The 72089-nt window shown below is 35.0% G+C and overlaps 3 protein-coding genes across 3 annotated transcripts; 2 read left to right on the plus strand and 1 right to left on the minus strand.

Moving 5' to 3' along the window:
- The first annotated feature begins 35386 nt into the window (after positions 1-35386).
- Positions 35387-41579, plus strand: LOC104898468 (uncharacterized). Its single transcript, XM_010685556.4, has 3 exons — positions 35387-36537; positions 39380-39554; positions 40724-41579. Exons 1-3 carry the CDS (start codon positions 35734-35736, stop codon positions 41227-41229), a joined length of 1485 nt encoding a protein of 494 aa, XP_010683858.2. The 5' UTR covers positions 35387-35733; the 3' UTR covers positions 41230-41579.
- Positions 41580-43773: 2194 nt separating this feature from the next.
- LOC125491761 (uncharacterized mitochondrial protein AtMg00810-like) lies at positions 43774-44707 on the plus strand. The gene is made up of 2 exons (XM_048633849.1): positions 43774-43806; positions 44366-44707. Exons 1-2 carry the CDS (start codon positions 43774-43776, stop codon positions 44705-44707), a joined length of 375 nt encoding a protein of 124 aa, XP_048489806.1.
- Positions 44708-55035: 10328 nt separating this feature from the next.
- LOC104898469 (UPF0481 protein At3g47200) lies at positions 55036-60098 on the minus strand. Its single transcript, XM_010685557.2, has 2 exons — positions 59219-60098; positions 55036-55793 (listed from the first exon to the last, which is right to left on the minus strand). Exons 1-2 carry the CDS (start codon positions 59948-59950, stop codon positions 55140-55142), a joined length of 1386 nt encoding a protein of 461 aa, XP_010683859.2. The 5' UTR covers positions 59951-60098; the 3' UTR covers positions 55036-55139.
- Positions 60099-72089: the final 11991 nt, after the last annotated feature.

Here is a 72089-nt window from a genome sequence, read left to right on the forward strand (position 1 = left end):
CTAAATTACAGACTTGAAAACATAAACTCACATGAATGAAAATAAAACACCAACCAGATATAAAAATGTCAAAATCATATTATACAACAGACTTCCAGTTCGAAATTGAACCTAAAAATTGAACAAAAATAAAACTAAATTGAATCTAAAAAATGAACGAAAATAAAACGAAAATAAGTTATTATTCTTCTTCAATTTTGTTCTTTGTCAGATCTAAAAAATACAAGACTAAGATAAAAAAAATTGAACCTAAAAATCAACAAAATCAGATCTAAACAAGCTGAAGAAATGTTCGAACTGGAAGTCACGAAATTTCTGGAATTCAGGCTCTTCCTCAGTTGTTCTTTGTGAAATGTTCGAATAAAAACGAGGAGGTCTTCAAACAGATCTGAAAAAATGACAAATAGCTAAAAATTAAGACATGTGAAAAAGAAGAAAAAATAAAAAAAAACAAATTACCTTATTCTTGGAGTGCGAAGAAAGAAAAACGATTGCAATTCACGAAGATCTTCAATTTGAACGAATGTTTGCTGAACGAACGAAGAGGTCGCCGGAGATAATACTCGAAGATCTTCAATTTTCGTTGCGATTATACCAATTTTTCGCCGGAAATCTAACTCGAAAATGAAAAATCAGATTTTTCGTTCCGATTATACCAAATTTTTCGAGTTAGATTGTGCAATTGTAGATCTGAGAACGAAGTTTTTTTTTGCGATAATACCTATTTTTCGCCGGAGAGAGAGAGTTTGAGGGTGAGAGAGAGGGGGGGGGGTTTGAGTGTTTGAGGGTGAGAGAGAGGGAGAGAGATAGACGGTTTTCAGGGTGAGAGGGTGAGTCCGTGAGAGAGACGGGGGGTTGAGTGAGAGAGAGAGAGAGAGAGAGAGAGAAGGGGGGCGGTTTGAGAGAGAAGGGTGAGAGCTGAGAGGGTATTTTTAGGGTTTGAGAGGTGCGTGCATGCTATAAGTGATTCCCGTAAAAACAAATATAAGTGATTGGGCTGATGTGCGTCGGATGGGCCAAGGGGTCCGACGCACATTAGCCTTTTGCAACACACCTACAAAACGTGCGACGCACATTTCGGGCACCAGTTGGGAGATTTTTTGATTTGCGTCGCACAGTTTCCCACATGCGACGCAAATCATAACTGTGCGTCGTTTCCGTTTCTGTGCGACGCAATTGAGGGGACGCAAATCGTCCTTTTTCTACTAGTGCTCCTAGTTAAGGCGCCAAGACAATGGTCTCCTTCTCCCTCCATGACATTCAAATGGAATGTGGACGCCTCATTAAAAATCACTTTAGGAGGGGTCTTGAGAGATGATAATGGAAAATTTTTATGCCTCTTTTCAAGCCCTATCCCATATATGGAGAAAAAACACGCATAAATTTTTGCCATTCAAAGAGCAATTAAAATCTCTGCCGCCAACTCAAGTTTAGCAAACTCGAAAATCATAGTGGAATTGGACTCTTTCAATGTGGTAAATTGGTGTAACGGTATCTCATGTGGGCCTTGGAATCTTAATTTCACTATAAACTTCATCAAAGGGGCGATGGTAATCGACCATGGTATTGAAATTGTCTTCAAAAGCAGAGAATCAAACATAGTGGCAGACTTATTAGCAAAGCAAGGGCTAACTCGAAGGGATGAATTTATTGCGTGGCTATAGTTTAATCTCAAGCCTCTCCCACTCACTCATTGTTTCAAGAGTCTCTCAATGGTTGTAATAGGTTTGGGCAGAATCCTGCTATTGTATTAAAATTCCTGTAGCTCAAGAATATGTAATGCCTTTTTTGGTTGTTTCGGCTGAGCATTAATAAAATAACCCAAACTTATCAAAAAAAAAAAAAAAAAACTGAGAATTTACTAAATGACCAATGTTGGCAATCTAATCTGCTGCTTTGTTTGCTTCCCAATAGATATGACGAATTCCCCACAAAGAGAAAGAACGAAGAAGAGTTTGGATATCCTTAATGATATGAGCAATGTGCCAAGGAGGAGACCAGATACCTTTTACTGAATTGATGACCATAAGATTATCGCCTTCAATTTGGAGGTGTCGAATATTGTTTTGGATAGCTAAGTGAAGGCGTTGTTGGAGAGAAGTTGCCTCGACAATGAAAACGGAAGAAGAACCAAGGTTGAAAGCTATAGCTTTGTGGAGATGACCATCAACACCTCTAATGGTAATACCTACTACTTCAGAAGTACCATGAATTGAGCCGTCGAAGTTGAGTTTGAAGGAGGTGGGAGGTGGCTCCGAAGCAACGAGGATGGAGGAAGGATACACCGGAGTGGGTGCAGGAAGAGAGGAAGGGGAAAACGGGGAACCAGAGGAGATGCAGATGTCAACTGAATTCTTCAGATTCCATTCTGAAAATAAAAATTTTGCTTTGTGCAGAATCCTATAAACATCAAGAGAAGCATTATGAAAGATAATATAATTTCTTTCTTTCTGGAAAAAATATAATACAATCGTCAGCAAATAAAAGGTGGCTACTCAAGGAGCTGTAGGAGCCACTCTAACTTCTTTCAAAGACCCTCGAACATCAGCTTCCCTAATAAGATGTGAAATAACTTCTGCAAATAAGATGAACAAGTATGGGGACAAAGGATCCCCCTGCCTGATACCTCTCTGAGGGTAGAACTCAACTGAAGGTTTCCCATTAATCAGCACCGAAAATAAAACAGTTTGAACACATTCCATCACTCTACCAATCCAACTCGTAACAAAACGAAATCTCATCATCACAGCATCCAAGAAATCCCACTCCACCCTATTATAAGCCTTAGACATAGAGCCCTCCAAACTCTTAAGTTGTTTCATATGATGAAACAACTCAAAAGCAACGAAAAATATTGTCTATAATCAGCCGCCTTGGAGTAAAAGCACTCTGATCGACATATACTATTCTAGATAAAAAAAAGAAAGATTTGAGACAATTAGCCAACACTTTAGAAACCAACTTATACACCACATTACACAATGAAATCAACCAAAAATTTACCATATGAAATGCATTACTCTTTTTAGAAATAAGAGTAATAAAATCCGGTTAAGGTGAGTAGGGATAGGGTCACCCTTAAGCATACCCAATACCATTTGAATGACTGAGTGCCCAACAATATGCCAATAAGTCTGAAAAAACATGGGACACATACCATTAGGCCCTGGAGCTTTGATAGGATGCATCTGACTTGACGCAAGCCTCACCTCCTCCTCCCTATAGTAGCTAGTAAAACAGCATTCATATCCTCCTAGACTCTAAGACCAAAACTATTTAAGGCCTCTGAACTCAAGGTGGGGCAACAAGAAGCAAAAATCTGCTTGAAATAAGATACGACAACATGCCCTACTTCCTCTGTAACACCCCCAAATTTCTCTCTTTTGGAAAACTTATTTTCATATAAAACTCCTTGAGAAACTTGAGAGTATTACCGCCACGTGATAACGTTAAAGGCTTTAATACTAACTACTAACTGAACTTTAAACTAATGCAGCGGAATAACTGAACTAACTTCTCTTTATAAATATAAACTTTATTGTACAATTATATAACAATGGAAATAAAGACAATAAAATAACAACTCCTTGACTAATTATGATTCCTCACTAGCTCCCCCATATGAAGTATGCATCATATCAACCTGTAAAATCTGCTCACCAAAAGGGTCATCACAGGGACAATGCCATAAAACAAAACAAAACGCGTGTCAGTAAAAATACTGAGTACATGTATATGCGGAATATTAAACACTTTATTTGATTAAACTTTTGAAATATTTAATTTCAAAAAACCTTTCTGGATACTTGATAATACTTGTATAACATAACTTTTGAAATATTTAATTTCGAAAAACCTTTCTAGATACTTGATAATACTTGTATAATACAAAGTATATAACCTTAATAAAAATCCTTTTTCCTTGCCTAGGTACCTTGCCTAAAGTGTGCACACCCCCAAGTTTAGTATTCCTTACTGAGTCTATTACGAGGGGAACTACCTTGTCCACATGACTTATACAAAAAGTACATGGGTAAATAATATAATAGCTACCGTTCTTGCTAATAAATAACAAGCCGTGGCCTCTTTATAATTGTGATCATAAAAGATCATATATCTAATAAAAATCCTTCTGAAATAATCCTCCTTTAAAAAGAATAATAATTCTTAAAACTTAGCCATATAAAGGCATAAATGAAATAACTTGCTCAAGGATTAACCTTTGAAAAATAATAATAGTTCAAAAACACTCCTTTTAAAATATTTAAACATGAATCAAAAGATCAAACTCCTTCTAAAGTATTTGAATATAAATTCAAAGATAAAACTTTATAAATATATTAAATGAAAGACATAATTCAAAGTTCATAAATAAAATTTATAAACATTCAAACATGTTCATATAAAACAGATGTAGTTCATAATAAAACTCATAAAAACATATATTTCAATCCAAAGTATTTTCCTAAAAACATGATACTACACTTGCAAAACAATTATTAAAGATCTACAAATACACGCACCTTGAAAATTAATAACTACTAGGGAGAAGAGAAAAGGTAGGCTGAGAGGGAGAGAGAGTTTAAACTTGAGAAAAGAGATTTATTTCTCAAATTTGGTGTGAAAAATATGATGGGTGGAGACCCCTATTTATACTAGTTGGAAAAGTAGAATCGGAATAGGATTAGGAAACTAAAAGATAGATTTAGGAAAAAGATAAACTAATCTAGCTAAGATATAACTAATATTTACGCTTATCCAACTAAGATTAGGAAAAGATATAAATTATCCCATAATACATAATCATATAAGGTAAATAACTAAAAAGATAGGTTAAAAGGAAGAAAAAAAATAAACAAAACTTTATCATCACACGCTAACAACTTAGCCGCGTGAGATTATGGCTAACAAAAAAATTTCTTTTTCTTTTTTTTTTCTTTTTCTTTTTATAAACCTTTTTTTTTTTTTTTGTAAATCTTTTCTTTTCTAAACCTTTTTAGATTTTCTGTAAAATATTTTTAATTTTATTTTGAACAAACTACTTGAATATAAAACTTAGGAAAGTTAGGCCCAAAATTCATTTGGGCTAAAATTTATTTTAAATACCCAAAACTTTTCTTATAAAAGCCTTTCTAATAAATAATAAGCCTTTTTAGTAAATAAAACCTTTTTCAAAAACTAAAATTTTATAAAAATATAAATAATAACTTACAAAAATACGGAGTATTACAGACTACCCCCTTAAAAGAAGTTTCGTCCTCGAAACTTGAAACAAGCAAGTAAGAAGTAAAGCATGTAATTCACATATACAACAAATCTTCTATAAATAAGTGTATGCTCACATAATAACTCATAAAATAAGTCAAAAGTAGGTCAAAAATAGCGTTTTAAGTTAAAAGCGCGAAACTCTATCGTATTCTACCCCTCTTAAAAGGAGTTACGCCCCGTAACTCGCTAAGGCTTAAAACTTACTTAAAATTATTTACCAACTTTAGTAAAAAACAATTAAAATCTTTGCGGAAAATGAATAATAAAACACTAGAGAGTAATCACTTTCAAAAATCTTTTAAACTTTAAAAAAAATTAACCTCTATTTCAAGGTATTAAATAATTGCCTTCAATAATAAATCAACATAATAAAGAAGTATTTGAATAAGTACAAAAGGGTATAGTTTATGACAACTGAAAATTTTCTAAATTGAGTAGGAAAATTTTCAAATTCTTGAAATAATAAAGAATTACATACTGATACTAAAGACAATTTTGTAGGAAAACTATTTGAGCAAATACTAATATATTATCAAAATGCTATAATATAGTGAGAAAAAGAACTTTATAAAACCTTTCGTAAGCTTTACTCGAAAATCATATTAAACACTTTTTCTTTTGTTTGTAAAATACGTTTGCTTTCTCCTCAAAATTTAATCAGCTTACATAACTCATGAAGTCTCACAATGACATAAAAAAATTACCCTTGATCCTACTACTTGATTAATCAAAATCAAATCAATTCATCATTATTCACAAGCAAAACTTGTTAGTATATATACTAACACAACATATACTTGAAGAAAAAAAAGACTTCCTTACTTAGGTCCTCAAAACTAAAACTCCTCAAAATTCATCTTCAAATTTCTTTTAAAGTACCACAATTAATATTCTCTCAAAAATAAACAGTACTCAACTTACTTGAGATAGTAAATAAACAATCTTTTCCTGAAAATTCATACAATCTTCATTCAATAAAATTAACTCCTTCACATAATATAAACTCAATGCTTAAATCCATAATAAAAATATGACTATTCTTTCCAAAATCAAACCTTGATTGACTAGTTTCTCCTTTTTTTCTCTTTATTAAGCTCCAGATTTCTCCCAAAAGAATATTTTATTCTATTAGAGTCACTTATTTCAATAAGTGATATACCTAATCCTTATAATCACTCTATCTTTCATATTGCCAAAACAACAATTATACACTATCTTCAAGCAAAAGTTTAAGACTACTCCCAAAAATAATACTCTCTTACACCAATAATCCTCAAAATCAACTTAGAATACATTTAGAGAATTCTAGTATATTACTTCACCTTTAAAACAAAAATGATCTAAAGGAACCTGCTAAAGTTTCAAATATGGTCTTACTTCGTACTTTCTTTGCTTAACTATAACAACGATAACTCCTTTGCGATTCAGCATAGGGGAAAATTCCTTAATTAAACCAGCTTCAAATATGGTACTCATATACCTTAAGGTCCTCATAATATTCCTTATTTTGTCACCTTTCAAAGGTTATCTCTATATCATTGCTAAGACGGTGTTGACTATATCCATAAACAAAATATATAACTTATCTAAATCTTAATAATTCCTCCAAATGGTATAAACCATTGACCTCCTACTTGTTTCCACAAATTATGAAATTTTCTTCCTTATCTGCCTAAACATTAAAGATCATCCAACTACATAAAACTTCAAATGACTAATTTCACAATTCTTAGCACATAATATAATGTATTGCCTTCTTCACTCCTACTAAAAAAAATAACTACTAAACTTCTTTCCTTCAAAGGAATAAACTAGAACAATTTTCACCTTTAATGATCTAAATAGTCAACTTGGCTTACTTTGAACTCATAGGTTCTCCTAACACTTATAAATCACAAAAAAAACATATTGATGCTTTACACAATGTATATAAATCACTTTGCATGAATTAGATCACATGCATACTGTCATTAAGACATTAAATAACCAAGTTCATCTCATAGAAAATATTGCCAAAAAAATATTCGTAAGAGATAGTAATACCAAACTTGCAAGTAGCTTTCTTAATAACATGTCATGAAAGACAGAAATAATAACTCAATTCTTATAATAACAATAAACTTTTCTTTTGCTTATGAAAAATACGAAGATTTTTCATATTAACTTGACAATAAGTCAAACTTCCTTAAAATATTTCAAAATAATCATTACAAATAGAACAATAAATAAAAACAATCTTTAAAAAAAATCAATACTTTATAAAAAATTTAGCTTTTAATTGAAAAATATATAAAGACTTATAAGATAAATACGGATTGCATGTTGAAATAATCGTCAAAATAAAAATAACATTTGAACTATAATTTCAAATGAATCGAAAAAATATTTGAAATTCTTATATAAAAAAAACTTTGTTTGATATTCTTGAAAAACATATATATATATATGACCAAAATTAGTTTTATTTGAGTACTAGGCTTAGTGTATGAATAATTAGTCGAGTGAGTTCCCAGGAAAGAGAGGTGCGGCACAAACGGCCAACTTAAGTACCAAGTCTTTCCTTAGCCAGAACTTTCCTCAGAAAAATAAATCCACATACTTATTCCGTTCTTCAAAATATAAATCAGAAAATATTTGTACTTGAAATATAAGTATTTGCTTTAAAGAAAGAAGTATATTTTTTTCACATAATATAAATGTCAAAAAAAAATGCAAATAGAATGCGAAACTCTAGCTTATATGCCCTTCCTAGATCTACCCATACTCTCATTGACTGTTTATTTTATTTTAAAAAGAACCTGGAAAACTGATACCACTTTGTAACACCCCCAAATTTCTCTCTTTTGGAAAACTTATTTTAATATAAAACTCCTTGAGAAACTTGAGAGTATTACCGCCACGTGATAACGTTAAAGGCTTTAATACTAACTACTAACTGAACTTTAAACTAATGCAGCGGAATAACTAACTAACTTCTCTTTATTAATATAAACTTTATTGTACAATATATAACAATGGAAATAAAGAAATAAAATAACAACTCCTTGACTAATTATGATTCCTCACTAGCTCCCCCATATGAAGTATGCATCAATCAACCTGTAAAATCTGCTCACCAAAAGGGTCATCACAGGGACAAGCCATAAAACAAAACAAAAACGCGTGTCAGTAAAAATACTGAGTACATGTATATGCGGAATATTAAACACTTTATTATTAAACTTTGAATATTTAATTTCAAAAACCTTTCTGGATACTTGATAATACTTGTATAACATAACTTTGAAATATTTAATTTCGAAAAACCTTCTAGATACTTGATAATACTTAAATACAAAGTATATAACCTTAATAAAAATCCTTTTTCCTTGCCTAGGTACCTTGCCTAAAGTGTGCACACCCCCCAAGTTTAGTATTCCTTACTGAGTCTATTACGAGGGGAACTACCTTGTCCACATGACTTATACAAAAAGTACATGGGTAAATAATATAATAGCTACCGTTCTTGCTAATAAATAACAAGCCGTGGCCTCTTTATAATTGTGATCATAAAAGATCATATATCTAATAAAAATCCTTCTGAAATAATCCTCCTTTAAAAAGAATAATAATTCTTAAAACTTAGCCATATAAAGGCATAAATGAAATAACTTGCTCAAGGATTAACCTTTGAAAAATAATAATAGTTCAAAAACACTCCTTTTAAAATATTAAACATGAATCAAAAGATCAAACTCCTTCTAAAGTATTTGAATATAAATTCAAAGATAAAACTTTATAAATATATTAAATGAAAGACATAATTCAAAGTTCATAAATAAAATTTATAAACATTCAAACATGTTCATATAAAACAGATGTAGTTCATAATAAAACTCATAAAAACATATATTTCAATCCAAAGTATTTTCCTAAAAACATGATACTACACTTGCAAAACAATTATTAAAGATCTACAAATACACGCACCTTGAAAATTAATAACTACTAGGGAGAAGAAAAAGGTAGGCTGAGAGGGAGAGAGATTTAAACTTGAGAAAAGAGATTTATTTCTCAAATTTGGTGTGAAAAATATGATGGGTGGAGACCCCTATTTATACTAGTTGGAAAAGTAGAATCGGAATAGGATTAGGAAACTAAAAGATAGATTTAGGAAAAAGATAAACTAATCTAGCTAAGATATAACTAATATTTACGCTTATCCAACTAAGATTAGGAAAAGATATAAATTATCCCATAATACATAATCATATAAGGTAAATAACTAAAAAGATAGGTTAAAAGGAAGAAAAAAAATAAACAAAACTTTATCATCACACGCTAACAACTTAGCCGCGTGAGATTATGGCTAACAAAAAAATTTCTTTTTCTTTTTTTTTCTTTTCTTTTTATAAACCTTTTTTTTTTGTAAATCTTTTCTTTTCTAAACCTTTTTAGATTTTCTGTAAAATATTTTAATTTTATTTTGAACAAACATTGAATATAAAACTTAGGAAAGTTAGGCCCAAAATTCATTTGGGCTAAAATTTATTTTAAATACCCAAAACTTTTCTTATAAAAGCCTTTCTAATAAATAATAAGCCTTTTTAGTAAATAAAACCTTTTTCAAAAACTAAAAATTTTATAAAAATATAAATAATAACTTACTAAAAATACGGAGTATTACATCCTCACCCCCCACGTGAACAACATCATCATCATCCTTTAGCATGCGAATAGTATTTTTCCTCTTCCTCCCCGATGCTCTTTGATGAAAAAATTTGGAATTTATGTCACCTTCCCCCAGCCATAACACTTTCGAGCTCTATTTTTAATAAATCTCCTCAATCGAAATGAGCTCTGCAATCTCCCTAAGAAGCTCGCGTTTACGCTCCAACTATTCAACACTAAGCCCCCCATGATTAAGCTTTTTCAAAGCTTTTGTCTTCTTTTTCAAATCAGCAAAAATCTTACCAAATCTACCCTGGGTCCACGACTTCAACTTTGCAGCACCCAAATCAATCTTATCCCCCAATGAAGCACCCCCAACCACGCACTAGCAATCACCTCCTCGCATTCTCCCTCCGTCGTCCATAATTGCTCAAATATTGAAATGGTTTTACCCCTAATTGGGCTCCCACCTCTCTCTTCCACAAAGTAAGCTTAAACGGAGCATGGTCCGACCATTCCCTAATCCAAGTGCCACAAATGACTATCCGAAAATGTTGATAGCCAAGCACTAGTAGGCAAAGCCCTATCCAGTCTACACTGAATATTATCCTTCAATTCTCTCCCACTATAATAGGTGAATTCATACTTTGAATAAGCAACATCATGGAAACTACATACATCCACCGCATTTCTAAAATTTGTCATTTGCCATTCCGCACTATCATTCCCACATCTCTTTTCTGTCATCAACAATATCTCATTGAAGTCTCCCATGCAAACCAAGGTAAATCCAAATGAGTCATCAAAGTAGTCAACAAAGACCATGAGAGATGTCTATTCTGCACTTCGGGCCACCCATAAAACCCGATACACATCCACTCATCTTCATCCAACCCTTCTCGAACAACCACATTAATATGATGCCTTGACAACGAAAGAAGATCAACAACGAAATCTTTCTTCCAGAGTAAAGCTAAACCTCGAGCGGCCTACCGAATACACAGCAACAATATGAAAGTCACCTAGTCTATCTCAAATCCTCTCAAACTCTAAACTACTCAGCTTCGTGTCCGATAAAAGGACGACATAAGGGGCCTCTCTCCGAATGAGATCCCGGAGGCTATTAACTGCAGAGAAGTTGCCCAATCCCCTACGATCAAAACTTAACAAACTCATGGGGTTGGGCGGGCCTGCTCAACGTTAGACCTCGTCGCGCGCCAACCAGTAGGATTGGTAACCATACACATCTTCTTCAGCTTATCAACTGCCTCCCCTCCTCATTATCCACCTCCCTCCCTGCTTCCCACCTTCCTCCTTCTCTTTAATCGCCCACCCTTCCTCCATCACAATTTCACCCTTCTCGCGTGCAAGCTTCCGCCACTTTTTACCCCCTCCTTTTTTAGGTCCATGCACGCTATCCCCATCCTTCGCATATAATAATCTGCTCACCCCCACCTCACTCTCATCACCCTCATCTGAACTTTCTTTGCTCACCACTGAACCACTCACACCCCTAGTTCCCACTCCTTCCACCTCCTTCGTTCTACTCGCAAACAACAATGGAGCAGCTACATCCCCCTTCACCCTCTTCACTAGGGCTCCCAGCACAACCTCCTCTCCTTAGACAGCTCCATCATGTACATACCCCTCCTTAGTATTAGTATTGACAGTCCCCCTAAAACATGAAACCATCTTCTATTCATACCTAACCAACTCCCTCTCCTCCACATCATCTTCCCCTCTCTTTTCATCACCATTTTCCAGGAGCCTCGACTCCCTCACCACACCTTCCTCACTGCTCTGCATCGGTTCCTCAGTCACAGATTTGGTAACGAAAAGAACCTTCCTACACGCCTTGACCTCTTCCACTTCCTCCACCAATCTTTGCACCCCTCGATAAGGAGTGGCCCGTAAATTCTTCCCCCAACCCATACTACGTTCTTGATTATGATCATCCACAACGTTACATTCCCGCTCACTATGACCAATAACTCCACACATGAAGCAGGAAAACAACAACCATTCATAAGCAAAGGTTACTTTAACCACACGACCCTCCTTCGTTCTACTATTTTGAAAATGACACAAAGGTTCCGTGATATCCAAATTAACCCTAATCGCTGATAAGAATTCATACTATCCATGTCCTTTTCTACCTCCATAACATTTTCAAAATTAGAAGCAATGGTATAGCAAATTGACGAGGATCGACAATTAAAGGGAAGGTCCTTAATCTGAACCCAAAACGGGTAATATGAAAGATTTACCTCTAATTGATGTTCATGGCCCTGAATTTCGTTCAATACAATCAGCTGGTTATTGAAACACCACGACCTCCCCTCCATCACTTTATCTTTGTGCCTCCAATGCACAAATTGGAACGGAAATAGGTTCGTTCTAATTAGTCTAATCACAAGGCGCTTAACGACGCCCCATGATTGTGTTATTGTTTTCTTAAACGCTTCAATATTGAAGCTTTTCGCAGTCATCATACGTCCGATCAAAAGTAACAATAATTGTTGAGAAGCATCCTCACTATCTAGGGCACCAACATCCACAATATTTGATTCCGTGTCATAAATTGATAAGTTTTGGCACTGATCCACAAGACCATAGCCATGGTGGAAGAGGCTCAACCCCTAGGGTTAGCGCCAACCTATTTCTCGAGGAATCGCCTTTTCTTTCAAGGGAGAGAAAAAAATATTAAGTGTATAAGGGAAGATATTGAAATTGTCACATTCTAAGATTTGAGTTATGTACAGTTCACCTTATTCTTGCTTATTTCAGATCTAATCAGATCAGATCAGAAAAAATAAGTTCAGATCAGATCATGCTTATATTTAAAAACTCATTATTACTATTAATACTATTATTTACTAGTACATTTGTTCAAAAGGATTATTATTGTTACTTTTGTACTTATTAATTATTAATATTGATAATTATTATTAATCTCGTTGTTATCATTAAAAATGTCATTGTTATCATTATTTTAAGTAATTTTATTATTATTAAATAATAGAAAATTAAAAGCCACGTGTTAATAACATAAGATTGGCGCAAAAATAAGAAATATATTAAATATGATAGCTCAAATTCATGACGACGAAACTACTAATTAAGTTCGGATTACATTTCAAAACAAGCTAAGTGCGAGATACAAATTATAAATTTAGATCCGTTATACCTCTTCCTACTGAATTCCAAATCTCTCTAGTTATTTAAAATTGCGCGCTATCCATTTCTTTCTTGCGCAAGTCATAGTTGTTTGTATATCTTATTTTATTTTATATGAAAAAAAAGTTGAGTCTGCCTACTTCTCAAGTGTGAAACATTTTTTTAAGGGAAAGTGTGAAACATTTTATAAGTGCTTTTATAAATTAATGACTTGGGTTATATAATTATTTTTAATTATTATTATTATTATTATTATTATTATTATTATTATTATTATTATGATTATTGTTGTTAATATAATAATGATAATAATAATAATAATTATTAATAAAAGTTGTGTAAAAGTTGTGATAGAAATAAAATGATAATAATAGTAATATTATAAATAAGATCTTATAATATATTGCATAATAATGAATTACAAAGTAATAATATAATAGTAATATATATTTTATAAAAGATAAGATCTTGTAGATCAGATAAGTTCAGATCATCAGATTAAATCAAAAAAAAATAAATTCAGATCAAATCAGATAAGTTCAGATCAGAAAATTTCAGGTGAACTAAACATAGCTTTATAATTAAGCATTATTTGGTAAACATAACCGTATTGGAAACCACTCGCTAACGAAACTAAACACAATATGAGTGTTCCATATTAGGTCAACATAGAAGGGAACAAATGCATATATAGTCCATACAAATAAAGTAGCTTGTATTTTATTTGCCTTTCTCCTTTCGCATATTACAAACAAAAAATAAAAAAAGATGCAAAAAAGAAATGTAGTCCCATGCATGCACACGGCGCAGGAAATTATTACGTTAATTGGATGTAAATGCTCCCAAAGATTTATGTGTAGTTTGAACGACAAAACCGAAAGAAGACGACAATAAAATTATAAATGCACCGTCACATTGGTGCAATTCACAAGGCCAAAGTTTCCATTTTCATTTTTGTTTCATATTTCCTCTTTATATTTTTGGATTTTCCACGTATTATTGGTCTTCCACCACCCACGTCTACGATCAGAGGTGGTCGGAGATTTGTGGGTCTCCAATGATATTTATATTTTGGCGTCCGTTATATTTTGTCCGTATACTGTATCACTATAGCTAATGTTTTTTACATGGTAAATTGGTAGTTATTGTCAAATTATCTATTGCATGCAGGCTCCGTAAGTATAAATGTATAATACTGCCTACCGGAAATAAAGTATAATATCTTTCTCTATGACTCGGATATAATGTAGGCAAATGTGTGCAACAAACAATGCAAAGGTGGCGGACTTGCCACGCTTGTGTACTCACTACTCCCTATGTGTCTAGAATAATTTTGATACTTACTTATATTCCCAACTTTGAAAGGTAACTAGATTTGTCGTGTGATATTATATACCATATACGGGTTATTTTTTAACAATAAAATTTACTTTTTTTTGCAGAAAAAATTACTACTACTATAATTTTAAATATGTGTCCAAGGAATTTGCACGTAAAGAAATTAATTTAAAAATAATCGATATGATACAGGTAATAGTTCATATGAGATTTCCAAAGTTAAATAAATCACAAGAGGATGAAGGATTGAATTGCGTAATTCAGCTCAAATGTTGCTATTATAAAAATTGCAAAACCTTACGGGCATAAAAGCTATTTGATTAACCGAACAAGTTGATACAAAAGGAATTCAAGTCTTCCAAGCAATATCGATGAAATGAAGTTGCACTAAATAATTCTAAGAAGTCTCTAACAAAAACTACAAAAATTGACTATAATTTTGTAGGAGTATTATTGAAAGATTGTCTAAGATTAGTAGTTCAACTAGATCTCAAATTATCTGAAGATTTTCACTATTTACACATATTATGGAAATAATATATAAGATTAGTAATATAGATATTTCTCATATATACATATATTATATTTAGTTTCCTTAATCCAAGTCAGCTTGATGATTTATTTCCATGAAAGGGATGGAGATGGAGAATACACACACAAATTTTCCTTTGTCATCACGCAGAACTCCACCAATAGATTAGGAGTGGAGGGGATTAACTGATGCATCCACATTTCATTTAAGGAAGTTCATTAGAGGAGGAACCAAAATTTTAGGGAGGATATCAGAAAAGGTGGAGGTGCTAGATGGAGGAGAGAACCATTGGAGGCATAGTGAATTGTGTATATATCATCCAAACTATACAAGAATTTTTCACCCCAACCTTTAATCCACCAACTCAACCTTAGAATTAGGTCTTGGAGCTGCGACATAGAACATGAGTTTTGTTTTCAAAAATTTGAGCATTTTGCTCTTTCCAAATAGTCCATACTACTATAAAGAAGGTTGTTGCCCGTATTTTCTTGAAGAAGGTGCCACAGTTTAGGCATTTTCACTGATCAAAGGCATCTCTAATAGTGAAGGGGAAGACCCATAGGAACCTCAAAGGTTGAACCACCAATTCCAAAGTTACCAAGGAGAGTGGACAATGAATTAAGTAGTAAATGGCTATAAATTATGGGTAGGAAACTAGGAATTATGTTACAGAGCATACAAATCATTTCCTTTTTTTTGAGGGGAAAAAGGTGCACGAGATTATATTAAATCAATAGCCGCCAAAGTTTGGAGACTTTGCGGGAACGAGTTCGTACAAACATACTCCATATATATTATCATTAGTTGCCCACCTAGCTACAGAATGAGCAACTGTATTTCCTACTCGTTTCACGTTCACACAAAGGAAAGAAGAAAAATGAGAGCTAATAGCTATAATATCATCGAACAGGAGAGAGACAGGAGCAGCTCCACGAGATCTTGAATTAATGGCTGTAACCACACTCGTTGCATCACACTCCAGGATAACATTTTCAAACCCCGTCTGTCGAGCCACCCACACACCCCACCTAGCAGCACCAGCCTCGGCTAAATCGGCCTTCCAGCGAACCCTCAACTTCTTCACCCCAGCCACACGAAGTCCACCCCACTCATCACGAATCACCATGCCAAACTGCACCTCCCGCTCCGGAGTTATATGCGCGTCAACATTTATTTTAACAAAATTTGCAGGGGGTACTTCCCACGACGCTACCGATGTAACATGTGGGGTAACAGGGCCCCTACTCACCTTATCCTTATAAGCTCCATACTCCTCACATAGCTTCATAAATCCAGCAGCCACCATGACAGGATAAAGGGGCTTATCAGGCTCAAAGAGTGTGGAGTTCCTACAAAACAAAGTAGCCCATGCAAAGGACAAAAACCGAACCAGCAGGTCCTTTGACAATTTTCCCACCATCCACAACAACAAGTCCGAGAACGAAGTCTTTGGGGCCTCCAGTAAGAGCCCCATAAAATCACTATGGACCCAGATTTTGCTAGCATGCTTGCAATCAAATAGGGCGTGTATAATAGACTCCTCCCCATGACCGCACACTAGACACACACTAGACTCACGGACATGGCGTTGCCGCAAAACCTCCATTACTCCCAAGCTTCCTTTACATGCTCTCCAGACAAAGTGACACAACTTAGGAGGGCCATGTAAATTCCAAACGACCCGCCATAAATCATTCTCCCTAGCACCATGAAGAAGCTCCCAAGTTCGCATATGCCCAAGTCGTCCTAACCAATACCCAGATCTCACTGTGTACATGCCATCTGAAGCCGGCCACCAGAACCTCGAGTCATCTCGGCGAGAAAGTGGCAGCGGTATATTTTAAACTCGTTGGCGTTCGTCCTCTACAAAAGCTGCTTGCACCGCCTCCACATCCCAACAGGCATTATCCACATCAATAAGATCCCTCACTAACAAGTTCATGTTACTGTCCGGTTTTGGGGTTTGTACCACATGATTACCCTCCCCCTGAACCCACGCATCCTGCCACACGTTAATATATGCACCATTGCCGACCCTCCACTTCAATCCCTCAAGCAGAAGGGACTTTGTTCCCCAAATACTTCTCCAGCTATAACTCGGATCAAAGCCCCGTAAACCAATTAGGATAATTTTTTTTGGTAAGCAAGTCATCTTATATATTAACCGCACAGCACATTACAACCACAAAGTCAAGCAAGAGCATAACCCCTAGGTTAGCCCACATACAAGACCAACAACACTACTTACAAACATCCAAAGAAAGCTCTCTAATCCAAGTTCTATCTGCTTGAGCTCGCTTTTTAGCATAGCTACAATGAGCTCTTTCTATTACATTCAATTGCACTCTATGACTCATAACAGACGTTGCAATTACTTTCTGGTTCCAGAAAACTTCATTCCTCGCCCACCAAACATGATAAACCATAGCAGCCACACTAGTAGCATAAACATGCTTCTTGAATCTAGAGACTCTACTCCGAGCAATTTCCCTTAATAGACCAGGAACACTAGTACATGTAGTCTCCCATTTCAGCCAGGTTTTAATTCTCTGCAAAATCTCAGCACCATAGCAGCATCTAAAGAACAGGTGTTCTTGGGTTTCTTCTTCATTATCACAAATGAGACATCTAGGGTGTTCACTGATTCCATATGCATACAATCTTCCAGATGTTTGCATCCTATTCTGCATTACTAGCCATAGAAAAAATCGATGCTTAGGTGTAACCATTCTGCACCATACCATCTTGTCCCAGTGGACTCTAGCATGTACTCCCACCATTTGCTTGTAAGTATCTTTCACTGAGTATCTGAGCATTCTAGTGAGCTGTGTTTCTTCCATAACCTCTTTAAGCTTTTCCTTAACTGCACACACCTTCTTCCAATACCAGCTACACTCAACACAGGTGGTTTATAATTCCACCACCCATTATCCTTAATATATATAGCATTAATCCATCGAATCCAGAGATTATCTTTTTTTGTAGAAATTGCCCATATATATCTTCCCATTGCTGCCATATTCCAGGTTATAACGTTCCTGATACCTAGACCTCCAGCATTCTTAGGCCTACAAATGCTCTGCCATGCTACATATCCTCCCTTTGAGCTGTAGTATTTCCCAGTCCAAAGGAAAGCTCTACATATCTTCTCAATTTCATGTAGAATTCTTTTAGGTAGAATACATATCTGAGCCCAATACACATGTATCTATTGAGCACAGCATTCACCAAAACAAGTCTACCTTGGTAGGAGAGATTTCTGCTACTCCAACACCTCACCTTTGCAGTCATCTTATCAACTAACACCATACAGTCCTTAGCTGAGAGCCTCTTGGGACTTATAGGAATGCCCAAGTATTTAAATGGTATCTTCCCAGACTTGAACCCAGACACCTCTTGTATTCTTCTTACTTCTGTAGAATCCATGCCAGAAGTATAAATTTCAGACTTACTTTCATTAATCTCAAGCCCAGACACTTCAGAAAAGTGTTTGAATCCTTGCAACAGCATATAGGCAGACCTATATTCCCCTTTACAGCATAGAATAACATCATCTGCAAAACACCAATTAGGATAATTAAACCAATATGAGCCAGCTTGGCCTTGTGTTGGGTTTACCAAGAATGGCGAACCAAGTGAAGAGTTCAATTCAGGGGGGATCAAACCACGCCAAAGTCCTTTTATTCAATCAAATTGTCCATGACCAAATTTTTTTGGTGAGCTTCATAGTAAAGGATCATAAGATTTATAAGGAGTCCACATGATCAAGAGAAAGTACAACCCGTTATTGGCGTTCATAGATGTCATGTGGTCGCAAGAATTCCTTCCAAGATAGGCTCATCTCAACGTAGTTGGTTTGATAATGCGTTCATAGCTGAGCAAACCTTTAATTCACCAACTAGTTTGATTTACTCATCTCAAGAAAGGTATGTATAATATTGTTTTGGTGGTCATAATATTTTCTTATTACATAGCAAAAAAATGCCAAAGCAACATTATGCCAACAATCAACGCTATTTCCAAAAATAACTAGTGAAATTGTGTTTATATTAAGAACTGGGCTCATGGAATTGAAAACTGACACAATTTATTAATAGATACATACATAATATAATTCAAGTACTTTTTCTTGATCAAAACTATTAATAAGCGATGATAGAAAAAATTAGTAACTTTGGTCTACTATTTGAACTACTAAGAAATTTTGAACCCTTCCTTTTAAACATACACTTCAAAATTTTTAAAATACCATTGATCCATCAATTTATTGTATCCACAATCAGACGTTAAGTGTACCATGTATGTGTCTTGTGAAAGCAATAACTACTGTAGTAACCAATCAGGAAGAACTAAGAAGTAAGAACACTAAGAAGTATGAGACACAGTACAAAATCCTTGACGTGGTAATCTTCCTAGGATTCTATCATGGATAATTGTGCGTTTAGGCTCTTATGCTCTTTTGTTTATTGCGCTTTGCTAGTTTCTTCAATAATTTGATTCGCACTCTCTCCTTTTTTAAATTGTGAGACTAGTACATGGCGTAAACTCATTTGTAACCTATCGCTGGTTGCGAGAAAAGGAAATCGAATACTATGAGAATTGTAACATAATTACATAACTACTTGGGTTGCCCTTGAAGAAAGGAAACAATATAGTATGTCAAATGAAGCACTCGATAGTATAAGATCGACGTCACTGAATATCATGAAATTGGCAACATTTCAAGAATAGCTAAAGATTGAAAGTGTATATATATAATAAATTTAAGTGAGAACAATTTTTATATGAGAATATGAAAACAAAGTAATTTTTTTTTTGTAAAAGTGCACTATTTAATTTTTTTTTATTATTGTATTATTTAATTTTTATTAAAATATCAAGTGGTAATTATTTTTATTGAAATTATAATCCTTTAGAATAATGGGTTCCACAAGCTAAGGGAGAAATGTTATTCAAATGCCCCAGAGTTTTCGGTTTATTCACGAGGTACCCTCGCACTTTTGAAAATACACGGGGCACCCCTCAGTTTCACAATAATACATCCACATGCCCTTAGTGACTAACGACGTTAACGCCGTTAGTTTCAACATTTATTAGACCCTACCTAAACGCTAACTAACCTAACTAAACTCTGACATCTAACCCTACCCTCAATCGTAAACTCTAATTTCAAACCCCAACCCTAACCTCACTATCACCCAATCACCACCCCCTCCCCCACCACTACAGCCGCCACCCCAACCCCTCCCCCACCCCCCGCAACCCTACATCAACCGCCTCCCCCACCCCATCCCCGCAGCCCCCACCCCCGCAGTTTTCGCAACCCTCCCCCCACCCCCATCGATTTTTGCACCCTCCCCCACCCCCACTGATTCCCGTAACCCCCCTCCCCCACCCCTGCTGATTCCCGTACCCTCCCTCCCCCACCCTTGCTGATTCTCGTAACCCCCCTCCTCCACCACCCTTTAATTTTCCGCGAAAAAGGCTGTTAGGTTGGGCTAATTTATTGTAGAGGAGCAAGCGAGTTGGTGACTCGAAGAGTGGCCCAGAGGTAGATCGGGAGAAAGAGATGCCTAGGTGGGGGAGGATTGCTGCTCTGCGGGGGTGGGGGTGCATGGGGGTGGGAGGGTAGGGGAGGGGTGATGGGAGAGTGGGTTAGGGTTTAGGGGTGATGGGAGGGTGGATTAGGGTTTAGGGGTTAGGGTTAGAAGTAGAGGTGATCATTTTGGCCCGGCCCGGCCCGTTTTTGGACCGGGTTTTGGACAGATTTTTTCGGCCCTATTTTTTTGGATTTGGGCGGGTTTTGAGCAAGCTAAAACGACTTTTTAGTCTATTTTTTGGCCCGGCCCGTTTTGGCTCGCAAAAGCCCGCTAATTTAGGCCCGAAATAGCGGGCCTTGGGCACAAGAATTTGGCCCGAATTTAGGCTCAGCCCGATCGATGGGCAATTTTTTTTTGCCACGGCCCGGTCCATGATCACCTCTAGTTAGAAGTATGTGTTAGGATTACAATCAATTAGGGTTCAAAACACAATATTAGGATCAATGACTAACGTCGGTTAACGCCGTTAGTCATTAAGGGAATTTGGGTGTATTATCGTGAAACTGAGGGATACACCGTGTATTTTAACAAGTGCGAGGATACCTCATGAATAAACCGAAAACTCGGGGGCATTTGGTGAAAAAACCGATGATTATATATTGACCAAAATGGATTACTTTTTGGTTAAAAAGTATTAGTACTACTTATCCTAGGATTATTCAGCTACAATAGTACAAAATTTTGACTTGGTTCTCCCAAAATAATACAACCTTTGGATTATTCTTTAATATTATAAACTTTATATCTATGTTTCCTGGTGTATGTTAAAATCGGATATAACCTGATGTAAACCGAGATCCATGTCATTGGTTCATTGGGTGATCGCTATTGACAAGTGAAAATTTTTGGGGTTTCTTTCCTGCAAGAACTTGGTTTTTTAGGTTGAATATTTTTGAATTTATGGGATTTTTGTTTTTTGAAATATTTTTTTGGGATATTTTGGGAATTGGGTTATAATGAGGTGACCTATCGGAAGAAATGGGGGTAAGGAGGGCCGTCAAGGAAGAGAGGATGAAAGATGATGATGGGAGGAAAGAGGAAAATATTTTAATTACTCTTCTCCTAGTAGTACATGAATTAAAAAAGGGCGGTTTCAGGTGGGAAGGGTTCGGGGAAGGTTTTATGGCTAGGAGGGTGGCTTCATGCTGGGGGTGGAGGTGAGGGTGGAGCAGGGGTGGTTTCAGGTTGATGGGGTGATTAGGATGATTTCAACTAACTATTCATTTCTAATTTTAATTATGGGTACTTTCAGAATAATTCTAGCAATGGGTTAACTAAATGTGTTTTTTTTGTATTGAAGAGGAAAGATAAATTTCATACTTAAAAGTCATATGATATCTATAATCGACATAAAAGAAAAAAAAAACACAACCTAAATTCATCAATAAAGTTTTTTACGATATAACTATGATGATAGTGAACTTGATCTAACAACGCAACATAGTCCCCCTTGTTCGCTGAATCATGCAACATTCTATTATAGTATATATCATTTTTAACTTAGTTTTGCGAATAAATATTTTTGTTAGATTATGCCGATATCATACAAGAATATAGTACTGATAAAAAACTTGTATAGCAAACCATCTTAAGATTCCAGAAGGGAAGACTAATAAATCAAACTCCAAACTTCTATAAGTGAAGATAAATAACACAGTTTGGGTAAAATAACTCTTCAAAAGAGAGAGAAAAAAAGGTTTTTTATAAAATAAAAAATAAAAAAACAAGTACATAAAAGTAGACATTGAAGCTTAACACCAACTAAATGATGGTGGCATGACTGATAGCCCCAAACTACCCAAAGACGAGTAGGTTTTTTAGGGAGAGAATAAGAGAGAAAGAGAAAATAGAGGCTTTTTAAACATTTTTTTTATTGTTTAATTTTAGAAAATAGGCATCTTATTTCATTAAATTATATATTTGTTGTTACAAAAAGACGTACATTTAGCTTAAGATTAATGCACATTTAGTATTTTAGTTTCGAAAAATCGTATGTACCAATAATGAGCAGGTAAATTAGTTAATTCGAACAGCCGCAAGTAGGACGTGTTTCTTATTAAAACACACAAGTGCGAATTTTTTAAAGAAAAAACTCAAAAGTCTTATATTGTCTCCCACTAATAAGGATAGCACAGAAACCTATATGTATGATGTGTATAGGGTAGGGTCGGAATGGAATTTGGACCGGATTGAACCGAACCGAGGATTTCGTTCCGGTCACCGGTACATCGAAAATCAGAATTTCGGGTTTCGGGTCCAATCCAAACTCGGAAAATTTCGGTCCAAACCGGTGAACCGGAAATTCTGTTTTTTCCGTAAGAAAAAATAGTTTAAAGGTTAAAAAGTATATCAAAGTTAAAAGTTAAAAACCTACTCTTTATTAACTTTAAGATTATTGTTGTGAGAATTATTAAATTTTAATATTATTTAATATATATATATATGTATAAATCTGAGAAAAGTCTTTTTGATTCACATTCCGGTCCAAAAGGTCCAAACCGATCTGGACCGGAAAAATTCTGGTCCAGACCCAGTCCAAAAAAAATTCAGATTCCAGTCGACTAGTCCAATCAGTTTCGGTCCGCTCCCGATCCTGGACTGGTGCACACCCCTACCTATATGTGTCTGACTCAATCTTGAGTTAATTTCAATCCGAATCCGATTTTCTATATGTAGTTTGGTCTTTGGTATTTTCAATTTAGTTTATGAACACCTTTAAAAATAAATCCAGAACACATACGTCGAACTCAATCTAATGAGCACAGTTGCTAATGAATCATTGTGGATAGGTATTGAACTTGAAATATATGTGAGTTTTAACTCGATGTGAAGAGAAAATTTCAATCCAAGCCTGATTTTCTATATCTAGCTTTAGTCTTTAGTATCTACAAGTATATAAAAGTAGACATTGAAGCTTAACACCAGCTAAAGGATGGTGGCAGGATTGACAACCCCAAACTGGCAAAAGATGAGTAGGTTTTTTAGGGAGAGAAGAGAGAAGAATAAAATAGAGACTTTTAAAACATTTTTTTTGATTATTTAATTTTAAAAAATATGCATCTTATTTCATTAAATTACATATTTTTTGTTACAAAAATGACGTACATTTAGCTCAAGATTAATGCACATTTAGTATTTTAGTTTAAAAAAATCGTATGTACCAATAGTGAGAACGTAAAATTAGTTAATTCGAACAGCTGCAAATAGGACATGTTTCTTAATTACTAAAACACACAAGTGCGAATTTTTTTAAAAGAAAAAACTCAAAAGTCTTATATTGTCTCCTATTAATAGGGATAGCTCAGAAACCTATATGTAGGGGTGTGTATAGGGTAAGGTCGGACTAAAATTTGGACCGGATCGTACTGAACCGAGGATTTCGATCCGATCCCCCATACATCGAAAATCAGAATTTCGGGTTTCAGGTCCGGTCCGATCCGAACCAATGAACCGAAGATTTTGCTTTTTCTGTAAAGGTTAAGAAGTATTTCAAGTTATAAAGTTAGAAAGCTAAAAACCTACTCTTTATTAACTTAAAGATTATTGTTGTTAGAATTATTAAATTTTAATATTATCTAATCTATAAATATGTATAAATCTAAAAAAAAGTTTATTTTTAATGCAGATTCCGGTCCAAAAGGTCCAAACTGATCCGAATCGGAAAAATTCTTGTCCAGATACAGTTCAAAAAAAATTCAGATTTCGGTCCACTGGTCCAACCGGTTCCGGTCTGCTCCCGATCCTGGACCAATACACACCCCTACCTATATGTGTCTGACTCAATCTTGAGTTATTTTCAATCTGAATCCGATTTTCTATATGTTGTTTACTCTTTGGTATTTTCAATTTAGTTTATGAAACCCTTTAAAAATAAATCTAGAACACATACATCGAACTCAATCTAATGAGCACAGTTGCTAATGAATCTTTGTGGATAACTATTGAACCTAAAATATATATTAGTTATAACTCGATCTGAAGAGAAATTTTGAATCCGGACCTGATTTCCTATATCTAGCTTTAGTCTTAAGTATCTTCAATATAGATTATGAAAACCTTTACAAGTATACACATACTTCGAACTCAATCTAATGAGCTAATTGCTCATAATTTTTTTAAAGATACTTGTTTTAAATTATAATTATCAGATTATATCAATGTTGACATTAAGAAACAATTATAAAAAAAATCGAAGAATAATGTACTATCCCTATTTAAAAAAGATTTGTTACATTTTTTCTTTTCACGCATGTCAATCAGTCAATGCAAGAAATTGAGACTTATATCTCTAGTTATGTATTTTTAAATATTGAGATTAAGCACAAATCAACGTGTTGCGGTAGCATAAACCAAGCAAGGGACCAAGTTCATGCAAAGTAAAGTTGATGAACCAGGTTGTAGGCCAAGAGGAGACCTGGTTCATGTTTGTATGCGTAATGTTAGTTTCCCACATAGTTGAAAATATTTGCTTTCTTAGGTAATCTTTATTGTTTTTGGAAAGATATATTATTTTATGGTAGTCTAGAAGATAATATTGTGAGTTGTATATTTTCTATCTTATTCTAGTTTTCTGAGAAGAGTAGTTTCCTAATTATGGGAGTAGTAGGAGATCTTGGGGCCTATAAATATGGGTCCTTAGGGGGATTTTTACGATGTGTGTGTGTGCATGCGAGTTTATGCTTGTGAGTTGTGTAGTAGTGTGCTGCTCCTAATTGTTGTTCAATAAGGGGTTTATAAATAAGAAGTTCCTTCCCTAATTTCTTGTGTGTGTGATTATTTAATCTCTATTAAATTTGCCTAGAAGTATTTGCATTAGACCTGTTCTAGCAGTAACAAGTGGTATCAGAGCTAAGGTTCTATTGTGGTTGAACAATGACGAAGGTTCAATCTTCTAATGCAAAATTTAGAGTCGATGCCTTTGATGGAAAATCTAATATTTGCTTGTGGCAGAGTAGTGTGAAGGATCTTCTTGCGCAACAAGGCCTTCACAAAACATTGGAGAAAAAGAAGCCGACAAAAATAGAGGAAGAAGATTGAGAGGATATGAAGGTTTGTGCCATTAGTACCATCCGTTTAACATTAGCTCCGAAGATCAAGTATCATGTGCTTGATCAAAAAGATCCGAAGACATTGAGGAAGAAGTTAGAGGGTATATTATATGTGTCAAAGTCTCTCGCGAACAAATTATTTTTGAAGAAATACCTTTTCGAGCTGCATATGGAAGAAGAAGTATTTTTGAATTATCATCGTCTAAACAAATTAAATCAGTTGATTCGCAGTTGTTGAGTTTAGATGAAAAATTAAAAATGAAGATAAGGCATTGATGTTGTTGGCCTCATTGCCAAAGGATAAAGTTGTTACCACTAGTTTGCTTCTTGGTAAGACTTCCTTGATATCATTGGATGAAGTAGTTGTGACAGTATTGTTTGAGTTTGAGAAATTGAATAATCCATCCTCAATCTCAAAGATGAAGCCCTAGTTATAGAGATCAATCGTGGTAGAAGCAAGTACATATGTGGAGGTCAAGGTAAGAGATTCAATTCTAATTCAAGTATGAGATCAATGAAAGACTACAACAACTATGCATGTCATTATTATGACAAAAAAAGGACACATCAAATATATTATTTGTGAGTTGTTCAAGGAAGATATGAAGATGATGATAGAGAAGAAAGGTAATAGTTCACAAACTCCCGAGAAAGTGGCGACGACAGTTGAAGAAGATGAAGATGATTTAAGTTTGATGGTTCAAGAGTCTAAGGATGTGTCAGATTCACGAGTGCTTGATTCGGGATGTTCTCGACATATTTGTGCAGAAAAGAAGATGTTCACCACCTATCAAGAAGTGGTGAATAAGGTAGTAACCTTGCCAAACCATGAAAAGACAAAGGTTGAAGGTGTAGGTGAGGTTAAGTTGAAACTTCACAATGACCAAGTGAAGGACCTCACAAATATAAGAAATGTTCTTAAGTTGAAAAGGAACATTATTAGTGTTGGAAGTTTGGACAAGAAGGGTTATACCATTTAGGAGTGTGCACAAACCGGTCCGGATCGGGATTTGGACCAGACCGCACGAGAATTCGGACCGGACTCCGGTCCGGTCCACCGGTCTGCCGAATATCATGATTTCGGTCCACCGGTCCGGTCCGGATCAGTTGGACCAGAATTTCTATTATTTTAGTAAGAAAAAGTTTATATGTTAAAAAAATTTAAAAGGTAGAAAGTTAGAAACTTAAAAACCTATTATTTATTCTTTTAGGATTATTATTATTAAAATTATTAATTTTTAAAGTATATAATTTATAAATATATTTAAATAAAATAAAAAAAATTCTTTTTTTAGAAAAAAAAAATTCCGGTCCACGAGGTCCAAGATCGGACAGGAAAAATTCCGGTCCCAGTCCAACGGTCCAACCGATTTTGGTCCGGTCCTGGACTGGTGCACACCCCTAATACCATTGGTGTCAAGAATGGAGTAATAAGTGTCAGGAAAGGAAATTTTGGTAGTGTTAGAAGTTATGAAGACCACTTCCAGCTTGTATGTGTGGCGATAATAAGGGTAGCAAAGAAGCGAGAAGAAGTACATCACCAAAGAGAGTGACTTTCGTGGACAAGATTGATGTATGTGGATTTAGCCTTACGGGAAAAATTGTTGAGATTTAGCCCAAATCAACGTATTACGGTGACATAGACCAAGCAAGGGACCAAGTTCATGCAAAGTAAAGTTGATGAACCAGGCCATATGCCAAAAGGGAACCTGGTCCATGTTTGTATGTGTAATGTTAGTTTTTGACGTAGTTGAATAGATTTATTCTCTTAGGAAATCTTTATTGGTTTTGGAAAGATAGATTATTTTTTGGTAGTCTAGGTTATCTAGAATATTTTAGGAATATAATATTGTAAGTTGTATATTTTCCATATTATTTTATTTCCTAAGAAGAGTATTTTTCTGATTATGGGAGTAGTAGGAGATCTAAAATTTTTCTAGGATTGTAGTTGGGGACTATAAATATGGTCCTTAAGGGGATTTATACGGTATGTATGCGCATGCGAGTTTATGCTTGTGAGTTGTCCACCCATATAATATTCTCATTATTTTTAATTTTTTAATGATTATAATTCCAAAAAAACAATTACCTATCCAAGTACACTATAATCATTGTTTTTTAATTCTATGCCAAAATGAAATGAGAACTATATTTTGTGGCGAATGGAGTAGTAATATTTTTATTTTTTTTAATTTTCAGTTATTATCAGAAATATAAGTTTAGATAAGGTCTGATAAGAAATAATAAGGTCAGAAATAAGTTCGTTGTATATAGAATAATAAGTTTTTTTTAAAAGAGAAATTTCATTAATTGAAGGTCAAACGACATCCACAATAGATATTAAAGAAAAATAAAATCCAATCAAATAAGGTTACATCTCATCTTCCAAGAAACTAAAATGAACCAAATCGGAGCAATACAGCGCAACCCCCTTGTATTTGCTGAATCAAGCAGCTATTGATGAGAAAGTCTATCATGACATAGTTTTAGAAGAACATTCTTGATCTAGCCATGTTGACCGCATCCGAGATTCCAATATACCTTCATATTTAGTATCGAACTTCAAGCAATGAGAACAATTTTTCCTATCTGAAGACAAAAGAACCATATTCACAACTCCCATAGGGGAGAAGAAGATCTCCAAAACAAAGACTAAAAACCCCATAATAGGGTTTTGAGAAAATCCCATAAAGAGAGACTATTTTATTTTAACAAAACAAGAAACAAATGAACTAAAAACTGAAAATAAAAGGGAAAAAGGGGCTTACCATTGATGAAATAATTCATGACAGCCCCTAATTGGTGAAAAAAGATAGGGGAGGCTAGGGTTTGAGAGATAAAAGAGAGAGGAGGGAGGCTAGAGTTTTTATAGAACAATAAGTTCTGATACTCTTACAAAATAAGGTGTAATTAGTTTAGATTAGTTCATATACGGTATGATAAAAACTCAATAAAGTTTAATAAGTTTTGATAAATCAGATAAGTTTAAATAAATTAAGCTAAATAAGCTTGAGTAAGCAAAAATAAGTTGAAGAAATGACTCCCTACATACATGTTCTTTTAATGTATGGGTACGATCTCAATTAAAGAATCAAGGGAAAATTTCATAAAACTATTTTTTATAATCAAAAAAATTCAGAAGCTACTTTTTAAAAATTTTCTTTCAAAAAACTACCTTATATAAAAACGTTGTTTCACATATTACCACATTATCATAAAGGGGGTTTAATCACTAATAATTGATTCACCGTAAATTGTTTTTCTTTCTTCCCTTCTCGTTTCTATCTTCTTTTCTCTCTACCCCATCGGCAACAACACCTACGACGACTGTCATTCATTAATTAGTATTAAATATAAACATAAAATGGTAGTATATTCAAACGAATTTGTTATATGAGGTAGTTTTTAAAAGCAAATTTTTAAAAGATAGTTTTTGAAAAAAGTTGGTTATAAAAGATAGTTTTTTAAATTATTTTTTTACCCAAGTTTTCTCTCTCCTCTCCTCTCCTCTACCCTTCCTCCCTCAAATCTTCCATGGATCTTGAATTCTTCTCGAATTTTCAGTAGATCTCTTACTTGGACCTTTCTCTTTCCATGAAATGGTAAAAATTCATGAAAAAATCATAAATTTGTGATGGATAAGTTGTGAAATCGAAGTTTTAACCTCCGATTTTCGGAGAAAATAAATTTGGGGGGAAATTTTGGGATTTTTTTTTCACTTTTTTCTCTTTCATCTTTGTTAATTCATGAAATAAATGAACAAACATAAAATTGATGATCGTATATACACCATGAACGCCCGAATTTCCGTGGAAGTTAAGGTTTGAATTTTAAAATGAAGAAACTCAAAATCAAAATTCTAGGTTATTATGAATTCAACAAAAACATGATTTGAATTGTTGTAAGATGTTGGAAAACCGCCAATTTGGGACTGATTTGTGCATTTTTTGAGTATTGATGACCATTGTCAAACTAGATGAAGAATTTCATATGAGAGATAAAGAATTGAAAGGTTGAAGATGAATTTGGAAGAAGATGACTGAACGGACACTTTAGGTAATTCTAAACCGGGTCTCGAACGGACAATTTAGTTAATTACTAAAATGGGTTTCGGTAATTACCAAAACGTGACATAAACTAAGAGATGTCTCAAAACCTCCAATTTCAAAGTGTATTCAATATAAACAATTGAAATAAACAATTCTAAGTACAAATTAATCAATATGATATAAATGTGTTAATCCAAATAAGCCAAATAGAGTTATAAATTTACAACATGTAAGAGATAAGAATGTCTTAATCGGTTTAGCAATACCCAAAATATTTTAGGTAATAACCAAGACATGTTTGATAGTTATCTAAAAGCATATGGTATGGGTTAATTTGGGTTTCTTAAGTACTAGGAGGGACAATGGGGGTCCAAAACTCAAGTCAATGGGATTTGGTGAGATATTGGACCTAATGGATCTAGTGGCGTGATTTTTCAATCCACATATGATTGCTTTGATGAGTAATGGGAAAGGATTGTGATTCGATATGTTTGGTAATGCTCAAAGCATGTTTCCTAAAAGCATATGATCTAGGGTAATTTGGGCGTTTTAGCACAAGGAGGGACAATAGGGGCCCAAAACTCAAGTCAATGAGGATTTTTTGAGGTATTAGACCAAATGGACCCACTGGCATGTCCAATCCACATAGAATTGCTTTGATGAGTAATGATAAAGAATTCCCCTCAAAAAAAAATGTAATGATAAAGAATTGTGATTAAGAGAACATCCCGTACTTATTAGGTTTGGTACTCCCCACAACATATTTGGTAATTATCTTAAAACTTATGCTCTGGGTTAATTTGGGATTTTAATACAAGGAGGGACAATGGAAACCCAAAACATGAGTCAATGAGGTTTGGTGAGGTATAGGGTCTAATGGACCTAGTGGCATAATTGTCCAGCCCCTATAGGATTGTTTTAATGAGTAATGAGAATGAATTGTGATTGGATATGTTTGATAATTCCCAAAACATCTTAGTTAATTACCTTATAGCATATATATGATCTGGGTTGGTTTGGTTTTTCTAGTACAAAGAGAGACAATGGGGGCCCAAAACTCAAGTCAATAGGATTTGGCGAGGTATTGGGCCTCATGGACATAGTGATGCATATCCAATCACCATAGGATTGCTTTGATGAGTAATGGGAATGGATTGTGATTGAATATGTTTGGTGATGCCTAAAACATGTTTGGTAATCACCTAAAACCATAAGATCTGAGGTTAATTAATTTTGATTTTTTCACTAGTGGAAAAAGTCTATCCGATGCGGTCAAAATTGGACTTACTGATGCGGTTTTACCAAAAAACCGCATCGGTATGTAGAACTTGATGTCAAAAAAAAGTTGCAGACCTGCAGCTACAGGTCTTCACATTTAACATTCCTCAATTTTTGGCGCACTAGGTATGTAACTCATCTAGGTGCAATAATTTAACATTCCTCTCGATTTTTGGCGCAATAATTCCCCCACTATATTAGTCTAAAAATATGCCAAACCAAACATATATATACAACAATAATAAATTATACAAAGATAAAAATTATACAAAATACATGTAAATGAGAATTTATACATAGAAATTAAATAAATTCACATAAATAACATATTAATATAAATAAAGAAAATTACACAAAACACAAAAATAAACATTTAACATATATACAGAAAATTACAAAGCTAAAAGTTGAGACTATACGAAAATTAAGAACTAAATCCAAAAATAATCGACAATAATGAGAATTTATATATAAAAACAAAACGAAGCGAAAATTAGATCTAAAAACTCATTATACGAAAATTGCAATATACGAAACGAAATAATTGCAATTATCCAGTAATTATACGAAATAATTGAAACGAAACGAAAATTAGATCTAAAAACTAATTATACGAAAACACTAATTATCCAGTAACTAAGTATACGAAAATTGCAATATATACGAAAAAAACGAAAATTAGAAAACAAAGGAACTAAAAAACACTACCCAGATAAAACGAAAATTAAGAATTCCAACAAAAAAATCAAACGAAAATTAAGCCTAAAAAAAACGAAACGAAAATGGATTCTAAAACGAAAAATAAAACGAACAATGAAATAAAAATCTAAACCAAAACCAGATCTAAAACAAAATCCCAAAAAAAACGAAAAAAAACACCTAAAACCAGATCCAAAAACTAAATCTCATAAAAACTCAAACGAACCAATTTCTTATGTATCTTCGATTCTTCGTTCTTCGTTTTTCTCTTCATTTTCGATCTTGATTCATCTCGTTTCTTTTCTTTCATTCATCTTCACGCCATTTTCGTTCTTCATTCTCGTTTTGTGAGGGAGGAGTAGAGAGGAGAGAGAGGTGGGGGCGTTTATGAGAGGAGGGATCTGAGTGAGAATTTGGTTAGGGTATGATCTGCGGTTTGTGAGGATGGAGTAGAGAGGAGAGAGGAGAGCCTATTAGGGTTTGATTTTTTTTAATAAGGGAGGAGAGATATTGCTTTTTAATAAGGGTGCGGTAAATGAGGGATGATCAAACGCGTTGGGCCTTCATCAACGCATTGGGCCTTTCATCAACGCATTGGGTCGTAGACGCTTTTTACAATATTGAATGTCTTTAATGATATATGCAAGTTGCAAAGGAGGGTCCTAGACGCCTTTTACTATATTGATAAAGAGAAGGTTGTCTTCTTCGATTCGTAGATGATGAAATGCCTTGTCTGATTGCAAGTAAGATACCTTGTAATTGGAGAGTTGTGGCTTCTGCTATGTAGACTTGGGTGATGCTTCTGAGTTTGTAGCCATAGGCTTGGAGACAAGTATCGTAGTGGTATCAGATGATGACACCTGCAACAATGGAGGAACAATGATGGAGCCATCAAAGTTGAGTTTGTGAAAGAGAAAGTGGATACCATGACACAAGGGTAAGGTTCTTTGGCTGTTGATGAGGATGAGAAGGAGAATTGGGGAAGGAGAAATGTGAACCGATGTATGGCAACGATCTATGGAGGTTGTAAGAGTCCACTCACAGAAGTAGAGAATTGAGCTTCGTGAAAAAATCTATATAGATCCTATTTAGCTCTATTGAAAATGAAATCATTTCGTTCCTTCCTAATGCTCTATAATAAGAAGGTAAATTTAACAATGAGTTGGGGTTTTGATTTGACGGACTGGAGGATGGAGAGAACTGGTTGAGAGGGAGTGTAGTAGATAGAGAAGTCATTTTTTTATTACTTTGGTGAGGTCCTGAAGTTGCCTGCAAAAGTGACATGAAAAGGAAAATGGTCGACTGACTCAACTTCTAATTGACAAAACCCAAATGTTTTTCTTTTTGAAGAGGATATTTACGACATCTAAACTTCGATGGCATATTTGTAAAAGAAAGATTTGCAGATTTGGTGGAATATCAAGATCTCAAATCCAACAAAACTAGCATTTTTCTTCATTAGGGCCAATGTTGTGGGCCAACCATGTCTGATTTAATAGTGAAATTGCCGGGGATATGGCCCCAAATAGGAGTATCATGCAAATTGGTATCTGGAATCGGAATACATTTGATAATATTACTGCATGTGGAGGAATAAGAGACTGGAGCATGAAAATATCCCACGACTTATCGGGAAGGATGAAGTTATGTAAACGGAGGTCTAGTTCAACTTGATTGACATAACGACTTGTAAGTTCCATCAAACTTTTGTGAGAAACCCAATTGTCGGTCCAAAAATGGATGGGTTAGCCATTTCCTATTTTTCATCTAATACATTTCCTTATTAGCTTTCTTTAAGATAAGATTTTTCTCCAAATCACGGAATTATTTTCTTCGGGCTTATAATATAAAAAATTGGTTCTATATGAGGTTCTTTCTGAAATTAATTTTACCCATAAGTTATTGTAATCGGTAAGGATTTCCTAGCCTAGTCTTGCAATGAAGGCTCTATTGAGGGGAAGGGTTTCGCGGTGCCCTAGCCCACCTCTACTTTTCGGCCGACAAACATTATTCCAGGCTATTAGCATAGCTGCATTTGTATCTTTTGCTTAACGCGAAAATAATTGACGGTGAAAATTGTTTGTAGATTTGGCAACATCGCGGGGTAATAGAGAAGAGGAACAAATGTAAGAAGGAAGTGCTTCAAGATTACTTTGGATTAGGGTGAGACGCCATACTTTAGACATGAACCCAATTTCTCAATTTTGGATGCCCTGTTCAGTTTTTTTTTGAATAATGTGCTTGAAATTAGATTTTGTATGATAATAAGAATTAAAGTATATTACCCGATAACGACTTATGGAAGAATTTGGTATCATATGCTAGCGGGGATTTTGAGGCACCATTTATGTGCTTTGAGAAAATTATGGTTGATTTATGAAAATTCAGTAATTGACCAAAATAAAGACATAGTTCGTCGATAGTTCGTTTTAAGTTATTGCAGGCAGAAGTAGTAGGCTTGAAGAAGAAAAGACTATCATTTGTAAAGAGGAGGCATGGGATGTTAGTGGTTCGATGCTTAATTTTGTTCTATATTTGTGAAGGAAGTGTGAGAAATGTCTTTATCTAGACGTTCGTCTCATTTGATTGATGACTTTTCCATGAATTGGAGGCAAGAAATATCAAATTCGCTAATTAATATAGTTTATAAAGTAGGGGAGTCTTGCGAGTCGTTAATAAGAATATCAAATCCGCTAGTATACTTTTTCTTTATATATCTCAAACCTTTCTTTTTTTGCAAGAAAATTACAAATCTTGTATTGAAACAAAATGACTAAATAGAAAATTATTATATAAACAAATGTCGGCATCCGAGTTAATTAGCCATTTCTATAATACGCTCAATGTGAAATTTAATATGTCCTCTAACTCATACAAAAACACCTTTTTTTTTCTTTGACGGAAACATAAATAAATTTTTATGGTAAGATTGAATATCCCTTGAACAAGTGGGTAAAATTGGGAGTTCCACTTTACGAAGGGTAAGAATCGAACCCTTGTCACAAAGGTGGAAAAAGTGCTTCCAGCTAATTCGGCCAACCTTAATCATTGGAATACATAAATATCTAACAATTAAATATTTGGGCCCTGCTTGGCAATTAGCGGATAGCTGTTAGCTGTTTGTATTAGCTGGTAGCTGATAGTTGATAGTTGATAGTTGATAGGTGACTGTGTAAGCTGATTTGACTAGCTGATTGTATTGGCGGTTTGTATAAAGATGTTTGGTAAGTAGATGATAGCTGATTGATACAAAATTGTGTAAAATGATCAATAAAGACATGAACATAATCTGTTGTTGTACTTTTTATTGTTTATTAGTATAATCTTTAAAAATCTTTAGGACATAAATGTAATTGACACACTCATTACCAAACTTCTAATGTCAAAAACTCCTCCCTCCACATCATTCGAAAAGTGATTTTTGAATCCAATTAACTAAATAAAACCTCTGTTTATCAAACACTCGCTAATATATTAGTTTTAACCCAACCTCTCTTGGTTAAACAAGGCCTGAAGCGTTTCTAATTATAAGACACAGTGATTACTTTTTCTCCAACAACCCCATCTAGTGATGCACAGCAGCACAGTATCCCCTCGAATCTCGATGACCCAGATTTCCCCAAACCCCACCCCTCTCTTGGCGCCTACTTTACTGCCAATTCTCCAGTGTCTCTCTTCTCTTCTTTTTACACACACATTCACAGACAGTCACACACCACACCCCTTAAAAACTGCCATTACTTTCTCCCACTTATAAAAAGTAAAAATTCAGCTACATTTTTCACAACAGTAAAACCAAAATTAAAAAATTACTTCTATATTAGTAGTAATAAAATAGTATCCCACACCATCTTGCCTCGATTTGTTAAATTCTCCAGATTTGAATCAGGAACTCTCCTCATTCTTTCCTTCTCCTCACTATCTCTCTCTTCCTCTCCTCCCTTCATTTCTATATCTATCTATCTCCCCTGTTCTTCAACTTTCCCTCAAATTCATCAAAAAAAACACCCAACTTTTTTTTTTTTGCTCTAAAATCTAAAACAAATACTGGTTAATTAAAAAGAGGGCAAATTTTCATTGCCCATCTTACAAAAATGGCTCAAAAACATTTGAAGGAACTACTAAATGAAGATCAAGAACCTTTCTTTTTAAAGGATTATATTGCAGATAGGCAATGCCAACTGAAAAAACAACCTCAAAATACAAAACTTCAACTCAAAAAATCAAAACCCATGTCAAAAACAACTTCAATTTTATGCAAAAATGCTTGTTTTTTCTCTTTACAAGATTCACCTGACCTCAGAAAATCTCCAAAACTATTTGATTTTCCTGCTTCACCTGTTCCTAATAAAAGCCCAACAAGAGTATTTCTTCATGTTCCTGCTAAAACTGCTTCTCTTCTTCTTGAAGCAGCTATTAGGATCCAAAAACAAAAATCCAAACCAAAAACCCAGATTAAAAATTCAAGTTTTGGGTTATTTGGTTCTATGTTGAAGAGATTAACACTTAAAAATCGCACCCAGAAACTTAAAAATGGTGTAGAAAAAACAGAGGATGAAATTAAAGGAGATATGATTTTGGTAAATTTGGAACAAGAAAAAGTAGCAACTATTTCATCTTCTGTATCTTCTTCTTCTACTTCTTCTTGCTCTTGTAATGGGAGATTAAGTAGCTTGGATTTAGAGAGTTCTAGCAGTGGAAGATCATTTGAAGATGATGATGAAGATAATGATGATTTTCAATTTGAAAATATTCTTAAAGAAGATGATAGTAATATTAATGATAGTAATAATGATGGAGATTATTATTCACCACTTTGCTTAAGTCCTTTTCGTTTTACTCTTCCTAGAAGAAGCCCATCTCCTGAATATCGGTCCCCTGTTCGTTGCAAATTGGAGGTTTGTCTCTTTAACTTCTACTACTATATTCGCTTTTTTGTCGGTGTCTAATGCACAACTTTGATCATTAATTTTTGCTAATTATACATTAGTCTAGATTAGGAAAAATCCATATTTTCAATATACATTCGAGATAGGTTATATATACATGACCATGTTATTTTCTTGTATATTTGTATGTGTTTGATATGTGTATATTTCTCTATTCAATGTTTAACCTAAGTAGCAATGCAACCCTAATGAAAAATAGAGAGTTTATAGTAATCAAATTAAATAAAAATTAAGTAATGATTAATGAGTTGCGACCCTTCTGAAAAATTGAGTTTACGATAATCAAATTGAATAGATATTAGGTAGTGTTGTGTCACGGAGTATTTTTTTTGTTGATCCATATATGCCACGAAGGCCGTATAAAGTACAATTAAGGAGAGGGAGATTCAAACCAATTGTTGGCTACTGGCTAGGATAAGCATCATATAAATTTCCTAAGTTAGTAGGAGTTTTCTCAATTTATTACATTTTAGTGTCGAATAGTATCATTAGTGCTTAGTAATACATTTTAGATTTATAATAATTATTTTTCTGTTACTTCTATATGTAATTATTTTTGTGTTTAGTAGCTAAATCATTTGCAATTAAAGCTATAGCCTATATGTATGCCTAGTAAATTTAAAATTTGGTGGGTAAAAAGATACCTTCATTTATCTGGTCATAGGTGTTACAGAATTTTTTGACCAATGGAATAAAAATAGAATTTCTGCTAAGCTTATTGGTTGAAGTGGACACATCAATGTTCAAGAATCATTTAAGAAAAAGGAGACAGTTTCACCTAATAAATGTATAACACAGTCATATGATTTTGCTTGTCCTTATGATTAATCATACATCATTAGTATTTGTTCTTATTATTAATGGAAGATTATTAGTAGTAGGATTGGACATTATAATTAATAATGCCAATTTGAATGGATTTGTGTCATTCTTAAAATTTGAATTTGTTAGTAGTAGTTAATTAGTACCTAATGAAGTGAGTAGTACTACCTTTTTTAGGTCACATCATAACAAGTCTCTTTTGAAAGTTAAAAAATTGACCACTAAAGCATGTGGGAAGTCAAAGTTAATTGAGTTACTAGTCAAATTATGAAAACATAATGCATGGTAATTTTTTTATAAAAAGTAAATCTTGGTTTTTGAACTAGTAAAAAAAATAAGGATATTAAAATAAAAATAAGATACTCATCCGTTTTAAAATATAAGGTATGTATGATATTCGAGGTCGAACTTTGACAGTTAATTATTCGAGAGTAAATTTTTTTAATCTGAGTGAACTCGTGACTCAGCCAGCTGACTATATTGAGCTGTCGGCAATAGAATCTGTACTCAGCTTCTTTTGCCGGGGTGTTCTGTTTACTTGAAAAGACGAGTATACCCTTTAATCAAAAGACATAAACTACAAAAATCCATGTAATTTTGAGGACATGCATGTCAAAAGAGCAATTCTTGGTGGGTGTAACAAAGTTGTACTTTTTTGATCACGTCTCTGCCATTAAAATCTTTTCTTTTAAGGCCTTGTCTGTTGATGGGCAAAACAAAAAAAACAAAAAATAAAATTTGGGATTTTCAAATTGGACAAATTGTGTTTTTGGATTATTTGTCCATGTCATTAGCAATAGCATTCAACAACTTTTGATTATATATAAGAAAAGTATTTTATTCCCTTGGTTTATGTAATACTTATAAGCATGATAAATTAAATTAAATTAAATAGTAACTAGCAATAATGATGCTATAAAGCCCTCGACCCTCCCAAACAAAGATAAAATAAGATTAAGCTACATAACATATTTTAGTTTAATAATAGAAATGCTTTAGTACTATTTCTATTATTAAGTAATTATATAAGGACCTCTACTTTGGCTTATCAACAATGCATTTGGTGGATCAATTATTGTTATATGCTAAAGCATCTCAATACTTCTTCGGCGTGTTTGGTTGTGGGAATATTAGTTAGGTTAACTTGGTTAATTTAAACTTATATATCACAAGTATCTATTGAATTTGTAATCATGTTGGTATGGTCTAGAACTTTGGCTATGAGTTCTTACATAAATACAATAAAATATATATTAACCTATTTTGTAAAGTTCATGTCAATATATTCACAAACTATTAACTTTTTCAAAAATTATTAAAAAAAAAAAAACGGTTTAATTTTAATATAAAAATAGACCTAGTCACTAACTGAATTAAACTAGTTACTGAAATAAATTAATTCTATTGGAATAATTTTCTTTTTAGTATTGGGCGTACCATTGCCTAATTTTCATTTAAAAATAAACGATTTCTTACAAGACAAATTCTAACTTTTCATATAATACTAACTTTTACTAATCAATAAATAAAGATATCATTAATCAAAGATGTAATTGGTCACGATCACATTGCAATCGGAAACAAAAAAAACGAGAGGGTAATTGAAAAACATCTAAGTTCCAAATACGTGTTCATTTATATGCATCTCTTGGATCCTAAAAAAAATGTGGCTAAGGAAACCACCCTTCATCGTACAATTCCAATTATTAGGGTAAAGAGGTGGTATAAATCATAATATTGTAAATCTTCATTAGATGGACCCAAGAAAGAGTTTGCTAAGTATAAGTTTTTTTTATCCATATGAGCCACGAAGGCGGTATATTAAAGTACAAAGAAGGAGAGAGGGGATTCGAAAATATGACCTATCGTTCACAGCACCTCAATCTTAACCACTAGGCCAAGACATCCTTGGTTAGTTTGCTAAGTATAGTTGGCATGACTTGACATTCTTTTAACATAATTATAACAGGACAACGTAAAGTATGAACATGAAAGCTTAGCAAAATTCCAGGAAGAGGAAGATGAAGAAGACAAAGAGCAAAACAGCCCAGTTTCCGTGCTCGATCCTCCATTCGAAGATGACTATGACGGGCATGAAGAAGACAACTACGACGACATCGAATGTAGCTACGCGTTTGTACACAGTAAGTAGTAGCAAATTTCTATATTCTTTTCCTCCATGAAAATGATCTTCATTATTGGTTTTTTGTTGTACCATTTTTTGTTGTTGTTGTAGGGTCAATTTTTGCATAAACTTTGGCATTTTTTTTCATTTTGGTTAATCAAATTCCAAAAACAAAATATAAAAATGATTCTGATTATTGATCTTAGTTACGTCCTTTTGTGTATGTTGTCTGGTCTATTTGTTTTACAATAAGGGCATTTATTTTGCTGCTTCAACTTTCTCTGATAGTAACAATATTGAGACGAGGACGTGACATAGAGGTCGTTCCTATAATTATTTGTTCAACGTATTTTGAACCATACAATCTTTTTGTGGGATCCATATTTGGATTTCTGATCAACCGCATGTGTGGTTTTTAAAGACTTCATTTGTACCAAAAATATGGTTGTGTACTTTGATTTGCACATCTAGTCCTTGGAATTTACAGGATGTAATTTGTTGAAAGCGTTTTCAAATTAAAGTGTAATACTGTGTATTACTGCATCGTTGCTGTTCATGTCCTTTGGATCTTTAAAATGTTTAACATATACTTCTGTTTAAAAATAGTTGCACCATTTCTAACTTTCACGCATGTCCATGTATGATTTCAACCAGTAATATCTTTAATTATCAATAAGTAAAGATTACTTCAACAACAACTATTTTTAAACGAAGGAAGTATAATTAATAACTATTTTTAAACGGAGGAAGTATAATTACTTCATCCGTTTCTTAATAGGTAGCCACATGTGATTGAGGACCATTTTTATGGAACTAGAAACTCTATTTGGCAACATTTTAGTTAGCTAATTAAGAGATAGAAAAGTTGCGAGACTCGCGTAGAGATTAAACTTACAAAAATATCCTCAAAAGACTCTTGGGACAAGAATTAACTAATTAAGCTGATTACATGTTAGCCAATTAGTGCGCATTCTTACCTAATTGATGTTAAATTCCATGGTAATATTGGCAAGTTAAAAGCTTTAGTTACTGAATTTAGAAAGTACTGTATTATTTTGGCATGTAAGAGAGTAGAAAGGTGCTTATTATTATGCTTGTCCTACTTGTGTTACTAATCAATCTTTTGATACTTTAATGTATTAGTAGTATTAAGTTAGAGAATTAAACTCTGTTCTGAATATCTTACAGGAGCCCAGAAAGAGCTGTTGTATAAGCTACAAAGGTTCGAAAAGTTGGCAGAGTTGGACCCAATTGAGCTTGAGAAAAGAATGATTGAAGCAGAAGAAGAATACACACTAGAACAAGCAACGGAGTTTGAAGAATATGACCATGTTTCGTTCACATTTCATGAACAAACACAAGCCCATGAATTCATGCAAGAAGTGATCAGAAAGTCGGGTTTTCAGGATGTCAAGAAACCGGGGATCAAGAGACTAATTTCGGACCTAATAGTTGAGGAAGATAGGGAAGTAAGTACCTCCTCTGATGAACAAGTGATTAAAAGGGTATGCAAGAGATTGGAGTCTTGGAAGGAAGTTGAATCAAACACAATTGATATGATGGTTGAAATGGATCTAAGGAAGGAGATTAATGACTGGAAGAAATCTCAAAAGGAAATTGAGGAGGCTGCAATGGATGTTGAAGTTGCTATTTTCGCGGTATTGGTTGATGAATTACTAGAGGAGTTGGCATGATATGCTTAGCTTGATCAAGTTGAGAAATGTTTTCCTTGGGAGGTCCATAGATTTTCTATATGATTTGTCGCGGTTTATTGTTTCATTCTTTGTTCTACTTAGGTTGTCAGTGTACTTGAAGCATGGATCATAATCTAACATCAGAGATTTAATTAGAGTAATTAGGCAAGTAACTCGAGGATGATGATGATTCGGGTTTAGTGCTAGAATAGTATAATGTATGTACGGGGTAGAGGGGGCATATGACATGTATAATACATATGTTTTGAGTAGCTTAAGCTAGCATCATCTTGATGCTTGTCCTCATATGAATAATAATCACAAAAGGTTGAGAAATTTTCTTTGACAAATTTATTGGCGATTGTTTCTTTGAGATTGTTGGAGAACCTAGCCTTTGGTACGATCACCAACATATCACCAATTTTAACAACTCGTTTGTCACCTTTAGATTTCAATTATGTTCTATTAGGTCTTTTTTTTTAACCAAGAAAAGAAAAACTAGACCAATCTCCTACCGTTAAAGTCAATCTAAAATGTCCTTTCGGACCAAGAGGAAAAAAAATAAATATCATAAGAAGGAAAGAAAAGGGAGGGTGGGTGGTGGGGGGGGGGGGATAATGATGACCCTTTGCTGCCATAAAATACGCTGCTATTTTGCCTTCCCAACCAATATGCCGAAAGTAGATCTTCGAAAAGTCTGCAATCTCTTTGCCTACATCAGAAACAATAGAGTCAATGCACCAAGAAACCTTATTAGTATTAGACATGGCTTTGATAACTTCACTATATATTATCTCCTTCGACAATAACTTTATTAAGATTGAGACTTCTAGCACAACAAACCACCTCCTTGGCTGCCCAAGCCTCAACTTGGAGGATCAAGAGCTCATGGTTGAGAGAATGAGCACCTGCACAAATCACCTCACCCAAGTGATTGCGAATGACAAAACCAATTGTCGTACTACCATCGTTTCTCTTGGAACCATCAAAATTAATAATCACGGTCTGGGCCGGGGGGGGGGGGAACCAATAAGTTATCTTGGGCGAAGGATTAAAGGAAGAGGGCCTAAAAATCAAATTGGATGGAAGAAGTTTCTTTTTCATATCTTGAGCACCATTCCAATCCCGAAAGAAATTAGTAATACGACTACCCGTAGCAAAGGCAGAATAACATATAGTAATATGACTAGCCGTAGCAAAGGCAAAATAACAGATGTCTCTAAACACGTATTGTTTCCTAGTGAACCAAATAAACCACCAAAAATAGCTAACTTGACAATGCTCTTCAGGCCTAAAGAATCTTTGACCATTATAATGACATCTCTAAAAGACAAATCTAAAGGGGGATTGAGAAAAGTTGGCCAAAAATCCATCGATCGAATAATATTAAAGGTATCTGTTGTATAATTGCAAAGGATGAAAAGATGGGAAAGTGTTTCTATATTCATATCACACAAAATTCATTGCGGGGGGGGGGGGGTTAAAAGCATGGTTTCTTTCAAATCTATCCTTAGTAGGAAGACAGTTATGAAAGATTTTCCAAAGGAATGAGGTGACTTTTGGAGGAACATTAATGTTCCAAATTCAATTAAAATCCATTTGTCTATAAGGTCACTATCTTGCAACAAATGGGCTCCCAATTTAACGGAAAAAATCCCATCCTTTGTAAGACCCCAAATCCTTTTATCAATAGTTGAATAATTTGGAATATAAACTGCTTTGATACTATTCACAATAGAATTAGGAAGAAAAGAACTCAACAGGTGAGTGTTCCAACTTGTACCATTTAAAATCACATCTTGGACTTTAAGGTTAGAAAGACTAGAAGGGGAGGGGGTAATTTTGGAGGTAAAGAAATTGTCAATGCCGGAAAGTTGACAATTTGGCTGGAAATCATAATATCGTGTTAAGTTACCAACCAAAGTATTTTAATTGGTCCTTTCCTCCAAAAAAAAAATAAAATAAGTGGTGTTTCCCCACAAAACATGAGAATGCTCCTTACATGAGAAATGAGAAAAAATCTCAAACACACGATTGGTTTAGAGTTACAACACTTATTCATTAGAGTTATATTCCCTCTAAAAAAATTTGAATTCACAAAAAAAAATTATTTTTTTTAAATTTTTTTCAAATATTTTGTTTTTGGAGTTACATCATTTTTTCATTAGAGTTACATCGCTTATTCATACGAGTTATAGTGTGTAAAATTCATTCTCATTTCTCATATAAGTATACATTCTCATATAAACTCACTTCTCTATATATATATATATATATATATATATATATATATATATATATATTACGGCCGTAATCACACTATCACAGGCTCACAGCTCGCCTATCATATTTTGATATTTATATCTCGTCCCCCTAACCACATCAAAAGAACTTGCAACAAGCAAGAAAAAGTTTGACATTTCGGCTAAAGGGAAAAAGTGTTTTTAAAAAAAATCATGTTCTATTATCGTATTATGAATGTATTGTTATATTATACTTCGCCTGTTTGACAATGTGCAAAAAAATAACTACTAGTAGTTCTTAATGCGCAGTTGCTGTCCACTTCAAATGATTATGGTAAGTAAGAAATCATTGTTTAAAGGGCCAATTATAGATGATAAAGCAAATTCTTCGGCTAAGCACAAACACCTAATTGTTCTCGTCATGATGGAACTAGTCAGCTAACCTAAAATCTTATCTCATCTATAAAGCAACCAATACGATAACATCATATATGTACTTAATAGTAATTAACAATGGAGTATACTAGATCATACAGTGTAATTATCATGCTGCTGATTGAAATATCCAAAATAGGACATTTGGTTGACTGTAAAGATTAGGATATTATGTGGAGAAGGTTGTCCTATATATCATTCCGTATAATTATCATTCAGTTAAGTTGTTTCCCTATTGAAAAGGTTATCCTATAGTATATCTTTCATTTAAATATAAAATAAAACAAAAAATAGAAATAAAACAAAAATTACAAGTACCAATAAAAGATTGAATTTATACTTTTCAGTTTTTTGTCACTTTCCTTTAAACAATGATTTGTTACGCGTCTAATGGGCAAATATAGTTTTATTGTGAGGCTCTCATGCGTGCTCTTAAGCGTATTCCTTGTTATTTACAGGGTACATTAGATCATAGCTTAAATCTTTATCCTTCTTCCACCTCCACGCTCATTTTCTATACGGATGTTGATTGGGGTAGTAGATTTTCGAATACTCGCCGCTCTACATCTGGCTACTGTGTGTTTCTTGGGGATAATTTATTATTGTCCTGGTCGGCTAAGCGCCAACCCGCTCTCTCCCGGTCCAGTGCTGAGGCTGAGTATCGCGGGTTAGCTAATGTGGTTTCTGAGTCTTGTTGGTTATGTAGTCTTTTACTTGAGCTTCATTGTCCTATCATCAAGGCTACTTTGGTCTATTGTGATAATGTTAGTGTGATTTATTTGTCTGGGAATCCTGTTTAATATCAGCGCACCAAACGCATCGAGATGGATATACACTTTGTTCGTGAAAAAGTGGCTCGTGGCCAAGTGTGAGTCTTACATGTTCCTTCCCCAGTATCAGATTGCCGACATATTCACTAAGGGTTTTCCCTTAGTTCTATTTGAGGATTTCCGGAACAGTCTCAGCGTTCGTGAACCTCCCGCTTCAACTGAGGGGGTGTGTGTTAGAGTATGTAATATATTGTATTTAGCCTCTCTGTATATTAGAAAAGGAGAGATTAGTTTCCTTGTGAGTAGCCTAGATTATAGGATATAGTTTGTATGATATTTAAACACCTTTGGTTAATGAAATGATTATGGGATTATTCTCTTTTACCTATTTTATATGTGTATACATGTTCTAGTCTCCCTCCAAATTATTCATGATGCACATGAATTTTCTTAGTTTTAATTTATCAATGGATAAATGAAAACATGAACGGATAGAAAATTGAAATGAAATTCAACAAAGTACATGAAGTACTAATTATACGACATCAATTATATTAATACCTATACAATGTGTCAACTGTCAGCGTATATATATATCCCATTTATGAGCTCTACTTTCCGACATTTCATCATTCTTTTAGAGTTCTTGTACTCTCCTATTTTCATATAGTGGATTTTGGGTACTCGTCTATGAATTTTTTGCCTGTTTGAGGATTTTTCCCACGTTAAATATTGTGTGTCCACTTTTAATTTGCTTCCACTAAATATTGTGTGTCCACTTTATATACAAAGCATTAACCCTAGAGATCCTAGGAAACTTCCTACTTACTTTCTTAGAATAAGACAAAACTTACAGCTCATCAATTCGAAGGATGATTTGCTGGTCCTAGGAAAAACAGAAAAACAAATGTCACTAATGGACTTAAGGTCTAGAACAAGAGAGCATAATAAAATCAGTGGGCATGGGCTCAATACTCCCCCTCAAGTTGAGAGTGGCCGGGGTGAGAACTGAACTCCAAGCTTGTAAAGGAGCCTTTGATGCTGCTTAGTAGGGAGCTGCTTAGTAAAGATATCAGGCACTTGCTGAGATGAAGGGATGTATGCAGGAGCGATGATGCCTTATGCTTTTTTTATCTCGAATAAAATGACAGTCAATATCGACATGTTTTGTCTTCTCATGGTGCACAGGATTGGCTGCAATGGCTAGAGCAACTTGATTATCACAATGAATAGGAGTAGATCATAGGTTTTTCAGTAATAGGTCTTTCATGAACTGCTTAAGCCACATGACCTTAAATACGGTGAGAGCCATTAACCTGTACTCAGCTTCAGCAGTGCTTCTGGCCACTCCTAACTATCTTTTTATTGAGCCACTATGGGTTTTGATGATGAAAAACTAAAGTAATAACTAACAAGGTTTATAAGTTTTATGTGTGCAAGGTTCAGTGATTAATAATGGTGCTTTTATAAAGATAATAAGTGAAGTTCCTGAGTTGGAACTCCAAGAGAAGAACGAAGTTCCTAAGCGATGATTCATGATAACAGTTCTTATTCAACAGTTCCTCAAGGAACTATCTGCTGTTCCTGAACTGGACACATTCTTGTTTCACAGTTCCTCAAGGAACTGACGACTGTTCCTTACTAGATGCATTTGCGTTTAACAGTTCCTCAAGGAACTGTCTGATGTTCCTTCCTAGATGCATTTGTGTTTAACAATTCCTCAAGGAACTGTCTGTTGTTCCTTACCAGATGCATTTGTGTTTCACAGTTCCTCAAGGAACTGCGTGCTGTTCCTTGACAGATGCATTCGTGTTTTACAGTTCTTTCAAGGAATTATCTGCTATTCATGAGAAGGGACATATGGATCTTCAGAATTGAAGATTTAAAGGGATGACATGAAGTCTAAGTTCAAGAGTATGTACTTAGGATTTATGTAAGTAATTTATGTTGCTTAATATCAAGCTAAGGAACTACATGAAATTTATTTAATGCGATAGTGGTTTTAAAAAGTATTTAACTGAGAGTTTTTAGGAAATATTGTTAATAAATACAATATTTTTATTTTAAATAAAAATCCTTTCTTTGTTACGAAACAAATAAAAATGGATTTCCTAAATAAATTCCTTATTTCTCTCAACTGGTTAAACCACGTATTGTTAGTATATTGTCCATAACTTTGCTTATTCCTCAGGAAGTGTGAACGTGGGAAAATAATTCTACGTGGATTACTGCTTCACACTTAGTGGAGGAACAAGTGGAACTGGCATGAGAAGACTTCACTATATAAAGAGAAGTCTTCCTCATTGCAATCTACCAATTGAAAACAAATTTCTATTGCTAACTCTTAAGTGTTTTCTAGAAAAGGTTTGTTGCATTATTAAGTGAGTTCCTAAGTTCCTTAAGTACTTAAGTTCAATAAAATTACTAGTGTTTCACAAAATTTGAGTTGTAATTTGGGGTTCAAGGGTTGAGTGACTCTTGTAAGACTTGGAGTTAAGTCAGCGAGTGTAGGCTTCGGAGTAGAAGCAAGAGAGAGAAGAGTTCCAGTAATCAAAAGGGATTACTGTGGGGAACTTGAGTTCAAGAGGAACTCAAGTTAGAGAAAGTAGAGTTTCAGTAGTCGAAGGGGACTACTGTGAGGAACTTGAGTTCGAGAGGAACTCAAGTTATAGAGAGTGATTCTAATAGATTTATCGCAATAATATAGTTTTTGAGGGTTTCCCTTCTTGATAAGGTTCAAGAAGTTTCCTCAATTTTATATTTCTTTGTCTCTCTGATTATTGTTCCTTTATTGTTTTAAAATTCTGCAAGAAACTTTGCTAAAAGTTCCAAGTATAATTCCCCCTCTCTTGTACGTGTTCCATTGAAGTGTCACTTTTTGACTTCCAAGATATAGGGCAGGAGCCAAGTAAATGTAAAAGCCTGAGGTTGATCTTCTAGTGGAGGGAATCCTCCCCAATCACTGTCAAAATAGGCATTAAGATGAGCCTTAGAGTGATTTGCAAGCAAGATACCTTGACCTGGATTCTTGCATAGATACCTCAATACCCTTTTTGCAGCTTGCAGGTGTACTGAAGTAGGCTTATGCATAAATTTGCTCAAAATGTGAACTGTGTATGCTATATCTGAGAGTGTGAGAGTTAAGTAGATGAGTTTATTACCTACTAGTTTCTGATACTCAATAGGATTTGTGAGAGGATCACCTTTTTCAGCAGTGAGTTTTAAGTGACTATCCATAGGAAGCTGCAAGGGCTTGCAATCCTGCATGTCGTAGTCAGCTAGAAGGTCAAGTGTATAATACTTTTTAAGATAAGAAAATCCCATCTTGCTGCCTATCAACTTTAATGCCTAAGAAGTATCTTAATTCTCCCATGTCTTTCATGTAGAACTTGGAAGATAAGAAGGCTTTTGCTTTTTTTATAATTCATAGTTGGGACTTATAAAAGAAAATGGGTAATAGTTGAACTCTCTCTTGTGAATTTTTCCTATATCATAATATGAATATCATTATACTAGTCATTAAAAAACATTGACTGAAAGTTACAAACTATAATATACGTCAAAAATTAAACCGGTAACCAACATCATGATAATATACTAGGTAGTGAGTAAAGGGTCCCACAAAGCACGTCTCACAACTTGACCCCATCCATCAACACTACCATTATGTATGGTATGCCATAAGTTATGAATGGGTGGTACGGGTGATCAAGGTGCCAAATCAAATCTAATATAATGCTCGTAATTGCTGAGATGTGCAATGACTACTTCTGCAGTCGTATCGGCTGCTACTGATCAGGATTGCCAAGGAAGGACAGTGACACATGGATAAAGGCTTCCCCCGGACCCATTCCAACAAAAATGACTACGACGTTTAAAATCTAAGCAATAGGCAACAAGTCTTGTTAATGTATCATCCAATGCACATCAGTACACAATCCTCTCTCCAGGTAATGCACTTTATTCCCGCGTCAATCTAATCATAGAATACGTCTGTAAACTTCCCTATTAGTAGCAATGTCATTTGCCATACTAGTGCGAACAAAATCCCAATGGTTTTCACCACTCAAAAAATCATCTGACACAGATCGAAATCCACAACTACCGTCTGACTGGAGATTCATTCAGCTACGAATGTACAGATAAATAATCCCTAGAACATAGTTGTGAAATGGAAATCCACTAGAACCGTCATCATCCACACTTTTCCGACCTACAACAATCAAATTATTCATTATTAATATTATAATTACATAAAGATCAATATTATAATAATCAATACATATAATTAACAAACATATCACGTGTAGAAGTTGATATGCTGATAACTGAACCTACAGATCTGCTACCTCTCTTTGAAGACCCACGAGATGTGTACTCAAAACCACTCTTGTTACACTTTGTACTTGTATGATTCTTTCGTGGTCTCCCTTTGGGGTTCTCAACGACGTCGGGCTCAAAAGCTTAATCACCAGGATTACGTAGATGATCCTCTAAAACCCAGGTAACATTCGGCAAGATGGCATTATCACTTTTTTGAACCTGGTCAACTAACTCTAAGAAGTAATGAGGGTCCTGTACTGCCTCAGATGCTAAATAGGGATTGTTAAGCCCATCACCAAGGATCAAAGTAGTCCAATAAGGATGTAAGTATATCAAGTACAGACTCTCCTTCGCCTCCAAGCGTCTGCGTATGGCACATGCACAAGGAATGACATGTGTGGTTCTAAACGATCAACCACAACGCTCATAGACCTCATTGACCAACTCCCGCATACGTTTTTCCTCCTACAGTAACAATTCTAAACAAGCAATACGACGCTCGATCATTGAACTTTTACAAAGCCGCAGTCTTGTACAAGATCCCATGTCACCTAATTTTCTATTTTACTATGAGCAATAGAAAATATCGTGTCCAGTGCACATGTACTACTAAAAACCCAAGACTTCAGAGGTGAGTGTGCGCTTTCAACTCGTCTAGTGCAAGTATTCCCAAGATGAAGAGCATTGTTCGTCCATGCTCGAACAAACTTTTCTCTGCAAACAAGCCAAGTAGTTTTCACGTATTTGATGATTTTAGGCCACCTTCTATAAACATATCTAATGCATTCAAAAGCGGCTAAATAATCCATATCGGAGGTGGAGTTAATTATTCGATACCAACTTCGGTTCAAGAATCTCATACCAGCATCGGGGTTATCCATGATGAGATTCACTCTAGTCTCCACATCTTTGTTGATATGCCATCTACACAACAAATGTGCATAGTTAGGAAACACTTCATGAACTGCTTTCATAAAACCCAAATCACGGCCAGGTATGAGTGTAACAGGGATACCATTCAACCTGATAAGCAACCTAAAATTGTCCAACACCCAATTGTAACTGTCAGCTGTTTAATTGGCCATCAGAGCATAACCAAGCATAAAGTTCTTGTTACAAGATGTCATGCCAATGAGCTTTAGAAAAGGCATGTTATACTTGTTGTTTTTGTACATTGCATCCGTACTAACAATATGCGGATAAGTACAAATGATATTTGCCGACCGAGGGTGCACCATGAACGCCTGTGTCATTACATTTGTCTCCTCATCTTGTCTTATCCAATGAAGGTAGTCGTGCTCTCGAGCAAGGTGGAGGAATTGTTTCATCACGTCTCTACCATCCATTGCTTCCCTTATATCTTTTGCCTTCAGGGTGTAGAAGTGTCTCATATTTAGATGATCATCAGGAAATTTCTCAGTAACAACTTTCATTATACTAGCAGGCCTAACGTGCAACTTAATCATATCGCAAGCAAAAACCTTAGCCGCCGGACTAAGGCCACTCATGGGTCGGTGGTCCTCATGGTAATAAATGAACTCATGATTGTGCATGCCACTTATCTCTGCATCTGCTTAGATCATCCATCCTGTTCGATTAGGGTAATCCAAAAACATTATATTAACTCTCGCTCTTCATCCACATGCTTTTGTTTTTGTAGTTACACGTTTTGCTACGCTAAGACCCATACCTTCACCTCGATATATTTCACCCCAGTTACATTTCATATAAACATACTCTCCACCATTAGGCTCAAGTCTATGATATGACAAGATTACCATCACTAACCCAATTTCACGTGCCCTTGTTTTAACTCAAGCTTTGACTTCCTTTTTCTCAACCCAAAGCGTTTCATTACAAAACATGCATGTGATTGTAATCTATATAATCATCCCTGAAATCCGGCAAATAAACCTAAAATATTTTAACATTTACTAATTAGACAACATATAATCACTAATGACATGCAATAATCACTAATATTGACGAATTAAATCAACCATTTACTAATCGTAACTATTAATTATTTAAGGAAAAATTGATAGGAATAGTCCCAACTATGGACGTTGCGCCAGTTTCAGTCCCAACTAAGGATTATTTATGAGCGGTCCCAATTATTCATCATTTTTGCCTTTCTCCCAGCTGACTGATTACCTGTTTAACATGGTTAATTTTTTTTTATTTCTTAAGTCAGTTTCCTTCTTCTTTTTTCTCTCTCCTATCTCCTTTCTCCCCTGCCACCCCTCTCCTTCTCATCCACCCCCGAAATCCACCCCCCTCCCACTCCCACCCACATCCCCATCTAACCCTCGAAATTCCTTCCTCCCTTCCTACCTCCACCCCCTTTCCCCTGTTCCTTCGTGCAAATTGCTAGGCCTGAATCAATGTGATCGGGTCTTGATTCAGTAGAATGTGGTGATCTTCTGCCGTCTGGGAAAGTACTCAAATTGAGTACAAGTCTACTGATGTTCGTCTTGATGATGGGACTCTTATCAGTCGGGAGGAACTAATTATTGATCGAAAAGATCCTCCTACTGGTATTGATTTTCTTGTAGATTCTTTCAATGGAACCTGCAAGTTCCAATTTACTAGAGAGAATATCTTCTCTTGCAAAGATGAAAGAAAAAATGCCATAATGAGATGCAATTTTAAAGTGGAATTTTTGGTTAGGGAGATCAATGAAGTAAAAGAATATAAAGATCTTGCAGCATTAGTTATCTTGTTGCAGCTGTCGTCGATCGTCTCCTTTTCTCTCCTATCATACAACAAATGACGATATTTTGAGTCCATTCTGATTGATCTTGGATGATGATGATCCTTGGATAAGGACGACAGATTTCAAACCATGTCGGGTATTTGGTAGGTGTAATTCATATAGAATCTCACTCTCGCCTGTAATCATGGCAAGTTTTGGTGGTGCTCAGGGGCGGACCTATTAAGGGTCCTGGGTGGCACAGGCCCCACAAAAAAAAATCAGTTTTCCTTTTTCTCTTAATGCCAGACAAATACATAATATAAAACTAATACCCACACTGAAAATTAATACAACGTAGCTTTGGTCTGGTGGTAAACTTACCAACAAATTCTTGAAGTGCTGTAGTACGCGGGTTCGAATCCTTGCACCTTTTCCAAGTTCTTTTTCCTCTTTTTTTTTTTTTTCTTTCTTCTTAATTTGATTGATGCATTATTTTTTCTTTGTTTATTTTACTTTTTACTTTTTGCTATTTTCTTTTCTCTTTTACCACATTTTCTTTTTTATGTTAGAAATATTGATCATATAATGAAGGTATATCTAATATATGATTCATATAATATAAAAGTTTGGTTTTCTTACTATTAAAATCAAATTTCGCATATATTATTACGATCATTGTCTATGTGCTTGGTTTAGTTAGGAGCTTGGGACCCCCCAAATTCAAAATCCTAGATCCGCCCCTGGTGGTGCTGAGTGGTGGGATGGTGTGTTGTGGAGGGGTGGCACATTAGAGGTTGGAGAGGGGATGTTAGGGGTGACAGGTTTGGGTGGGGTGGGGGTGGGGGTGGGGGTTGGAGTTTTGAGCGTGGGGGAAGGGAGGGCTGGATGCCACTAGAGGAGAGAGAAAATAAAAGTTGGGCAAAAAAAAAAAAACAAAATTTGTTTTACCTGCTGCAGCAGGTCATTAACGTGTTGGGACCAAATTTGGCAAAAATTATGTATAGTTGGGATAACCCAAAAATAATCTTTAATTAGGACTGAAATTGGTGGAAGGCCCATAGTTGGGACTATTCCTCTCAATTTTTCCATTACTTAATTAATCACAACTATTAATATAACTAAATATTCAATAAATATCCATTAACAAAATAGCAAATTTTTGCACGACCATTATTTGCTAACAACCAATTACAAAAAATTGGTTCCAATAATACGCAAACATATTCATTATTTTAAACTTATAATTACACAACCTAATGACAAATGTTCATTAACAACATAAACAAATTTTCACAACAACTATGCTAATCAGAAAATGACTACTCCCTCCGTTTCATTTTAATCTACACACTTATACTTTTCACGCATGCCAATGCAAAACTTTGAGGACACATATCTAGACCTGGGCATGGGCTGGGCGGACTTGTTCACGGGCTCGGCCCGCATGCTTGGGAAATGGCGGGCCGTGCCCGAGCCCGAGGCCGTGAGTGGCGGGCCGGACTTGAAATTTCAAAATTTTGTCCACAAGCCCGCGGGCCGGGCTCGTGCCTCCTGCGGGCCTGGCCCGTGTTTTATGTTGTTTTTTTTGTATTTTTGATAGTTTAAGGCTAACAAACAAAGGAAATGAGTGTTCGACCTGCAGGCCGGCCCACGCGGGCTCATGCCGGTGCGGGCTTGAAATAAAATTTCTTGACCGTGACAGGCCCGCGCCCCACGTAGCGGACAACGGGCCGGTCCCAAATCGTGCCGGACCGGCCCGCGTGCTGACCCGGCCCATACCCACTTCTACATATATCTTTAGTTTTGTATTTGTAAAAATTATAAAAAGTAGATATTAATTAAATAAATTTTATGATGAATCTAACAAGATCTCACATGACTATATTTTCATCCATGTATAAATCACAAATGATGGTCCAAATTAAATTTGTGAATAGTGTAAAATGTCAAAGTGTCTAGATTAAAATGAAACGGAGGGAGTATTAATTATCAAAATATTTTAAATAATGTGCAAATTAACAGATTTTTTGTGCGAATATCATTGCACGACAATAATTTTTTCTTGTTTTCTGGGTAGAGGAAACGAAATAGATCTTCGTTTCCTCCATGCAGGAAATGGAAAATCATTTCGTTACCGTGGTAAATAAGAGAATTTTCGTATCCTGGCCTCCATGGAGGTAACGGGATTCTATTTCGTTTCGTCCACGAAGGAAACAAAGATCTGTTTCGTTTCCTAGGTAGAGGGAACGAAAAAAAATTGTTAATGTGCATTGGTGGCAGGATTTTTTTTTAAAAAAACTAACCACATTCTGTTCCGGTGATACTAACTGCATTGAAGGTTCTTCGTCGTATATTATAGTGCTCTGGTGGTGCTGTGACAGTGAGGTGGTGCTCTGGTTGTGCTGGTTGGCCGCGATGGTGGTGGTGCACAACTGTGGCTCTGATGATGGTGGTCCGCTAATGGAGGTGATTCGCGAGTGGTGGTGGTGCTCGAGTGTGACACCGGTGGTGGTGGTTGGGTGGTGGTAGTGCAAGTAAGAAAGGGGTGAGAAAGTAGGAGTGTGGTGAGGTTGGTTCAGAGGTGAGAGAGTAAAATTGGGGTGAAGGGGGGGGGGATATGGGGGGTATTTGAAGGAAAAAACACAGGCGATTTTTAGTAAATACGGACAACAAGTAGCGATAGAGATTTAAAATCCAGCCAATCTTTATAATGCCATGGTTTAAGAGAGAGGTTAATGTCGATTAACTTTTCTAAGCCTCTCATAGAGAAATTTTACCTACAATAGATTATGATTTGATCATAAATGGACAAAATTCATTATATAACATTCCATGAAAAAGAGATGTAAAAGAGATGACTACTTAAAGTTTTGGGTTGTTTGATAGGCGTTAATAATGTGTAGCTCGAAGACCAGTCTTAAGACTGGCTAAACCAAATCAAGACTAATATTCTCTGAACTTTACCAATAACATATTTATATTGTTTGTGTATGCGCAGATTTTCAAATGCGTTTTTCAGTTTGTTCACTACTTATAAGTGTAATAACAAGAAAAATATAATTAATCTAAAAGTAAAAAAAGGTTAAATTTCGAAAAAATAAAAATTTTGACTAAGTGTTTGACGAAGGGAATCAAGACTCATTGTTATTTCGACACAAATGGGTTATTCTATTTGTACAGATATGGTAGAGAGCACATTCCCTTTTTCTTTGTCCATTCGTTCCCAAATCTTTCTTCTGCGCGAGATAGAGTAGCTTGGTAACTCGCAAGGCTCATAACCTTGAGGTCAATGATTTGCATGTTTTGAGCTACAAGACACATCACATAAAAAGAAAAGAAATGCAAAAACTCCAACATTAATTTTTAAAGAAAAAAGAAGGGGTCAACGAATATTCTCATTCTATAATTACCATTACCTAATCAAATGCTACATGTAGTAAACTACTAATCACTTGGTTTGTAGTACGGTAAAACTGTATAATAAGTTTGCAAAACAGTCAAAACTAGCAACACACTCGCAGCAACCACGGAAATGAAGGACCAAGGTGTGCTAAAATAAGTGTACTTTAAAGTGGCCAAATAAACATGCCAAGTACTTCGATGATATGCATTGACATCATTAAACAACTTAGCCAAGTAACAATGGTCGATATCAAATGCGACCTCCTTACCCAAATTGTTGATAAACGTAGCAATTTCAGCCTCTGTCCCAAAATAATTCTCAATGATGTTCTTGTCACAAAGGTACTCCACATCCTTAGCTGAATTAACAAGGCAATCCACAAACGTTGCATAGGTAGTGAAGTATGTGGAGTGACCATTGTGGCATTGCTCGTACGTTACGCAATTCGCCAACAACGAGCTCATAAAATCGTCCATGGTTACCTTCGGCATTTCGATCACACCTCGTTTAAACTTTATTCCTAAGAAGGTTTCTGATTTCCCCGGCCTGAGGTGGATGCCGGCTTGTCGAAGTTTCGAAACGGAGTGAATTACATGCTGCGGAGCTGCTTTTTCTTTTGAAGAGTTCTCTGGGTCTAATTCTGGGATGATGAAGCTAGATCGTAACAGATCTAACAAATGTTTGGGTTGTAAATCCTGTCCTACCACAATAAGATATAGTATATATGCTGTGTTATTAATAGTACAAGTGATACACCAGAGGCCAGAGCAATGATCCTATGATAATTTGATAATCAGGTTGAGGACATTGTTCATCTAAGATCAAAGTTTTAAAGTAGCATTTAAAATTCTAATTTTACAGGAAAAATACAAATATCAATCTTGTAAATGGGAGTGATCATTTTAGTCTCCTCTGCGAAGAATTTCTCTTGTCACAAAATTTCCTAAGTCAAACTGTTTAAATAATTTAAGGGTTATGATATATGTAGCCCTTAGGGTTGCATATAAGACATAAATACACTACTTAAAATGGAAATAAGTTGTGAATTTATGAAAAAAAATTTGCATCAACCGATGTAATAAATGATCAATTAATGCAACTTATTTCCATTTTTAGCTTCTTATATACAGCCCTTAGGGCTGCATATAGCTTTTCCCATAATTTAAAGCCAGATTATTTTGTAACTGCATTAGAAAGACAAATATTTAGTTTTACATTATCTTATTCGGAAAATTGTCAAAAATAAGTCTACCTTTAAGCCACCCGCTAGAAACAAGTCAACTTTTTTATTTTACTTGAATAAGTTAACCTTTAATACCAATCTAATTTTATCAAGTTCTTGGCTATTATTAACTTATTTAACCGCTTAAAAATTGTATGTACTTCCTCTGTTTTGTTTTAAATGAAACATTGGGTGAAATGACACTATTCATTGGTCAATTTTAATTCCAATTTATCGCCATTATATTAAAAAAACATAGTCAAGTAGGATCTTGTTAGATTCGACTTGATGCATACTATCAAATTATAACTTTTTTTTTATATTTTTTTTACATGTGCAGAACTAAAGATATTAACGATTAAAGAAGCGCATTGTGTTGCGTGAAAAAGCAACCATTTTATTTAAAACAGAACGGAGGAACCGATGAAGTATGTGTAACTCTTCAAAGGGGTGAGAGAGAAAACAAAAAGGAAATAAAATATTACAAAGGAAAAATTGTTTTAATTAAGTCAACCTTTGCGTGATCTTCCAATTTCAAGTCTAACTTTTGATTATCACTGATTGAGTTAGGCTTGTAGGGCTGTTTTCTTCTATTGAGTTTTAACCTGTTTGTGACGTATTTAGTAGGTTACATGCGTTACATGTCGTCATATGATTGGTTTGCTATTTTTATTTGTTATTTTTGTTATTTTTTCTCTGCACTCCCATCCTCTCATCTTTCTCTTCCCTCTCCTTTAAGCCACCCCTCCCCTCCCCCCTACATCCCCAGAATCACACCCCATTCCTACCCCTCCTACCCTTACCCCCCGTAGCCCCACCCCCACCCTTCCCTTCCCCCTGCATTTTCCACCAACATACATCCCCCCCACTCCACCCCTCCCCATAAGCACACCCCATTCCCACCCCTCCTACCCTTACCCCACGCAGCCCCACCCACACCCCTCCCCTGCCCCTGCATTTTTTTCGATCAAACCATCTTTTCTATTGATGAGACCAAGGATGAATCAAAGCCGTTAAAGCACGTTTCACCCAATCACAGTGAGTTTTCAGGTGGGTTTTGGTGGTGGGGTGGCAATTTTGAATGGATTTTGGTGGTAGGGTGGTTGTTTCGGGTGGGTTTTGGTGGTGGTTTCGCGTGGAATTTGGTGGTGGTGTGGGGTTTCGAGTGGGTTTTGGCGGTGGTGTGGGGTTTCGAGTGGGTTTTGGCGGTGGTCTGATGATGATGATGGAGGAGGGGAAGGTAGAGATGATAATGGAGGAGGGAGACATAGATGGGGTCACTAGGCCTGTGGGTCAGTGATGAATATAGTGGGGTGGGAGAAGGGTTGTTCGCAGGGGCGGGGAGAGGGTGTGGAAGGGGTGTTTGCAAGGGTGCATGGGACAAGGGGAGGGGTGTTCGCAAGGTGGGGAAGGGGTGTTTGCAGGGGTGGGGAGAGGGTGTGGAAGGGGTGTTTGCAGGGGTGGGACAAGGGGAGGGGTGTTCGCAAGGTGGGGAAGGGGTGTTTGCAGGGGTGGGGCAGGGGAGGGGTGTTTGCAAGGTGGGGAAGGGGTGTTTGCAAGGGTGGGGCAGGGGGAGGGGTGTTTGCAAGGTGGGGAAGGGATGTTTGCAGGGGTGAGTCAATGGGTTTATTTTAGTTTTCGGTGGGTTTTCAGTTTTGGGTAGGTTAATGGGTGGGTCAATGGGTCTTTGTAAAGTCAAACTTTTTTATTTACCAGTTTATTAGGTTACCGGTCATTTAGCCTAATTAAAGATAATGGTGCTACAAAGTTGACTTGATTAGGGATAATCAAAAGTTAGACTTGAAATTGGAAGATTACGCAAAGGTTGACTTATTTAAAATAATTTTTCCTATTACAAAAAAGAAAGAAAAAGTCAGATTATTTGTAATTTAACTTGTTTAATATTGATAAGTACTAAAGGTAGACTTATTCAGAAAATAATCAAAATATAACTTATTTTTAACGGATGGGACGAAGATTGACTTATTATTGACAATTATTCATATCTTATTTCGTATTCTAGATCTTCTTAAGTGTTTAGTTTATGTGAGTCCTGGAGAACAAGTAAGATTCTTGTACTATATAAAGGGTCTTGGATCTTGATTCATTTATATAACACAAATTGGCATTCAAGCACGAGAAGAGAATACAAATGCTCTTAACTTTCTAGAGTAGTAGAGTTTTTGGGAGGGTTTATGATTCACAGGGCGAGTTCAGGCTAGAAAATATTCAATGACGATGATTGAAATAAATCCGACACAATTTATATGATCATTTTGTTTTTATATATTAGTAAAAAGGCATAATGATCCGAGTGAGATGTATAAATAGTGCATAAGTTAAAGCGTATCACTTATTGAGAAAACAAATGGGATGCTTTGTAAGTTTCTGAATCAAAAGTACAGTGTCGACTACTGCTAATTTACCAACTAACATTAATTCTATCTACACCATGAATATATAACATTGGATATACTTAGTTTATATATGTTTTTAGGTGTGTTAATTGAGTTCACCCGCTTACAAGCCACTCAAACTTAACTCGAATATCGCTCGTTAAAACACAACTCAAATTGACCCGACTGGGGATTGAGTTCGCTAAATAGTCGATACCTTAACGAGTTCGAGTTGAGATGTGTAAGTGCTGTATTTTAGAGTACCGCTATTTCTATCAACTGGAGATAATTTATCTGAATTCTTTCAAATATTTGCATCAGTCTCATTTCATAATGGACCCCACAAAACACTATCATTTTATATTTTTATTAGAAATGTAGGCAGTCTTCCTGCAATCCTACTTGATTAGAAAGATTAGTTTACTTTTTGAGGCATGTGGTCTCTAATATTCTAAGTAAATACCAAAAACTAAAAGAGTAAATTAAGAAAAACAAAACTGACCTTATACTTCCAGATAATATCGTTTGGCCGCTGAATGGTAAAATTGAAGAACTCCAACGAAAGAGTAGCAAGAGTAAAACTCCCACTACTATCTTTCCCACAAGTCAAATCATACAAACACTGCAATACAGAGAATGGAATTTGATTCTCCAACCGATGTAAATCCCTAAGAAGCGCAGGAAAGATCCAAGACATAGACGCAATAGGATCATCACTCTCAAATCCAACCAACTTAGCAGCTTTCCTAAACATCTCAATAATAAAACACCCATCAACCACCAACATCTCAAGGAACACTTGATCATCGAGCTCAATGCTCTCGGAGTAGCACTCGCGTGCGGCGCCCACGAGTGGGGCGACCGCACTGAAGAGCTCCGAGAGCGACAGGTTGGTTCGAGCCAAGAGGTTGCCGAGGTAACAATACTTGTGTTCTTCCATCATTTGGACGTGGGGTAGTCCATGATGAAAGGGTCCTATGGAGATGATTTGTGGTTGGTAGAGTTTGCCATTTACGTCGTTGAAACTCTTAGGGACTTTGAAGATCGAGCACGTGGCTCGGCCGGCCGCCTTGCTAAGGATCTTTGGTGGGGTGTTGATCTTTTGGTGGATGGCTGCTAAATGTGTGTCGTCTATAGTGACCATGTTGATGGCATGGTGGTCATGATCGCTACTTTGGGTTTGGGTTTGGGTTTGGGTTTGGGTTTGGTTGGGATCGGGTGTGTTGCTTTCCATGGCAGGTTATGGTTCGTGGAAGAAAGTAATTTGGTAGGCTTTAACTAGTTTTTGGCAATAAGAGGCCAATCAAGGCATCTAAAAGACTAAAACAGTCTGTTTTCTCTGGGCAATAATTGATCATGAACTGGCAGTCTGGTACAACTACTTCGGGAGTTATTTTTTTGCCCCTTCTAAGCATTAATCATATGATTATATTGGTCCAACAAGTCTCAAGTGAGAATAATTTATAATAACTTAATGTAATTTTTTAGCTCCATTATTAATAATATTAATCTCTATCTATATCTATACAAATACTTAATCCGTTCAAAATAGTTGCATCATTTGACATTTGATCACTATTTATGAACCAACTTTGATAAGTCTAGCCTCATCATTATATCCATAACCTTTTAAAAATAGCAAATACTTTTACTGTGCAAATCAATAGTACGTAACTTGAGCCACATTTAAATGAAATTCACTATTCCTAAGGAGTGGGCAATCCCAACCCTTCATCTCTAACCTAATATGAGCCGCACGATTCACTTGATCTTCTCCCTCTTCTTCACTTCGTCTCTCTCCTCTTCTTCTTCACGTCTCTCTTCTCTCCCCTCTCATCTTCTTCACGGCTCTCTTCCAATCCATCAATTTTTCTCCCAATTTTTCACTGGTAATTCTTTCATTGCTGTTATATTGATTTCTTTGATATTTTTGGGTAAAGTTGATCTGAAATTGAGTAATTTTATGGTTGATTTGTGAAATTAGGGTTTTGTTTTTGATTTTTTGCAGACAATTGTGTAATTTGGGAGATGAACAAAGATCGACCATTTGATCCTCTCGATTTCTTCATCTGGACTGTTGAGGTATCGATTGAATTTTTACTGTTCATTTTTTTTCACTGTGAAATTGGTGAGTTTGGAATCGGATTTTGCTTCTTTTTTCCCTGTTGATGAATCTGCTGTTTTTGACGTTTGTTGTTTTGCATTTTTTGTTGCTTGTTTCCCATATGAAATCCTAATTTCATATGAGTTCTTTTTTTTCGTTCAGATTTTTGTTCTTTCACCTTTTCAAAGACTTTGCTCTAATTCCAATTGAAAGAATGTACCACGGTTTTGATAAATTTCAGTTTCTGATACATTCATATTGAAAGTGGGTTTGTGTAAAGTTTCGATCTATAGTGTCAAATCATTTGATTTCATTTTCGTATATTGAGTTTATTCGATATAGCATCTCAATTTTATTTGATTTCAAGCGATTATCCATATCCATTAAAAAGTGAGAACTTTGTTGTACGGACGGTTTCCCCCCTGCATCATTTTATAATTGATGTTCTGCCCACAACTTTCTCTTTTCCCGATTTTTCTCTCAACCTTCGATCTTCCTTCTTCATTCTTCATCCTCCTCCATAAACTAGGTAATACCTGGTTTCATCATGACAATACAACGTCTTAGTGGAAATAATGCTTGGTGTGGGAACATTCCTTTGTAGTTTTGGGCTTAGAACTGCTAAATCCATCTATGTTCTTGATGCGGAGATTTTAATAACTTGCTATGGACTGGTTCTTCTTCTATGTGACTTTAAACATTGTCCTAGATAAAGAAAAGGAAGTTATCCGAAGAAAAAAAAAGTGCTTCTCGTGACATATATTTGACAATTTTTATAATAATAAGAAATTATAGTAAGTCATTTGACTGACATTAATGCCAATCTAGCTACTCCTAACCATGTGCGTGCGTAGCGCGCGGGCCAAACCACTAGTAAGAAAAAACATAGTCAAGTGGGATCTTGTTAAATTTGTTTCGATACAAGTATTTTAAATATCAACTTTTTATAATTTTTACTTATACACAATTAGAGATATTAATGTTCAAAAAAGAGTTTTGGCAAACGTGAAAAAGCAAATGGTGCAACTATTTTGAAACGAAAAAAGTATATTAAAAAGCGTGCAAAAAAAAAAAAAGCTTATGTGCCACGTGATACTCTCCTCAAATTTCTAATGCAAATGTTTTATGTCTATGTGTACTCCTGACTTTACAAAAATGTGTAAGTGTACGGTATGGAGCACATGATCTTTGAAATGAAAAGTAAGAGCTTAACCATCAACACACTATGACTTTGTTGTTTAATGTTTCAAATAAAATATGATGAAGTTTTGTAATAATTATAATTAACTAAAAAGACTTAAACAAGTATATATATCTCTAACACTCTTATTACGTAACTTACAAGAGAATATTAATGTCATATTTTCTTACGACAATTCCTTTTAAGGTATTATTTTCAAACTCAAACCTTTTAATTTTTTTTACTTATCACGTCGTGACGTAAAATTTTAAATTTCTTACAGGAAAATCAGCAAAATAAATTATGAAATTTAAAAATAATAACATATTTGTTTATTGTAACCGACCTGAGGCATCGTCTGGGCAAAAAAAACTAGTAAATATATTGAAAGGCGTTCCTAAGCAAGGAACGGTACCACATGACGCTCTCTCTAGGAGAGTTTTACTTTATGTAATCCATGTACAATAAAAAAATAGAAAATTTCATAGTATAGGATTTGATTCTGTGACCTCAAGTTCATATACTAAAGTTTTAACCAATAAACCAAGTTGTATTTAGTGTTAAAGTTTTAATGTACAATATTAATAAAAGAAATTTTTCCTTATCCGAGGCATAGTCCGGGCATGATAACATTATAGAAGTGAAAAGGAGAGTGTCTGGTCTCCATTCTCCTTTACAATTTATTGCCTTCAACTAACAAAAAATAATTACAACTTTTCGAAGTGAACTTTGTGAACATTAGAAATTTGCTTTTGCACGTATAACATGCATATAAGGCTAGTACTTGCTCCCTTTTTTTTAGTTTTACCTGTAGACACATGATCATGTCTCTCCATTTTAGTATCCAATGTTGAAACATATTGTCATCTACTTGGCTCAAATTGGAGGGAGCAATTGTAAACCTTGCCCAAAACCCTTTTTGAGTCCAAATACGTTTTAAATCCTATTTTAAGGAAAATCCATTTTCAAGCCCAATTATTTATTATTCATGATAATTACTTGATTTTTCAACATAAATCTTTTATTAAATTATTTCATAAAATAATATTTTGTGATTAAATATGTTATTCAATGATAAGTTTCGATAAAAGACAAGTCAAAACGTTATTTAAGATAAACATTGGATTAAATTCGAAAAAAAAAGAAACCCATAGCACATAAAGATGAGGCGCTCGATGCGACACTGTTGCATGGAGGCAACTATGATGAACTAAGCGCACCGAGCCTGCGTGGAGCGCAAGCTTTTCTTTTCATGTTTTCTTAATTCTAATCATATTTTCACTATAAATACCCCGTTTCACTCGTATTTTCTCACGGACTTAACATATAATTCAACATATCTAAATATCAAAACCTATCAGAAACTCTTTCAAACACATTCAACTTCAAGAATCTCTTTATTCTTCCTTTATTGAATATTCATTCAAAAACTCACTATTTTAAGACTTTATATTGTTACCTTCAATGTTCGTGTAGTCAGAGTGAGGTGCTTGATGGTTCTTAGTTTTTGAATTTTAATTTAATTCTTGAAGTTACTAACGCATTCTTTCATGATTTAGATCATGAAGAAATTCATGCTTATTTGTATATCCTAACCTTCAATTCTAATCTTTTTTTTATATTTTTCTATACATTATTATCATATGCATGTCTACATACTTGTTTAATGCTTTCATCACCTTCATATTTTTATTTTTGTTAATCAAGATCTAAAGATCTAAATAAATGTTATCATGTCTAATATATTTTGGACAATTGACATAGGATCCCAATAATTTGATTGCTTTAATGAACATATATATCACTAGAATTAGTTTGCTTATTAAATAAACAACCATAGATTAATTTTTAGAATGTATAAAAAATATTGCGAGGTTGTTTATTTGCATAAAATTAGATATGAAGCATATTATGTAGAGGCCAACAATGGGTTAATTTGATTCATGACCATATCATACCCTAACCCATGAACTTTATCTTTGGTTCATTTGACCAATTATGAATTCATCTTGCAGAAATTTACATTAAATAAGTCCCTATGATGTCTTTTAGTTTTCCAAATATCTAATTAGGTTTATAAAATCTCCTTTTAAAGACTTGTTGATGTCTTCTTTTTCAAAATGAATTTCAAACCCTTTACAATGAGGTAACCAAATCTGTATTGATCCCACATAGGCATTGAAAATATACTTACACTACCATTTTGACTTTTCACACTATTCCCGTATTTGACTTGACCATCTTGTGTTATTTATACGTAAGGAAAAACATAGTCATGTGTAATCTTGTTAGTATAGTCTCAATATATGTTTTGCAAAATATCAACTTTTTATACTTATATATGTGTAATTCAATATATTAGTTATTAAAGTTTTGCTTTGATAAACATGCAAAGTAGAAACAATAAAACTAAAAAAAGAGAAAGTATATATTATGAAAACATGTGGGCAAAAACTATATATACTACATGTTGTCTTCCTCTCACACACTTACATGGTGACATGTCACTAATGACGACATTTCTTAAAATACTCTATTGTTACTCATAAACTGAAAAATGGTTATAGGAGGTCTCGATCCTTAACCTCTCACGTTGTGAATGAATATCCAATTATAAACCTAGGACTTGTGCTTATGAAGAAATATCAACCGCAAACAATACATCTTTTATCTTATTGAACCAATGAGGCATCGCTCGGGCCGAACAACCAGTTAGTATTATCAATTGTATGAAGAGTGCTTGATGTAAGACTCTTCTCGTTTAATTCATATTTAATCATGGTTTGTTTTCTACCTTAATATGCTCACTAAATCGTCATTAATTTATAATTTTGAATCCTAAACACGACGTATAGAATCCTAAGTTGAGTGTCTTCTCTCTCTTTTTTTGCAAGATTTGTTCTAAGAAATTCTTGAATTGTTTCAATCTTCAAATTAAAGAGAACGGGTTTGAAGATACTATGTCAACCTTAAGAACGCGTCATGAAGTAGACCTTCACTAGTTGAGGCAAAATTCGCTTCCATACACTAGTAGAAAAAGGACGATTTGCGTCCTCTGATTTGCGTAGCACAGAAACGGAAACGACGCACAGTTAGGATTTGCGTCGCATGTAGGGAGCTGTGCGACGCAAATCACAAAAATCTCTCCAGCAGGTGCGCAGAATATGTGTCGCACCATCCTCACATTCGATGCAAATTAACAATGTGCGTCGCTTGTTGCGTATGTGCGACGCATATTCCACGCACCAGTTGGAGAGATTGGTTCCCAATGTGTGTCGCACAATATAAACGTGCGTTGCAAAAGGGTAATGTGCGTCAGACCCCTTGGCCCATCCGACGCACATCAGCCCACCCAACTCAATTATAGAGCCTCTCCCTCTCCTTTTAATTTTCCCAAACCCTAAAAATACTCTTAACCTAAAAATTTCTCCCAGCCGCGTCTAACGTCTTCCTCTCTCTCTCTCTCTCTCTCTCTCTTTTTCACTCGTCGATTTGCGTCTCTCTCTCTCACCCTCTCGCGTCTCTCTCTCTCCCTCTCGCGTCTCTCTCTCTCTCACCCTCAAACTCTCTCTCTCTCCGCCGAACGAACAACGAACAAACACTCTCTCTCTGGCGTATAATCAACTTCGTCGATGGCGTACAACAGAACAACGAACAAACGTCTCTCTCTCCGGCGACTTGTTTTTTTATGGATGAAACTCTCTCTCTCCGGCGACTTCGAGTTTGATATGGACGAACATTGACAGGTTCGTTTTTTTTTTTCAAATTTTCAATCTGATTTTATAATTTTCAAGTCTACAATTTTCTTTTTTCAGATGATCTACAATTTTGTTTTTTCATTTTTCATTGTTTAGATCTAATTTTTTTTCAGATCTACAATTTCTGTTTTTTTTACTTTTTATGTCTAATTTTTTATTGACTTTTTTTTTCTTATTTTCATTTCCAGATCTGTTTCTGGTTTTTCTAGAAGTCTTCTTCATCGGAATTGAAGGAAATTGAAGTTTTTGGTGCTTTTGTCTTCCATAATCAGTTTCGTTTTGTGTAGGAGTTGTAATTATGGAATTTTGGTGGTTTATTGTTTTGTATTCGAGTTGTAAATTATGATATTATGATATTATGGAATAATGTTTGTTTATTCTGTTGTGTTCGAATGCCTTCTTCTTCTGTTCGAATGCAATATAGTTCCAATTTTGGTGGTTTATTGAATGCAGTAAGCTTGTTCAATATTTTCATTTTGTTAGTGTATTTTGTTATTCTACGCAAATTCTTGTAGTTTGAGATATGATTCTTGTAGTTTGCAAGTTTGCACCTCATTCCTAGTTTTTTTTAATTAATTTTTTTTTTAAAATTGCAATTTGCGTCGCACGTAGCCCAAGGTGCGACGCAAATCACTCATCTGCGTCGCACCCTAGGCGATGTGTGACACACATTTCCCTTGGCTGCTGGGGATGGAATTGAGGGGCTGGCAAGATCCACTTGCGTCGTACCGTATAAAGGTGCGACGCAAATAGCTGAACCATCTCCGTCGTTTCCGCATACGACGCATATCGTTTATGAGTCATTTGCGTCGAGGGCTTTGACGTCGCACCATAGTCTGACGCAAATAGGCGCCTCACATCCGACGCAAATTGCCTTTTCTGTACTAGTGATATAAGGTAGTGATATTACCACAATTCAGTTTGTGTTGTGAATTATGTAATTTTATTTCACTATTCCTCTTTTTATCTCTCTTTATCCTAATCTGTTTATCATCTCTGAGTGAAGATGCATTATCCGTTCCGAGGAAGGAGAAGCATTGCTGAAAACAATTTCATTCCTATCAAGCCAAATAGTCCATAGCGTTGCAATGAACATGCTAGTACTTGGACTTGATGCTTGGTGGTCCTCTTGCTTATCTTTTTCCTTTAATAGCCTCATAAAGTTTCTTAGCCATATGTCTACAGTGATGAATGGGCTATTTACAAGACGGATGCCAATAGTTGTCATCCAGATTTGGACGGAGAAATTACAATCTCTGAAGAGATGCTCCATCGTCTCAAAGTTAGTACCACATAAGTGACACTCTGTAGGTACAATGATTTTTCTTTTAATCAGATTTTCCGCTGATGGGATAGCTCTGGTGACAATCTTCCATAAGAAAATTTTCCATTTGGGAAAGATATTGAGATGTCAAAGATCCTTGAATTTTTTTTTGTGTTTACGATTTGGATTATGGTTATTAGTTGCATTTAGGCTCGACCAGTACCCTGATTTTGCTGTGTAGATGCCTTTTTGATTATGACTCCATGAGAAAGTATCAGGAGTCTGGGTAGAGGGGAGACTTATTGATAGTATATCACTGGCTTCAGTTCTTGTAAAATTTCTCCATATCATGGCAGCGTTCCAATGACCATTTGTTATGAGATCCTCCACCGTTGAGTGGGGAGTAAGGTTGGAGCCGATCTCTTGTTGAGGAGAGATCTTCTCTTTTCCTACCCACCAATCTTGGTATATCTTTGCGTTAGTCCCGTCTCCTATTTGATGCTTGAAGAGATCTTTTGCTTTAAGGTTGATTTGCACATACTTCTGAAAGCATATGAAGCTGTGGTTGGAATTTTGTTTTTCATACCTGTTGTGAGGGGGTCAACCTTGTATTTTGCTTGATATAAGCGATGTATAATGGAGTTCGCATGGTGTATTCTCCAAGCTTGCTTGACTAATAAAGAGTTATTTGCTACTGCCACGTTCCGTAAGCCTAGGCCTCCCTCATTCTTATGCATTTCTAATAAAGTTCTTTTTCTCCAGTAGATGGGTTTCCTATCTTTGTCTGATGTCCACCAGAACTTTAAAAGGGTGGAGTTGATCTTATTTGTGACGGTTTTTGAATTTTATAAATTGAGAAAATGTTATTGAGGAGAGAGCAGACAGTATTGCATTGATAAGGATAAGTTTATCTAGAGAGGAGAGGTGGATAAATTTCCAGGAGCTAATCTTGTTTTGTATTTTAGTTACTAAATCGGTGAACTTTGAAGTTTTCGCACCATTTATGTCCAAATCACAGCCTAAGTAGCTCCCCAGATTGCTGGAAGTTTTCATTCTTAAGGGTTTTCACATTATGGAACTGAATCTTCTTGGAGTATTTGGGCTGAACATAAGTGTTGATTTTTCGTAGTTTAAGCTCCCCAGATTTTTCACAGAAATCAGACAGAATTTCTTTTAGTTTCCAGCAGATTCTTGGGATCCCTTTGAAGAAGAAGAGAGCATCATCAACGAAGAAAAGATGCGATAAGGAAGGGGCAGATCTAGCAATTCTAATTCCATGGATCATTTTGTCCTCCTGAGCTTTTGAGAGGGTTGTTGATAGGGCTTCCATGCATAGAATGAAAATGTACGAGGAGAGAGGGTCTCCTTGCCTAAGCCCTGCTTTTGGGTTAAAGAAGCTTGTAGATTCCCCGTTAATGAGTACTGAGTAAGAGACGGTTGTGATGCACTGTAAAATCCACTTTATCCATTTCTCGAGAAATTCATTTTCTGTAGAACTGCTTCTACAAAATCCCACATGATCCTGTCATAAGCTTTGCTTAAGTCAACTTTCATAATACCATCATATAGGGTATATTTCTTCCTTTTTTTTATCCAATTGAGAACTTCATGAGCTATAAGACAATTGTCTGCTAACTGGCGGCCAGGCACAAAGGCGTTCTGGAAATTTCCTACTAGGTATGTCCTATGATCAGTTTAAGTCGGTTCACCAATGTTTTTGAGATGATTTTGTAGGAAGAATTGCACAGGCTAATCAGTCTAAAGTGGCTTGGTGAAGTTGGGTTTTTTGTTTTAAGGATTAGGCAAATGTACGTTTTATTGCTTTCTCTTAGCAGATGATTGGTAGTGGTGAACGGTGCATAGTGTCACAAACATCTATTTTGACTGAATCCCATTTATCCCGAAAGAACATGGGTGGAAAACCATGGGGGCCTGACGATTTGAAGGGCTTTGGAGAGAAAATTGCTGATTTGATCGCATCATTCGTGAAAGGACGATTGAGAATACTGAGGTGCTCTTCTTTTAAAGTTGGAAGGTTTTCAAAGATGGGGTCTGAAGGACTTACTGGGTTTCTATGTTGAGATGGGATGAAAATGTCTTTAAAAATTGTTAAAAAACCTGCTTTATCTCTTGATATGTTATTGGTTTCAACACTTCAAAGTGATATAAACAAAATAAAATTAAAATTACACTTTAAATTGTGTCATGATATAAACAAAATATTCAACTAAAATTAATGTAAATGCAATAGATTTCAGGAACTCTAGTTATGTATAAAGATTAAAATTTTTGTTTTAGAAGATTAAAACAAAATAGATTTTAAAAATACAATATTGTAATTTTTTTTGACATCATAATTATTGGATTTGAGTGGATGATGGTCCAAGGAAAGTCGACATCCAGGGTCCACTAGTATTTAGCTAGAAGCCTAGAAGCGATTCGCAATTTGGAATTCATGGCGGCCGCCGTATGGATAAACCCAAATTTATAATCAACGTTAAACAGTATATCTATTTGCTTTTAGCAAATTCTTTAAAAAAAGGTCTGATTTTAGTGATTTGTGATATTAAGTTTAATGCATGTTAGACCAATTAGTTACGCGCTGCAAGCCTGCAACCGAATAGTAAAAACTAATAAAAATTCTCACTGCATTTCTTAGTCATGACTCATGCGCATCAACTAATTTACTAAGCCAAAAATTATAACTACTAATTAGTGATGGCCAACAGCAATCGAGACCAGCCCTCCCCTTGGACCATGTGGATTGAGCCCGCAAAAAGTCTGGTTCATTCCATTTCGAACCGTTAAATTGGTGGGTGAGCTGCAAGCCAGATTTTTTGAATCCAGTCCACGGAAGCCCGCTACTAAAACCGTCCAACTTGGTCCACGAAATCGGTTAAGCCCGACCCATGAAACGGACCAGCCCAAGTAATTATTCAACTAAATTGTGTATATATTCAATCAAATTGTATATATTTATATCAAATTGCATATATTATAATTCAATCAAATTCAAAAATAATGAAATTATTCATTAATATTAATAGTTGTATATATTTCAATTAATTTTAAGGGTGTTATGTGACAATAATAAATGGTTCCAATGATCAAATAAATTTGAAAAAAAATTCTCATGCTGATCCGCCTGTCCACCAGGCCCATGAACCGTCAGAACCGCTTGTCGAACTGTGAAAACCTTCAATATACCGGTATGGGCCAAGATTTTTCAGCTCGTGCACCAGCCCGCCCAAACCGTGAATTTTACAGTACGGTCATGGACCATAAATCTCAGCCCGACCCACTAGGACCCACATACCATCCCATCCCACCCGCACAAGTGACGATATCTACTATTAACTGACAATAGTGATTAACCAAAAATCATAACTATTAACTAGAATATCATAACTATCAACCCAAAAACATAAAATAATTAAAAATACCATAATCATTAACTTTTAAACCTAGACCATGACTGGTAATCCAAAATATTATCTCAAAAAGCATAACTAATAACCACAAAGCCATAACTATCAATCCAAAATCACAATATTAACTAGTGTAATACACCAGTTAAGCCTAAAACAATAATTACTAACCCCAAATCATAACTATATATCAATCCAAAAAAATAACTACTAACTCGAAAATTATAACTAAATAACCTTTAAATTATAAGTGTATACAATAACTATAACAATTAACCTAAAAATCATAACTTTTTGTCCAAATACCATAATTACTAAGCACAAAAAAAGTACCATAATTATTAACCCCAAGCTACTAACTAAAAACATAATTATTAACCTAATATGTTGAACTATTTACCCGAAACCATAACTATGAACACGAAAATCATAGCTAATAATAACCAAAAAAGTTATAGCTATTAATAAAAAAATAACTATTTACCTGAAAACCGTAGCTATAAATCCAAATGCCATAATTACTAATCTATAACCATAATTATTAGCTTTAAAATCATTGCTAACCTCAAAAACCATAACTATTAAACTAAAAGTTATAACATTAATCCAAAATCATAATTATTTCTTAAGATTTTAAACAAAATCTTAACTTACTCTAATCGATTCTCCGCTATTGATAGACTTTTTGCTGTCCAGTTTGACTATCAAAACATATGGTTTTCAGTAATAGTTGTCATTATTATGGTAATAGTAATGATTTTTGGTTATTTGGACTAATAGTTATGGTTTGGGGATAAAAACCATATTTTTTGGATTAATAGTTTTGTTTTTGGGTTAACAATAATTTTTTATGGATATAATTATGGGTTTTTATGTTAATAGTTATGATTTTGGATTAAATGTTATTGTTTCGGTTTAATGGTTATGGTATTTTGGTTGATATTATGGTTATGGGTTGATAGTTATGGTCGGTCAATGATTGTGATTTTTTTGCTTACCTAATCGGTTGTAGCACTTAACTAATAGATGAAGAGTGCACTACAAAAAAAAAAAATACTCTATAGCGACGGACTTATTCAGTCTCTAGATCGTCAAAATTCGTCGCTATATGTACTCAGAGACGGATTATGTCCGTTACTAAAATCCTCGTCACTAAACGAACTTAGAGACGGAATCACAAATATCCGTCTCTAATTTAGCGACAGAATAATATCTGTTTCTAATTCCGTAGCAAAAATTTAGAGACGTAAATCTGTCTCTAAAATTAGGGATGGATCTTGAAATCCGTCTCTAATTTTTAGGGACGAATCTTAAATTCCTTCTCTAATTTAAGGGATGGATTTTTAAACCCGTCTCTAATATTGAGTTGATTTTCAGAGACGTATTTCAGAATCCGTCCCTAAATTAGGAACGGATACAAAACTGTTTGTGAAATTCTTATATGAGTGTTTGTTTGGTAGTGGTGGATTTTGCAAGATTTAACTAATTAGTTGTAGTATTCAACTAATTGGTTTAACGTTAAGCCTTAATGTTAGACCATGTGACCAAAAACTAGTTGTTTGCTTTTTCACCATTATTACGTATTAATGAACTTATTATTATTACATTATGTTTTAGTTTCTTACCATGAAAAGTTGTA

This window comes from Beta vulgaris, chromosome 7 (assembly GCF_026745355.1).
Source record: "Beta vulgaris subsp. vulgaris cultivar EL10 chromosome 7, EL10.2, whole genome shotgun sequence".
Lineage (NCBI taxonomy): Eukaryota > Viridiplantae > Streptophyta > Magnoliopsida > Caryophyllales > Amaranthaceae > Beta > Beta vulgaris.

What these genes read in the sequence shown, in the direction of transcription:
- LOC104898469 (XM_010685557.2), bottom strand. Translation starts at nt 59,950, where the DNA reads ATGGAAAGCAACACACCCGATCCCAACCAAACCCAAACCCAAACCCAA. An exon ending in ATATTATCTGGAAGTATAAG is followed by an intron (nt 55,794 to 59,218) that starts GTCAGTTTTGTT and finishes GTGGTAGGACAG; the next exon opens with GATTTACAACCCAAACATTT.
- LOC104898468 (XM_010685556.4), top strand. Translation starts at nt 35,734, where the DNA reads ATGGCTCAAAAACATTTGAAGGAACTACTAAATGAAGATCAAGAACCT. An exon ending in CTGTTCGTTGCAAATTGGAG is followed by an intron (nt 36,538 to 39,379) that starts GTTTGTCTCTTT and finishes TAATTATAACAG; the next exon opens with GACAACGTAAAGTATGAACA. An exon ending in TAGCTACGCGTTTGTACACA is followed by an intron (nt 39,555 to 40,723) that starts GTAAGTAGTAGC and finishes AATATCTTACAG; the next exon opens with GAGCCCAGAAAGAGCTGTTG.
- LOC125491761 (XM_048633849.1), top strand. Translation starts at nt 43,774, where the DNA reads ATGCGCAGTTGCTGTCCACTTCAAATGATTATG. An exon ending in GTCCACTTCAAATGATTATG is followed by an intron (nt 43,807 to 44,365) that starts GTAAGTAAGAAA and finishes TGTTATTTACAG; the next exon opens with GGTACATTAGATCATAGCTT.